This window comes from Enoplosus armatus, chromosome 9 (genome assembly GCF_043641665.1).
Source record: "Enoplosus armatus isolate fEnoArm2 chromosome 9, fEnoArm2.hap1, whole genome shotgun sequence".
NCBI classification, from domain to species: Eukaryota; Metazoa; Chordata; class Actinopteri; order Centrarchiformes; family Enoplosidae; genus Enoplosus; species Enoplosus armatus.
This window is the reverse complement of record NC_092188.1, coordinates 14,796,069-14,860,654: the sequence shown is the minus strand read 5'-3', so window position 1 is coordinate 14,860,654 and position 64,586 is coordinate 14,796,069. Positions and strand designations below refer to the sequence as shown.

The window sequence follows — 64,586 nt, the reverse complement described above, 5'->3', positions numbered from 1 at the left end:
GTAAATGTTTCCAGTGCACATGCAGTATGCCAGCAGGGCTTAAACTCAGTTAGCTCCCCTGCATGCAGCACATAATTTAATGGGCCTGGATCCCACTCTTAAAACCCAATTACACCTCAGACGGGCATTTCCAGTCATTCTGTCAAAGAGATGGTCAGGGATGCACAACAATGCTCATACACATCAGCATCTGGAACAGTTGTACTAGCCTACTCACGGCTCCTTTATTGTGATTATAAAACACTGAAACACAGCTGAAACAGTGTGATGATCTATGTGTTTCATTGCATAGAATGACCTTATTCTTGACAAGTGAATGTGAAACACAGCTAAATGCTGACATTTCCGAGCTAATGTGGCAAAAAGGGAAGTGGAGATTAAGGTCAGGGATAACACTGCGAGTGATAACCATTGTTTCAGTCAATCTGCAATTAAAAAATCCCAGGATGCCTAACCAAGCATGGCTGCAGAGCTACACTAAGTGGTTCATAATCAGCACATTACAGCCTCTGATCTCTTATTACAGCGACAAATTGCATGTGATGATAACAGAGGAAATGAAGGTGGGATTTATGACACTGGAGCCAATGGCCAAAGACGGAGAGTGTCTTAAATCTGTCCTAGGAGGGAAAAAACGAGTTTCACATTTGTACACCTGATGATAACGGGAAATAAAAGTGCAATTTATGATACTTAGCTAATTTGTTCTCTGATGCTGCTGGCTGTGTTCAGAGGCTGTTAAAATTCAGATGGGACTAATGGAGGAGTCTAGTGCAAAGAGTTCTTTAGTCTCATGAAACTCTCTTTATAATAAATGCTTCAGGAGAAATGAAGAAATGAGAGGTAAGTTCACAAGAGTGAGGGCGGTTCTGTAAAGAGTGACATTATGTTAAAACACCAGAGATATGGAGGAGAAGTCTGTTCCTGTCAGAGGAGTGACATCACATCTATCGGTTTACCACAATGTCTGTGCATTTGACGATGACGATTGCACAATACTCTGAACCATGTAGTGAAGCCATGTGCCAGCAAAGAGACAAGACAGGACTTCCACTCTGCAAAACATTCATGCAGTGTTCAGTGTTCAGCTTCAGACAGGTCCAGTATAACACTAACACTGTACAACTATACAAAAAGGCTTGCACCTTTCAGCGCCGAAACTTAAGGAGTGTTTGTCAAGTCATGAAACACCCTTTCATTCTGTTTATTGCTCCAGTTTTTGTACATTTTACATCAGTGCTTTTAAATGAAATCTTGTTGAGGAACCACATACTAACTAACTAATCATGCAACAGTGCAAATAGCAAATAATTTTTTCTGCAGGCCTCCATCCTCATTCTGGATTTGCTTTGTCCTTTCTTCAGCAGTTGTTTGATGTTAGTGTGTTTTATTGTTCTGAATTGTATTTTAAATGTGTTTTGTGGTCCTAATTCAGATCTTTTAACATCTTATATTTAGTTTATAACAATGTCCACTGATATGCTGAATATGGAATCTCTTACACACACTGGTACTGTGACGTTCTCATCTGCACATGAATATGTATTTGCACTGTGTACCCCCTTACTTCTGATTCAATCTGAATTTCTGCCCTGTTTTACTGTTTTTCTTTTTCTTTACCGTCTCATATGTGTTTTTTTCTGTCTCACAGTTGTGTGCTGTTGTCCTCCCTACAGGGCCGGAGAAGTCTTTCTTTCCTGTGAAAATTCATTCTCACAACTAAACTGTGACACAATCCATCAACTCAGGGTTGTCATGGATAGGGTGAGCGAGGGGCGGTGTTGTGGGAGGGTGGAAGTCGACAGGAGGTGGGCTTGTGAGTCCCGAACAGTTCTACACAGTGCCAACTGGATAGAGTATCTGTCGGAGCCAAAACCAACAGGCTCCGTCTGCCAGCCAGGCAAGAAGGAAACAACACAGCAGAGGCTGCAAGCACTGGCACACACTGCTCTGTCTCTGTACCAGCACAAGAGACAGGTCAGACGCGTTTACTGCCTCAATTTACAGTTAGGACTGAAATATGTTCAGAGCTATGATTATTATTTACTGGATATTCAAGTCATGTGCTTTCCATTTAGCTTTGGACTTCTGTCACAAGAAGGGTCAAGACATTAGTGGCTGATGGGAATATGTCCCAGTCACACAACCGCTGGAGAGAGTTTAAGCAGCAAACGGAAAGCAGGGGACATGGCGGAGTGAGGCCAAATAATAAGACAATCCATAAGACAAGTGCTTGCACTAAAGCAATGTGTCAAACGTATATGGGTTGCTTGTTTTCAGTGTCATTGATACATGATGATTCACCCAGAGTACAGAACATGCTGTGATGTGTCTACTAGCCCCTCCCTAGTCCCCAACTCTGGTACCTCATGACCTAAATCTCTGGGCTGATGTACAGAAACCATCACATGCCTGCACCCTGGTGAGCCATTAGAGATAGGGAGGTTATGTACAATCAATAACAACTATGGGGCTCCTAAATCACCCTTAACGTTAACATATCAATCACCTTGCCGGTAATTATTGTGCTTCAGTAACTAAAATGTTAAATCAATAATCAGGTGTTACCACAAACTGGCTCCTGTCATGTTTTATTACATCTTTTGTAGTTTTTACACTCCATCTTCATAGCGTACTGATGAGGATCATTTTACTCAGTATCTATTCAACATTTTTGACCGTAAAGCTTCTATTGAGGGTCCATCAAGACAAAGAGTGATTTCAATCTTTATTAAAAACAGTGTTTATACATTAATTACAATGTTAATTCCTGTCACAGGCCTATGCCTTATTGGCATGCAATGACAGACTCAAAACAATGTAAGGCAAGGCATAATAAGCACAAGTCAGAATTAGTGTCAAATTCATTTTTGAAACACAGGACTACAAAAAGGCACTTAATAGTGTTTTGAAATATTACATGTTATGATCCAACACTGGCAATTCTACCTAAATAATCTCCTCAGTAGGATGATTATGGTAAAATGTACAATACATTTGACATGTTTGATGAACAAAATCAATATATAAAAAAAGAGGACCTTAACTTATCACAAAACTTCATTAACATTACTCATATGCAGCCAGAGATTCATAAGTGTGGGCATTGAAATGTTTGAAAACATAGACAAAGGATAACATTTACAGGATTGTACCAAAAACATTTTTTCACAAGTACAAAATGTACTCGTCTTATTTTAGCTCATTCTATTCATATTGAAACTTGAGGTAACTACTATATAATGCATAAAATAATTGTACCACCATTACAACCATCAACATACTATGAAAGTCAATGCCATTTAACAGCAATGTTACAAAAATCCCTTCCTTCTTAACTCGATAACACGCTCTGCAACATTCTGGAAATAATGGCATTAGTGAGAGCAGTGTGGAGCTCACGCCTTCACCTCCTGAACCGTACCACTGCACATCGCATGATGCTGACTGCTACGGATCAATACATGTCTCCCTGCTGCCAACAGACTGCTATACAGGTACAGAGTGGCTGTACAAGGCCAGACACAATCAGACATAGAGAGGCATAGCACCGGAGATAAATTACCCTATGTTGGGATTAGACGAGGAAGAGCTGAGATTAGACTGGTGGTCTATTAGGACTCTCTGGCTCAAGGTGTAACGATGTGGATTTGCATACAGCCAAGAAGCAAAAAGGAAGTCCTGTTATTATCTGTAGGGTGCGCCATATTAGTCTTATCTTACTCTCACACTCACCTCACTCTGGGGCTCCTCAGAGGGGGGTTCTCCTCGTTGCCCCCAGCACTAAAAACAGTCCAGCTAATCAGGGGGATTCCAGACCCGGCCAATCAGAGAATCAGAAAAGCCTGATGTCACAGGCCTCTAAAAGGGGATCTGTAACGGAAATGTCTGAGGTATTGAGAAAGTGCCTTGATGCTGAGCCTTTGTGATAGTCCAGCAACTAAAGTTCAGCAAAAACATAAGGGAGCTCATATAGTCACATCAGGGGGAGGGTAGGAAGTTGTCTATCAAGGAGAGCAATTGGCAAATTATTTCCTGTAGCCAAAACCATCATTAATCAGACTAACTAAAAAAATCCATGTACACTTTCATATATCTGTAGGGATTATCACACTAAACAATCATAAAGAGAGGAGTAAAACAACAGAAACACTAACAGCAGAGGCAATTAATTGAAAAAGAAATTAAATGTATTTCCTTTATAATGTCCTTCAGATTTCCTTTATAGTATCCTTCCCACTGCCTAATACACTAGGTGAGAAAACAAAACAACCAAATACAGCTAAAAGACAAGGCATGCTCAGTTGAAATCCCTTTCGGGGAACATGAGAGGGGCGATGAGGGTCCAGAGGTAGAGCCCGAGGCCCAGCCAGCTGGAGCTCATCTTCACCCACACGGCTGGCATGCTGCTCTGCATAGTCTGGGTGGTGGCGTCTGGTCTGCGGGAGGACACAGAGGGAAAAGTACAATTTAGTAAAACCAATTCCACATAATGCAAGTTTGCATACAGATGTTTTTCACATTTGGTCTATGGATGATTAGAAAAAGCACTGTGGTGGATGATTTTAGATACATTAGACATTCAAGCTGTGTTCAAAGACTGGATAACTTTTTGGTGAAGTAATGTACCCCCTGGTGGCCATCCCAGATGCCTACAATGCCTGTACAACAACTACTGAAAGCTAATGATTTCAAACCATTTAGCCATCTGTGTAAATTCTTCCATGTTTTTGTCTCAGAACTGATCATTTAGTCACGGACATATCTGAAGAGTTTTTTGCTTTTTTGTATCTATCTCACATACTGTATCTATCCATATGTTTATTCAATATTTTCACAGGATCTGTGATCTAATCTGGGATTAAATGCACACCAGGACGTTGTGCAGTTCACCAGTGACCCTCCAGTCACAGGCCTAACAGACGTTTATTTCGGCAGACGTTTTGAGTTGTCATAACACGAAAAAAACTGGTGAAACTAATTTAGTTAACATTGGCTCAGTTCCATCAAGTGTCCCCGTAAACCATGCCAGTGAGCCAGCATGCGCAGTACCAGGACCCTGGAACTAGCTGAACTAAATGGAGTGCAGTTGTTTTTAATATTATCAATGTGCTTTTCCTGCTATGACAAACCAAAATGTCTGCAGTGAAAAAGGCCTTTTCTCTAACAGTTTTGACCCCTTGTGTTACATGTTCAACAATCTGCTGACAAGAGATACTCACTGGTACCAGTTGGTGAGAGTCATCATGATGTACAGAGAGGCCAGACAGAGGTGGAAGTGAAAAAAGGAGTAGCTGTAAGTCACTCCCTCCTCCTCATTGTCCACAGCCCTGCGTATGCCATCCTCTCCCACCACAGCCTCTCCATCTGACCCTCTGCCCTCTTCTGTCTGCATCAGCTTGTTTACTTGGGTGTTACTGGATGAACGGATACTAGGGAAGAGAGACAGGGCCAGTTTTACAAAAATACAAATAACATAAAACATAAGTTGCGATGGTTTTGGCACTGTTAAAACTACCTGGCATAGAGAGTGCAGAAGAGGAAGATGATCAAACCGACAATGCCCTGAGCATCCCACCACTGCACCACTCCTGGGGTGCTGTTACCAGATGTTTCAATGGTGCTGACGTTTGACACTAGACTCAACAGGCTGGGGTTACACTTTCGGTCTAAGACATCAGAGCATACACACAACATTTTATTACACTATAATAGGTTATGAAAAATACATCATTATACAGCAAGCCTGTTTACACTTGATATAATCCTGTATCTCTGGGAATCTGAAGGTGGTAAGAAGTGCCTTTGGCAATACATGTATATCAATAACAAAGTGTACATGTTTTCCAGTTCATAAATACATTATTTTGCCTTACATTAAATTACATTTTACCGTCAACAGTGAAACACAAAAACAGTATGATATATTTTGTGTGATTGTATGTTCTGGCTTTATACTATCTAATGTTTTTATTTCGTCCACTTTGTGATAGAAAAATAGGAGCTGTTGCCTATGACATCTAGCAAAGACAAAAGTTTGTGCAGTGTTTCAACATCAGTGAAAAGTGAAAGAGACAGTTCTCCAGAGAGACAAGGATTATTTGCATTTTTCAAAGAAAGGTGAAATCCAATTCTGTGTAGATAATAGAGATGCATTTTGTGTGTAAATGGATTTTAGATGTCTACGTGTAAATAAAACTAATTCTACCGTCACCACAAGCTTGCCCATTGTTGCCATTCTCTTGGGAAAGGCAGATCACACGACATGAGACAAGGACTGTGTGATAACTATTAGCAAAAAGCAGCTCTTAATTCCTATAGCATGCCATCGAAAACTTACCAGTATGATCAAAATGCTGCAGCAGATAATCAGCAAATGCATATATTGAAAGAAAACAGTGAGTATAATCACAACTGAACATGCAACCAAAGGCTACAGAGGACACCTGCAACTGTGGACAAAGACAACAGGAGACTCACTTGGATTGTTGGTCATTGCGGACCAAGTGACATACATGGTGTAGAGGGAGATGAGTGAAGCCTGGAGCAAACCGGAGTGTGGCTGCGCTTCCTGTAACAAACAGGACAAACATACAGTAAATGAAATGGCCAAAATGTAACAACCACAAAATGTAAACTAATGTTAAGCTGCCTTGAAACTAAAGTTAAAGTAACTGTGTTTGGATGCACTTCTATCAAAACCTGCTGGAAAAAATGACTCAGGTCATTCATAAAGCAGAGGAAGAACATGTTTATATGTATTACTGATTTGAAACAGCAGCTCAAGCTATTAAAGCACAAAATGTTTTCTCAAAGGACAAAAGTAAGGCCAAACAGTGTTTTCAAATGTATCTGCATTAGTATGGACATGGCCTTCGACTGGTCCACACTGTACCTGTATCTTGGGTAGGATGGAGACAATGGAGATGATGACGCAGAAGATAAGGTTGAGGCTGATGAAGACCTTGTGCTCCGTGCAGTCGTCAGACTGTGTGTAGTAAACGTAGAAAAGCACAACAGCAGTGATAGCCAGGGCGTAGTGGAGGAAGGTGAAAGACAGCAGGCCTGGAAATTACATGAACACACATTAACATGATACAAGTATAACAATGACAAACTTGAACAATGACTTGAACAGCAGAGCAGGTCTGTCTAATCTATTCTAATGTCATGTCAACTGTGTAATTATTTAGATATGTAAGTGAATGCTGTACCTGCAAACCAGCATTTGTTGTCACTATTTTCAGCATTTTCTACCCACACCTTGTTCCAGGAGTGGGCAAAGTCGATGAGAAGGATAAGTTGAATTAGAATGAAGATGAAGGACCCCACCACTCCGAAGTAAAACCACACTGTGAAGTGGAAAGGAAACAGACACAGCTGTTACGGTTTCCTAAAACTGTTGATGAGGAATATATATTTATACTTTGACAGAATACAAGAAAAGACACAGTATATTACTGCTTCTAGTAATTCAACAGAGCATGTTAGTACCAGTATGAAATGTTCCGTCAGGGATGAAAAAAGCTCCCACTGTAATCCCAATCAGGATCAGAAACTTAAAGAACCAGAATCTGTAAAATAAACAGTTACAAACCCACCATCAGTACAGCAGACTGGCAGAAGTAGCAAATGCAAATCTGCCCTTCAACACATGTATTCCATGTAAGCCCAATAAAGCACTCACCCATTTTGAATAGCTGCACGAGGGTCTTTGCTGCTACGGACACGAATCATGATGGCGAAGAACAGAAAGAAGAAGCAGGTCATGGCGAAGCACATACGGTACACAGACTTGTAGCCCACAATGACATCACAGTTGACCTTGTTTTCGACACCAGGTATAGCAGTTCCTCCCTGGCAAAATCCTGGGATCTACAAAACAGCAGAAGGTCATAGAATTTGTAATTAAGCTCATCTAGAAAGTATTTGCAAGAGAGAATATGTAACAATACTACAAGGTAAGAGACTGAGGACTTTCTCTGCAAAAAAAAAAAATATAAAGTGACTGCAGTAACAGCATCTAGCGACACATTTTATTACACATTAGCCATTTACACTATAAAAGTGTATAACCATTTGCCTACCTTGTACCTTTTAATGATAGGATGTAACTATCCTATCCCATGTCAGGGAATTTCCCATGGAGTCAAGCCAGAGACCTAATTTTTTGTTCAAGTTTTAGGTCATCACAACTACTTCCAGTAAGAAAGTAGTGAAATATTCTATATATAGCATATGTAAGAAAAAAGGCACGCACAGGCAATCTAAAGTAATGTTCAAAATGCAATACTGTACAACCCCGAACACTTTAATATTATAGCATTAAGAGGAACAGCGATCTTACTTTACGGAGATGTGCCTCCATTCCAGGAAGGATCATGATGACAGACACCATGGTCCCCAGAAGCAAAAAGAAGGAGAAAACCAGCCGAGTGACGGTGGAGTTATTGGAGGAGGGACAGCAGCCACAGAGAAGGCATGGTGCTGAGCCACACAGACAGGAGGCCTACGATCAGTGATGGAGAGGATGGCGAAAGGAGTGGGATGGGAAAAAGAGAGTTAAAGCAATGGACAGGACAGGCTTTTACAAATCAGACAACAGTCAAATGAATGCAGACAACTGCTTTGGCAGAATGCCGGTCATAAATAGTTTTTGTTCCGCTGGAAATACTGGTAAATTATTTATGGGGACGGTGAATTTCCAATACTGGTTATTCCAGGGCCCCCTGGCTTTTATGATGTCCACAGTTAGTCCACACAGACAAAGACAAACAGTCTCCACCATATTTCATCTGAAGATATTGACAGCCTAGCCTATTTAGACTGTCTGAGCTAATGCTACTGTTGTCTCGGCCAGACCAGGAGCTGTCCTGGAAAAGAACAAGCCACAGGATACAGCTAGCTACATTTGATGTGTCAATAACACGGCAGCGTTAATTATCTAACTTAACGTTAGCCTTAGTTGGGTGTGTCTAACGTTAGTGCAAGTGGCCTGTTCTGACACTTCCTCGATCATTATTTTCCATGCTGTTTCACTATCTTGCTAAGCTAACTTCCTTGAAATTGATAACGTAACTTAGTTATAGGCTTTTATCTCACGTTAAATTATAGACCGAGCGTTGTAGGTTGACAGTGACTGTCACGGAGCGCTTAAAGTAACCGACTAATTCCTTCGCTAACCTTAGTTTAACGTTAGCTCATCTAACATTAGGACGACGAGAGTGAACTAACGCTAGCTATAAAGCCTTCCGTTAGTATCTATGATGATATTCGTATTGAGATTAGATACTTACACAGCTGGCTAAAGAGCACAAGGCCAGACAAGCCCCCATTTTAATATGAAAACGCTGAAATTAATAGTAGTGTACACTACCACAAGACATAAACAGTCGGAAATTGCTCGACTGCTTTTCAAAATAAAAGTCCTACCGGTTAACTAAAATGACAAGCTTTTCAACATAAAAGACCTCTAATTGAGTATGCCAAGATATGTTAGTGAGAGTAAGACGAAAAGGGAATTGTTTTAACCAAAATAATTTCTGCATATAAAAGTATGCTGTATTTGTAGGATTGATCTTTGTGTGGTTAATGGATTAAACTTTGTTGTATGTGTTGTGGCCCTGTTTATTTCCACCAATCCAAAATGGTCTAGTTGTGTCTGCAGAGCACAGTGGATAACAAGACAGTAAATGTAGGGACTTTGAAACTAACCATCTGTCCTCTCGCTCAGCATCCCAGGAGCTGAGTGTCTGTTGTTCAAAACTACATGGATAGCAAGAGAGAGCCTGTCAGGTGCAGACAGGAGCCTCTTCAAAAGCTCCTGCTGTTGATAGTGCACCTGCACAGTAGGGGGCCGACAGTGATTGAGTTATTAATAGCGCCTTTAATATCTAACCTGGAATAAGGCATATTTAAGTGCTATTTACATGTACAACAGGAATCATATTGCCTTGCACAGATCCCATCTCTTGCAATGAGGATAAGTAGACCATGGTCTTTGCCTATGAAATCCACTCCACACTTGTCTATTAGAACCAGCTGAATGGTTCTTGAAATGAAAAGTATATCAAACTTTACTGCACCTTAAGTCCTATGCCTATGTAAGTGAAAACTAATGATATCATAATGACACTGTCCACCTAATTTACATTCTGCTAAAATATACAGTATTATAAACAAGGTGTGTTGCTATAAGTTTACCACCGTATCACCGTGACATTGTCTGTGAAATGCCTAATGGTAACATAATGATAACTTTTAAATACTTTTTAATTGCATCACATGTTATGTGGATTTCAGACATAGGCTACAGTGGTTTTATGTGCATTTGGTCAGGTTGATTCCTCTATTTAACACTAGGTGGCAGCATTTAACCACAATTTTACATTACTGCTGCTTCTATAAACTGTATTTCACATTTCAACAGTCAATAATCATTTCACAGTAAAATTAGAAGTCCTTGGGGTCGACCTGATACACAGGCCTTACACAAAGGTTTAGAGCATTTTCCCCTATAACCTGTTAACTGCATGTTCCTGCACAGGAGAAAGACAAGTTTTTAATTACAAGTAATATTAAACATCCTGAGATGGAGAGAATGTAGTCACAGGGAACATTTGGGATAAAATCTCTATGTGATTTAATGTTGCCTGTTCCAACATACCACCATGAACTACACGAGCAGCAGCCATAAAATCTACTCTGTCAGAACATTAGAGAGCTGTTTATGACTTGTTCTCACAACTAGAGGGTATGTTGATTCGACAGAAGCATCTGGTGGCTGTATATAAGGTAGTTAAATTAAAGTAAGATCCTTAGTTAGTCGACGCATCTGTGCTATTCTTTACTATCCATTTGTTTAGGATGAATGAAGACAGATGGGCTGTTTGCAGGACTGAGATATATGACGAATGTCTGTCAGTGACTATATCCAATGCATTTTGTTGAAATTTATAGTAAGATTCATGCCTGTACTGGGGAAGGTGTGTGTATTCAGGTCTTTGCCAGCTGTTGATATGATATCTGCACTTAGGTCAGAGATAGCCAATAAAACGCTAGCAGCCTGCAAGTAACATCCTACAGTTAATGGAAATATTCAAAAATATATTATATTTTTCTGTAGGATGCATCACTTCTGTAGAACACATCCAAAGATTTCAGAATCAGAATCAGAATCAGAATCAGAACTACTTTATTGATCCCCGGGGGGAAACTGTACAGTACTTGAACTGTACTTGCACTGATCTAAAAGACCAGGATAGGTTACATTTTGGAGGCTCAGGTGGGTATTAGAAATACAGCAATATGACAGTAATTAAAACTCTATATACACTATAAAATGTATTTTATTACCGCATCTTTCCTCAAATAAGATTCGGGACCTTCTAGTAGTGAGGAAAGACCATGTACTGTAATGAGCCTGATACAGGGTAGAACTGTGGGATTAAGTTTTGATATTAGACTTGGTGTATATTGCTGATTACAGTCAAAAGAAGGTTGAGCACAACACTCCTTGAGGATAGCAAGAAAATGGGTTTCCAGAAAATAAGGGAAGGGAGTTCCTTGGCTGAAACCAGCTTCATAAAAACCTTCCTGATTTGGGATCAGCTGTGGGAAACACCGTCCTCACAGTCAGTACAATGACAAACTAAAAATGCAACATACTGATTGGTCTGGTAGTCCAAAACAGCAAATACAAAATTAATTTGACATATTTGCAACCTATTCATGAATCTACATGTGTACTGTACATCAACCTATCACACCTAGTCTGCATAAACATTTCTAAATCATTGGGTAAAAGGAAAAAATATATATGTTAGCTTGTTATGGCACAAGTACCAATACTGTGATGCTAATTAATTCCCGGACCTGCAGGGCTGCACTCAGGTTTGAACCTATTTTCCCTTCAGGAATCAATTTCTTCTCGTTTTCTTTTTCAGTTTGTGTAAATGCATGTGGTGGACTACTTTTCAAACTGAAAGTAAGACCCTGTGCAGCCATCCGATGTCATCCATTGGGTGTTTTAGCCTCACACCCCTGTGAGTCTCCTATAATCACCTCTTTGTTCTGGCACTGGTGGGCTCACTTGGCTGGCAGCAGTTGGCAGCTGATGTCTGCCTCTCTATTTTATTGTTTTCGTAGGACGCAGCTGCCAAGATTAAAACTTCACTCTCATCCATGACTACTCTTTCATCGCTCACTCCAAGCGCATTCTTGCAGTTTTCACCTTGAGCAAGAGAGAAATGACAAGAAAAATGTAGGAAGGAAAAAAAGATTCTTGTTTTGGCTTTCTGAAGATGTTTCTGTCGGATAATGGAAAGGTGAAATTCAAATACATCCAACAATAAATCTAGAGAACACTTAACACCTAGCCTGGGATAACCGACTTAAATGTTAAACTTAAAGTGATGATTCTACTGTATTACAGCTTAAACCCATCTCAAATAAGGCAAAATATTAAAGACACAAAGGGAGAAAAGAGTTGGCTGCAGGTAGGTATATTTCATAAATGATTCCATTGCCAGTTTAATGACTCATGAACTTTAATATACTTTTGGGTAATGATGAACGTCTCCATTTATTTTCAGCTACAAGTTCCATGGACTGGAAAAATAGGTGTCAGTGTTGGGGTAAACATTCAAATGGACCATAACCTGCTATTCCATAATGAACTATGATTTTTGATTTCATGGTATTGCATCCCTGAGACAGAGCCTCTGACCAGTTTTTGGTTTTGTGTGTGAGTAATGAGAGAGATAGGAGAGAGAAAGAGGAACACAGTGATATAGACAGAAACATCATACATCATTGGGCCCTCTTTAACAGCTCAGAAAATATACTTAACTTTGTATTATCACCTTCATGACTGACAGGGAATTAGACTTATTTGTGGCCTACTGACCCATAACATAAGTAATGTCACTTTGCAGCATGCGTATAACATACTGTGCATTTCTCTTTCTGTTTTGGCAAACACTGGACATACATGTCTTCGTGTGTAGCTCATATAACACATAAAACATGATCTATTTCCTTGTCTTGCGTAATAACAATGCTTTATGGTAATTTCTGTGTTTTGCCACCTTCATCAGAGTCTGTGTTTGTGGCAAAGGGAAGGGTTACCACTTAATAATATTCCATACATTGGTCTTTAATCAAGTCAGAGGAAAACAAAATATTTAAAGGAAAATAATTGGTTGATCGTGCAATGTATGTTGTTGTTTTACTGTCATTTTGTATTATGTTTTTAAAATAGTATGTAAACGTGCAAAATGAAGTGTATATACACAGAGACTTGGTGGCAGTTGAGTTTGAGTGAGAAAACAGTTGAATGAATGCATTTTCAATGATGTGGTCAATGAATACATTATGTGTGGAAGCATTGAAAAGTGGTGCACAGTTTAGTCCACACTGTGTGAGGAGTTTTGTCTTCTTGTAGTTCTGTTATTACACCCAGGTAGATAGTGAAACATAACTGCTATAATTGCTCTAACAATAAATTGCTGTACATTTTAAACTAATACTTATCAGCTCGGTTTATTTCAATGTAACATTTACTGAGCTGCACATCTATAATCACACATGTGGATGATATAAGTGACAGTTACATAACGTTAGTTAACGGCAGCTCTTGTCAGACTTGTTTTGCTCTCACGTCCAGGAGCTTGTGCCAGGCAGCTGTTTTGTGTCTGTTACTTTGGCCTGTTGTTCCTGCCGCGTACAGTTTAACACGTTCTGTGATTGGTGGACTTTGGACCAATGAATGCAAGCAGTTCTGGTGACATTTAAAGTCAGTGGGTTTTGGCGCGAAGGTGCAGATGTTGGCGGTCTGAAAAGACAGGAGGACAACTTGGCAGAGGTCTGCTCTTCAAGTCGAAACACTTGACGGTGAGAACAATGGCTTTTTGCAAATGTTTATCCAGGCTTTCAGACCTTTCGAACTACGTGGTAGTAGAGTTAAAGGTTGATACTGGAGACTTTTTTTGCAGCATTATGAAGTCAGTCTGTTCAGCACCACTGAAGTCAACTGTAGTAGTTAACTGACTTTATGGTTATGGCCGCCGTTCAGTGACATTACGGTACAGTAGCATTTACCTTACGTCCAAGTTCAAAACTTGTTAAAATTCATTCAAAAGCTGTATCACAGGCATAATTTATTCTCACATCTTGCCATACACTATTAATTAATTTACACTAAGTTTGGCTGACTGCATGTTTTGTTTTGAGTCTATATTAAGTAATCAGCCCATGAAATTGCACCATAGTAAGTTTAACGTTAGCTCGCTAACTTCAGTGGTCAAGTCAGAAACTTAATTGTTTTTGCTCTTCATCGTCATTATCACTTTTAATTACTTTTTCAAAATGACGTTTTGCGCCTTAGTGTGTGTATGTTTAGTGTATCTACAGCATATCTATTGCCCCGCCCCCGGCATTTTTGTAACAACACATCTTGCACTGACTGCACACATACATTTGTGCAGTCTCCAGCAGCGGGCACCCTGAATCATCTCCTTTACCCCACTGGTGAATAACTCACATGGACTTACCATTTTATGCCACTGTGTGACTGTCCCCTGCTAACACTGTGCTTTTAGCTGAGGCATCAGAACTTGTTTTGCCTGTCATGTCATGACATGTTGTGACTGTTAACAGATTAAGTAACAGTTAACGCTAAAACTGTAAAATGTGCACATGTACAGCACCTACTGCTGTGTATGTATTTTGCTCAGAAGAGCAGCCAGTCATCAGATTAAATAACATACGCATACTGTACATATTTAGTTGGAGGAGGATGGAAGAATGAGTCTTAATGTTCCCAAAACAACGTTAGTTTTGATTATAGGCCAGAGCAGGAGGGGAAATTAGAAAATCTAACAGTGTTTACTGTTAGACATGGACATGCTGCAAAAGTAGCACTGAATTCTTTAACATGTGGACAATTAGCCAAATTGAAATAAAATCTTATCCACTTTGTACAATTGGACATGTATTGCTTGATAATAATCTCTTTTTTCATGTTTTCCTCTAGTGGTATCAAAAAGGCAACATTTCTGCTGAAATGGCGAGCTGTGGAGGTAGGTGTAACTTTTAAGATCTTAAATTCCAATGTAAAGCTGTACACTAATAGTAAGACAAAAAACTGCAGTATATAACTAACTAACTAACTAACTATATGCTAAGCCAGGAAAGCTTCCCACCAGAAAAGTAGTGCAAAGCAAAGTTGCTATATCCTTAAGACCTCTGAAACCGTATGCAAAACTCAAATGCGCTATTTAACTCTATGCAAGTAACTGGAGTCCTTTGATGTGGTGGGTATAGCAAGTTGCAAAAGCGATCTGTAAAGCAGCACTCCCACAATACTTAAAAACAGTCTGTGTTTTGTCACGTCTTGTTTTCATTCCCTTTTCATTGGAAACACAGAATGTGGCCACACAGCAGGGATTGTTGTTTTCTTCTGACCCCTCTGACAAAGCAGTGACCCCTAAAGAGGTAGCAGGAGGCCGGCTCGACCTCTCCATTATTATCTTCAGTCAGACAATGGATCTCAATGTTAGCATAATCTTAGGATGGCAGTGTAGTGATGACACAGTTTACCGATTGGTTGATCAACAAATTCATTGACAACCGTTTTGATAATCAGTTATTGTTTGTCATTCGTCAAGTAAAAATGGCTGATATTGGTTTTGAGTTAAAATATTGCAGTGTTGCGACCTCTGACCTCACCACACATCTGCCATAGCTTGACTATCACTTGTACCAGTGAGCACTAACTAATATCCTGTTTTACAGACATCCAAGTGAAGGAGCTGAACAAGCGTGCTTCAGGTCAAGCATTTGAGGTCATCCTGAGCCCCTCCACCCCAGATGTCAAGGGTGAATTTCCATTGTCTCCTCTCAAGAAAAAAGAAACATCACTGGATGAGATAAAAAAAAAACTGGAAGCTGCTGAGGAGAGACGCAAGGTATTGTCAGAAATAACAACATTTGCTAACAGATGTGAGCTAACTGAGCTGTGAAGCCTAGCACATGGGTTTAGGATCCAGGTTCTCCTAACTTACTGCAAAAGTTCTTTTGTCGTTTTGTCAGAGCCAGGGGGCTGAAGTGCTGAAACACTTGGCCGAGAAGCGTGAGCACGAGAAGGAGGTCATCCAGAAGGCTATAGAAGTAAACGGCAACTTTAGCAAGATGGCACAAGAAAAACTCACTCAGAAGATGGAGGCAAACAAAGAGAACCGCACTGCACGCATGGCGGCTCTCAATGAGAAGTTCAGGGAGAAGGTAGACTTCTAATGGCATATCAACCTGTCTTCATGTTTAATGTTAAAATGATGAAAACCACAGTGGTGTGATTCTTCTGTTTTTAAACTCTAACAGGACAAGAAGCTTGAAGAAGTGAGGAACAACAAGGAGGCCATGAAAGAAATGGAAAATTAATTTGTTTATGATCTGGAAAACGGTCTTTACATCTCCAAAGATAAGCTGTACTTTTAACTGACACTTCCGTATTTGTTTGTTGTGTTAGTTCTGATTATGCTGTTGAATGAAAGTTGGTTATACAATGTTACATTGGGTGTGGACATAGTCTGACTTTTCTGGACTTGTAGATTTCTTATTGGCAGCTGGTTACACTGTAGATTTAATAAGTTTTATAACTATATTTTTCCATTAAGAGGCATTCCTTTGCAACAAATTGGTCCTTATACTTCATACTGTTGTAATGCATCATATAATATTGTTTTAAACTTTTTTTTTAATGTTTTAAGTTTGAATATGCTTTACGATACCAAGGTTCTACCATTAAAGTCTATATCCAAATTCATCTCTTTCTGTCATGATGTGTGTGGAGTGTTGAATATATTTGTGCCTCATGAATCATTTTATTTCTGAACCATGTGATGAAGATTGAAATACCAAAGGTACAAAGTAGTCTTGTGCATATAATGCCGTAAATGTGACACTGCTGACATCTAGTGGCATTTAGGTCATCTTAGTTATATTTCTGTAGTCTGTAAAAGCAGTGATTCCCAAGGGGTCCCAAGATGAAAGAGAGAAGAAAGAAAAGAAAATCTGTTAGAGAAAATGTATTTCTTACTTTTCTTACTTTTCTTACTTTGAGGTGTCACAGATCCAGGGTTTATTGCTTCATTTTAAGGGGTCACCAGCCAAAAAGCATGAGAAACAATGGTTTAAAGGATCTAGTGAATGAAGTAGGAAGGAGGATCTTACATTTGATTCCTGATATATTTTTTGTACAATTGGGTATTTTGGGTATATAAAGTGAATCCTGTCTGCTTGGATTTACCTTTACATTAGCTCGTTCGTGAGTGAATATCTGATCTGTAGCTGTACAGATACGGCCACACCCAAACCCTACACGATGTTTCCATGATACAAATTCACAACAGAGGTAGGGTCTGAATATGATATAAGCAGGAAAGTGTGAGTGGACAAAGCAGTGATGTCACCACGCATGAGCAGCTGAATGGGCTGAGTACTGACTGTTACAAGATGTCAGAGTAATTACATTGTCACATATTCTTGTAGGCTTAAATACCCAGACAGGGCAGCACAAACTCAACAGTTCTTCATTTCTTTTCGCATGTGTTTATAAGAGAGGACATTTTGCAAATACTGTATGAACTCATGCAGTTCATTGCAACAGAGGCCATGGACCACAGACGTTTTCAGACAGACATGAGGGAATGCCTGCATGTTGCATGGTTCGCAAAGTTTTGTGTCAGTAGTCAGAACTCTTGTTAGCACTTATGGGTTTGTTTAGACTTGCTTGCATCCTGTCACGCATGTTGGAAATGTCACTTCGTGCCAAGTGTCACTTGGCACTTCAGAGCAGTTGTGTTTATGTGCTCAACCTGTTTAGTTGTGTCAGTTCTAGAGCATGTAGAGGTTTAGGTTTGTATTTTTTTAAATTGGACATCAGGATTTTGACTTTTATTATCTATTACATTTGAATAGGTACTGATATGGCATTGTCTGTTTGTGTATCAGAAAATGTAATGTGTACATTTCATTCAGTAAAATAATTTGTAGCGTCATTAGGGTCTCATTTAATTTGACGATTTCAAGTGGTTTAACTCCAGAGGTGTTAGGATTTCATACATTTGAAAAATTCTGATTATTGAACTACGCTCACAAAGTGCAATGTAAAATGCTAGAACACCTTTTTCCTCAGCTCATCAGTAAGAAATGAGATATATTCTTACTGCACTTAAATCCAATAGAAACTTTGCTTTTTTTTGTGAAATTGTACCTGAAACAGACACATCCAACGTATCATGACATGTCATAATCCCTTTCACTCATGATTAGATTGTTTTGAAGTTTCTCAGCGGTTTAATACTTTGTGTTCACAGTTACAAAAGCGTAACTTATAGAAATGTACACATCGTTGGTTGTGTTTGGGGTGAATCTGCATTGCTATGCACACACACACAGTGCTGCACAATCCCATCTTTGTCATGTGCTGGGAGGAAACTGCTTGACTCATCAGCCCAGAAAGCTGCTTGTCCCATAGTGCAGTGTTCCTCGACTGACAACACAGGGGACAAAGCCTGGCTCCACTCCAAGACCCCTTTCTTTAGCCTGTGCTGGATTTTTAGAGTCTTGCCCATGATCATAACTTTTCCTGGCTTTGCCGAAATATTATCAGCATCAGTTTTATCTGCTCTATTCCATAATATGAATTGTGCTGTGAGCCTCTGTTGACACTTTTCGCTCATGTTCATCCACCGTTGGCCTTATTCAGATTAAGGCAGAGATCGTCCTAAGTGGATCAATAACCCAGGAGGCCAAAACATATTCAGTGTTAGTGTAGACACACACCCAATCCATCTCTGTTGGGAAAATACACTATAAGATGGCTTGGATCAGGAAACAATGCAGATCTTTCAGAAACACTGAGTCCAACAAAGGAAACTTTGTAACTGAATGCTAAACCAGGGAAAGGCACACACCATAAAACTGATTTGAACACACTAGTCAAGCAGGGAAATTGCTTGTTTTGATAACCAAATGAGATCCAGTGGGGCTATCTCTGTAATTTGGAAGCCAAAACACTGACAGAGGAATGCTGTCCAATTTAAGAGGGCGCATGAACTTCAAATTTGTGTGGATCAATTAAGTCACTGTGGTGACAGGCTTTACGTCAAGGTCAATTCTCATGTTTTAGGGGAAAATTGTGCATGTTGTGAGGAATAGCATGTGCAAAATTGGAATTCCTCTTCAACCTTTGTTAAATCCTCCTCTTCTATTCTTTTTATTCTCTTGTAGCAGCCTAATAGACACCCCATGATATATGCAGGTGAGATATGTGCAAAGTTGTGCAAAGGGAGCAGGAATATGGCACATAATATAGAAATGTTAGAGTCCATAAAAACACACCTAGTAATGGCATTATCAATTCCAGAAAAGCAACATATAAAGTAAACTCCTGTGTGAATATTGTAGAAGGATTAGGGAATATCAACATATATACTGATGAGTCAAAAATAAGGGTATCATTAATAAGCATGAGGGGTAACATCACATGACTGCTAGTGTTTTTAAACCGGCCAGTACAGACACAGACAAACCAGTTTGATAGATAAGAGATCTGTGACTGTGAGACAGCCAGCGGGTAGGGCACCCTGAGTGCTTGTCTGACAGAAATGCCTCATGGGCGTGCCATACATTCATATGGCAGTGGAAGAATTTCCATTGAGAGTGGGCGGGCTGATCGGCCAGGCGGCAGCTGTCATTGGTCAAAACGGATGTGTGCGGCCGGCCGCGGCAAAGAGCGGCACCGTGCTCGCTGATTGGCTGGAACGCCCGCTCGTCTCGGCGCCCTGTATCCTCCCAGCAGCTGCGCCGTGAGAGCCGCCAGGCGCTGCTCCCGTCACGGTCATCCTTTCTCCGTTCACCCCTTCAAACAATGTTCTCTATATTCTGCACGGCTCTAAATCATTCATCGACTGCTAAGCTCAAGACGTTGGAGTGATTCTACCATCTACAGGTAAGTCCATTTGTATTAGTGCTGTTAATCTCTTCTGGGAAATTCATGCTATTCTTTTCCCCCCCAGTAAAATGTCACAGTGGTATAGCGTGAAATGCGTTCAGATGCGCCTCGAACGCAAAAAAAAAAACCTGTCAGTTTTCATGAACGTGCGTCGGTATTTTTGTTAATTCAACAATAAACACCACGCAGCACAGGTTTGAGATGCACATGGGGAATTGAAGCAAGCCTCGAGGCTCGGAAGGAGGCTGAATGCAAATTGATTTCGGACACCGGATCTCAAATTTAAACGAACATGTCGATCAGGTGCAGATCTGCTTGTGGGAATTCACCGCAACAGGCCCGTGTAGGCCCGCGTTTAATACACACACTGTGAAAAATCCTCCCTGGTTTCATAGTCGAGCATTTTTCTTTTCCCCCATAAATATTTGAAAGGATTGCAAACCCTCGCTGGAAGCTGAGGGTGTGGACGTCGGAAGGGGTTATGTTACGTAATCCTTTCCCATTCATCACTCCACGCCTTTCCTCCTGAACCTCGGCCTGTGTTCATCCCACACAGCCTGATCTGTGTGAAGCTGCTGTCCCTGCTCTCTGCCTATCCTACATCTCTGGGAAGTAACGGAGAGATGTGCAGTGGCAACATCCTATCAGTGATGTGTTTAATTGATTTTAACCCGCGTCTCAGAGGGCACTCGTTACAGTTACAGCCCGAGAGACAAAATCAGTACAGTGTGTAGCTTATAGTCCAATTGCAACAGAAAACACTACCTATATTTGTTGCAAAGCATGTTCTGTGTGTTCATCTTAAGTCGTTTATTTACTCAAGGGTGAGTCCAACTAGTCTGGTTGATGAGGAAGAAGCAATCATGCAGAGTATCATCTTTGTATCATACAGGTGGAGGTGCATAGTCCTTATTACATCCAATCCAACACTTTTCCAGCGCTGTGATTATTTTGCGACTCTTTGAATGGAAATGGTTTTGAAAAGAAAAAGTCAGGCCTTCTGTCAACTGTCGTCTACTGTTTATATTGTGATAGCTGTACCTTTAACATCACCTGGTTGTCAAAACAACATCCACTCTCTTTCGTATTAAGCACTATTTTCAAATCCTGCCCACACCTCTTTAACACAGGAAGGTAGAAAATATTGATTCTGTGTCAAGTTCTACACTTTTCAGGAAGTCGTTTTCCATTTGCAATCGCCAATACTGAGAAGTCGTTGGGCAGAATTTATGACGGAGGACAGCTAAGGTCAGAGCTTAATTGCACCTGCGGTCCTGTGGTTTGCAACAGTCCCACAAAGTGATGCATCGTGTCATAGAGCAGATTAAAGGCTGCTTAAGCAGAGACACCGATTAGATGGTCAGCCCAACAACAAAGCAACAAAACTACTGTCACCACGGATGACACTCCTATCCAAGAATTTGAGAAGAATCCATGATGGTTGATTAATTATGAAATCGTATGGTAACTCACATATACAAATGAAAAAGTGGCACTGATCAGTATTTTTGTTATTAACAATGGATCAAATGACCAATGTGTAATGTGAATGCGGTCGCTGTCAGTGTCGAACACACAGGATGATCACTCAACCCTGCAGTTCATCTCTATGGAGCCTTTTAGTCTATTTTAATTTTTCTGGTCCATAATTCCACTCTCATTAACCTCGATTCCAGCTGCAGCACGCAGCTGTTTACAGCAATAAACCCACTGTACACTACCTGCCCGGCACCAAACGGCAGACAGACACCGTTAGGAACTAGCTGAGCATTTAGCAGCTAAAAAGCCAGATATGTTTCTTAGGAGATGGCGGAGACCCAAACCGAGCTAAAAGGAGTGTGACTATTGGAGTTGCATTTGTCAGACACGAACGTGATAAGTCAATGTTGTGTTTTTTAGCTTGTTCTACTGCCCCCAAGTGGCTAAATAAATAAATAAAATAAATTATTGCAGCTTCAAGGAAAAATGTTACTGAAAATGTCATTGATTAAGCATCCTATGTATCCTTTATTTGTCATTTGACTAGATGTTTTAATTTACCTTAACTTAGTGTGGCAACTAATAATTATTTTTGTGATCAGTTAATCTGTTACATTTATATTACTTTTGGATTAATCATGTTGTCTAGAAAATGTAAGAAAACAGCTGTTACAATTTCCCAAAGCTTATTGACCAAACGATTAATGCATTACTTCTGCTTTGTGGTAATAGTAGTATTGCAGGAACACACACACACACACAGTACAATCTATACATGCATTTCTACACGGGCAGATGCACACAAACAGACGGTAGCTCAAAGCCAGACAGATATTGACTAACTGACTGTTTGTTTCATTCTTCCCGCCCTCCCCTCTGGCCTCCAGTTTGCCATGGCGACGGTGGTGATGGAGCAGATCGGTCGCCTGTTCATCAACGCGCAGCAGCTGCGTCAGATCCCTCAGCTTCTGGAGTCGGCCTTCCCCACGCTGCCTTGCACTGTGAAGGTGTCTGACGTTCCCTGGGTGTTCCGCGAGCGCCACATCCTCACCGGCTACAGGCAGCCGGACCAAAGCTGGCGCTACTACTTCCTCACCCTGTTCCAAAGGCACAATGAGACCCTAAATGTGTGGACCCACCTTCTGGCTGCCTTCATCATCTTGGTGAAGTGGCAGGAGATCTCGCAGACGGTCGATTTTTTGCGAGACCCCCATGCTCAGCCCCTCTTCATCGTCCTCCTGGCAGCCTTCACCTACCTCTCCTTCAGCGCTCTCGCTCACCTCCTGTCCGCCAAGTCTGAGCTCTCCTACTACACCTTCTACTTCCTCGACTACGTGGGGGTCGCCGTCTACCAGTATGGCAGCGCCCTGGCGCACTACTACTACGCCATAGAGAAAGAGTGGCACACTCGAGTGCAAGGGCTCTTTTTACCCGCTGCAGCATTCTTGGCCTGGCTTACTTGCTTCGGCTGCTGCTATGGCAAATATGCGAGTCCTGAGCTGCCCAAGGTAGCCCACAAGCTCTTCCAAGTGGTGCCCTCAGCCTTGGCTTACTGTTTAGACATAAGCCCTGTGGTTCACCGCATCTACAGCTGCTACCAGGAGGGCTGCTCCGACCCAGTTGTGGCGTACCATTTCTACCATGTGGTCTTTTTCTTAGTCAGCGCCTACTTCTTCTGCTGCCCTCACCCAGAGAGTTTGTTCCCTGGGAGGTGTGACTTCATCGGGCAGGGCCACCAGCTCTTTCACGTGTTCGTGGTGGTGTGCACCCTGACGCAGGTGGAAGCGCTGCGAAGAGACTTCACCGAGCGCCGTCCCTTCTACGAGCGTCTTCATGGCGACCTTGCACACGATGCCGTGGCACTCTTCATCTTCACGGCCTGCTGCAGCGCTCTTACCGCTTTTTACGTGCGCAAGCGTGTCCGCGCCTCTCTCCACGACAAGGAGGAGTAAGAATTGAAATGAAAAAAAGTCTAATTTATTTTACTCTGTAGTGACCATTATTTAAGAAAAATATTTCAAATGTTTTTGTCAATGAACGTTATCAGTTTGTGACAGTGACTTATTATAATTTCTTCTCTTTGTGATCTGCCAAACTACAGCGAGCTTCAAAAAACAAAAGATTAAGGGTTTTGTGTTTTTGTGACTTACAGTGAGGAAAAGGGAATCTTATAATTTGTCTGTAGCAATACAGGCAGTACATAAAGACTGCAACGAGTCCTTGCATCTTTACTCTGCTCTTTTATTAGTCTGCAAGGTTGTTTTTAGTCATGGTCTTAAAGGAATGTAGTTTTACTTCACCACACAAAAATACACTTTCTGTCAAGGTGAGCAGGAAAATTAACAGACTAGTTTCTTCAGATGCCTTTTGATGCCAATTGTATTTAGAATAATCTGACGGTATAAATCAAATTGTAGCATTTTAAATCATGTAAGCATTTACAGTTCACAGTCCCATAACACTTTGTATATTGCAGTCAGAAACCAATTCCAAATTTAAATTGGTGGTCTTGATATACCTTTCTGACCCCCCTTCTGATTCTGGCCCTCTCTTTAGGGATCAAAGCAGGGACTTTTTTTATTTTATTTTTCAAGGCACTAACACTGTGCCACACAAATGTTTGAACATATTATGAGAAAGTCGAGAACCCAATTTGAAAACCAAATATTAAAAGGAAGGAGTTTTTTCTTTGGGCGATTCTGTTAAATGAGGCTGGCACTCAGTATTGGTTTAAGAGATGGATGGAAGATTACTGATGTCTCTTTGTTGTTGTGACAATGTTAATCTGTTTTTATTCAAAGGGCTGGAACTTCAGCTTTTGCCTTTTCACATCCCATGATGTCAGTGCTTTTTGCGCGCATTGTTTTCGTTGTCGGTTGATCAGATTTGAGTCACAAAAGCCGTGTCTGACTGGTGTTCTGCTTTTTTGGTATGTTTTGGTATTGTATGATGAATATGTATGTGCCTCTACGCATGTCTTTTGGTATATACTGTGGATATTAAGTGTGTGAATGTCTATGAAAGCTTAGCCTTGCACTCCTTTCTTACCCTGTAAATAAGCTGTGTTTCTCTAGAAAGTCATTTGCATCCCATTTTCTCTCCACCTAATAGCACTCAGAACTGAATGCATCTTTTATCTGGAATACAGCACATTCCTATTTTGCTGCATCCTTTCAGAGCCTGTTTTGTGTTCAGTGTCCTCCTGCCTATCGGACTTTAATGGCTATGAATACATCATTTCACACTGCTGCACTGTTACACTGAAGAGTCCCTTTGTTCTTTGATGACTTTTATAAAAATATTATACAGATACGGCTCACTGATGATGTTGCTTCAGATTTTTATCTCACACAATCTTAAATGTCAGAGATGATCTATATTCGTGATAGCACTCTCTGTTCATGATGGTGTTTAATGTGCCAATGAATCTGTTATTGCTTCAGTGATGGTACTACTGAAAGACGAGTTCAGAGACAGAACGTCAGAAGTGACAAGATGATTTAAATGATGTCCTGACCTGACTGCAAAAATGTTACTGGTGGCTTGGCCCCTAAATATAAACCTTCTAACTGTTGACTTTGGCACTTCTGACCTGGTCTTATTGTGCACTGCCTGAATCAACACTGTATATACTGTAGCTGACAACACTGGCTATGTTTACATGCATGGAGGCATCTGCTGTTAATGTGGTTATTATGGTTTTGTGTTGACTCTTGGAAATAATTCTGAATAACCTGGGTGAACCTGTACTCTATTTCGGAGAAACCTGTGCAAGACACCTCCCTTGTTTGTGCATGGTTATACATTGGTTGGTTATAAACGAGATTGAGGCTCTCATGCACAAAATTGTACATGTAGTCTAATGCTTCAACCAAAGGCTGCATTATAGGCTAATGATATCCATTTGGCAAATGAAGCCTGTAAGTCTCTCACTAGCCCTGCCTGTGACATGAGTTTATTGTCCTGATCATAAAAAAGAACCAAAACTATTACTACTGGTATTATAATTTTTGTTTTTCGCAACATGGATACTCTGTCACAGATTATCTGAGTTGCATGCCAATTAAACCTGACTAAGATCTTAACTGGAATATGGCCAGCACTCTGTACTGTGTAAGTGAATTTGTATGTAAACGTAGCCTCTGATGCCACCCAAGGTTTCCCATTATCCCTTTATGAAAGTAGGGTGAGAGGGACCAGAATGTGTTCTGCCTCTAAAAATATGTGACTGACTGTACTAATATTCTGTGGTATTTAAGAAAATAAAGTGTTACAGTAACTTCAAATTCTCCTACTTATTTTTCACAGGTCAGGGATCATATGGAAGCAAAGAAAGACCATAATAATACATATTATACATATTTGAATCTTATTAGCAACTGAAAACCTGATTGTGAAATTTAACCACTGCTGGATGTTGAAGTTTAAATATTGTACACAGGAAGCCATCTGTATGAATGTGGTTTGAATACCTAACTTTTCTTACTCTGGATGTTTCTAGAAAGTCATTTCAAGTTCAATTTCAAAAACTTGATTTTACACATTTTTAAGGGTTCATACATTTAGGAATTTGTTCCAAGTGTTCACTGTTAAAAGAAAAAGCTGTATTCAAGTTTCTCAAATTAAGTTGGTAATTTTTGGATCAACAAATCCAAGTGGAGTAAAAAATATTAAAATCAGCTTGCACAAGTTCAAGATGAACATTCAGGCTACTGAAAATAGTCAACAGAGCCTGAGTGGAATCCATCAGATGTCTGCTTTGTGAGGTTCGTTCATGTCACTCATATGATCGAGGAAAGAGACATTCAGATGAGGGACTGGAAATGGACAATACATTTGTGAATGTTAAAAGTTTCAGAGGGGAATGCAAACCACACAAATTAATCAGGTAGATGGTTTACAGAGTAAAATATTGCAATGCAATTGGCCTAAATGTAATCGTATTCAAAATTCCAAGATTAAGTATTCTGGTGGTGGTTAAGTTTCACAATTAGGTTTTCAGTTTCTTATAAGATTCAAATTATTACAGCCTTTGCTTCCATAGATCACAACACGTTTCACATCAATGGAGCTGCATTGTGATTTGTATTTCACATCTGTTCATTCAGGTCTATGTAACATTAGCAAATGAATTGAAATTTTAAGTTTTATTTACAACACAACAACAGGTGTTTTCCAAGATATCTCTAACTGGTTTCTGGTTCTGAATGCAGAAATTATTTTAAACCCATACCTTCATCAGTAATGTTATATGGTCGCCAAAATATACACAGGCAGTTTATTCTCAGATCTGACCACTGGCAGAGTAATGGTCCTGGACTACAGATTATGAGGTGGAACATTTAAGTAATAGACAGTAAAGACATGTCTACTCTAAAATGTAGCAGTTTCTCAGACATGTCTGTCATATTATTAGTCATTGTTTCAACACCACCAGAGGGCAGCCTTGTTGTTTGGTAGGACAGTTACGGTTTCACAGCAAACTGAGAGGATTGTCTCATTTTTAGTAAAACTGACTCTGAAGAGGTATTTTGAGGTAAAAAGGTATTCAATCAAGGCAAAATATGTTTTCTTCGTCTTTTATGAATGGTTTTGCAAGAGCAACTAATCATAACAGTGCTGTTGATCACATGAGCCTTTAATAATGAAGGAGCAGTTAATCATAAAGATACAGAGACATTTTTGGTAAAGGCATGGCCTCCTAATGTTGATTGTTGAGCATAAAAAAACACAGGTTATTACATCCTGTACATTTTTGAATAAAATGGCTTTAGATAGCTAATAAGTTCAACAATAGCCTATTCAGTAATCAGCATAAATCAGTCATCAGTCATTAAATAACAGTAGATAAGCAAATGCTATAAAAGTTTAATTAGATGGCTCACATGTTTCAAAGGCTTCTAAAATTTAGGATGAAGAAACCCATCATGACACCGTTGGCTTGTTTACTGCTGCAAGTTGATAGATGCACCATTATGTTTGCCCCTCTGTCAAAAATGCAAAACAGATGGCTTCTCTCCTCTGTACAGTATATATGTGTCAAATATAGATAAGCACACAATTATTTTCTTCTTGGACAAAGAGCTCTAAATGGTATCTAGCCAGGGGGGCATCGTTGTGGGCAGACAAGCTCAATAACTCCGGCAAGATTTATGTCATCCCACAAAACCGATGTTTACAAGAATGAATCTTTCCATTAGGGGGCACAAACGATCTGCATATCTTCCCAAATAAATATTACTGATGTATCACAGCCCTTTAAAATGAACTTGCACGTCAATCAAGACATTTATATATATATTTTTTTATAAACGCATATTATTGATAGTGATGCCCTGCTGTTGTAACTTGTAAAGAATATTCATTATAAGCCATCTGCAGCCTGGATTAGTAAACAACATACTGTATGCCATTTCCTTTGTTGAATTAAACCTTCCCTGAAAATGAACAAAAGTTAATTATTGCTACAAACATTTGCTTAATAGACTGAGAATAATATTACATGATTAAATCTAGTATTATTCATGCAGATGTTCCTCTGGGAACAATCGTTGGAGCGGCATCTTGCTCATGCTGCAGCCTTGTGGGTGGCACATATGGTTTATGTATGTGTGGATGTGGTGACTCTGATGGTGGTGTTAACACTTGTTTTTGTTTACACATGTCTATATAAATATATATATTTTCATTCCTATATTAGTCTAAATATGTGGAAGTTTGTGTGGGTTTACTCAGCATCGTGCCTTTTGTTGATATTTGTCAGGAGCTTTGCTTATGATGATTAAGCAGGCTAATACACTGTGCATTCATATGAAGTAACTGTCTCATCAAGCTTAGCCTTCTGTCTCTCCAATGCACACACACAGACAAACACATACATAACATACCCTGAGTGAGTGAGTTTATGTGCTGTGCTAATTAGAACATCTCTAAAGTACATTTTCCAGTGATGGAGAAGAATCATTGAAATTTAAGGCAGAAATGGGCTCCTGATGTATCTTCCTTGGATGTGATTAATTCACAGTATTACACACTCAGACGGTCTTAAATCAAATGGCAGAGATAGTGATAATTGCCTTACAGCCTGCTTCCTGTCCTCTAACTATCAATTGCTGCCTCAGACTCCATCAATTTTCATACGGCTGTTTCTGTAGCGGCTCACCGTCCCTCTCCTCCCAGCTTCACTCATCTCCTCTCCCTCTGTCTTGGTTCCTCTCTCTGTGAGTTGCGCTGCAATGCTGTTGCTCCTCTCCATTCCTTTTTAAACGCTTCATTTGCTTTGTATGATTTGTATCAAGGCTTTGCCGAGGTAATATTGGGTGGCCCAGGTCCCTTATCGTGTTTTGTAATTAAAGGTTTGACTTGCTAGAGGGAACGGCTTTGTTCAGAGTTATTAAATCGCCTTCTCTTTTTGCCAGGTGACAGACAGCCAACTTCTTTTTCCATCTCTCTTTTTTTATTTTTGATGAACCTCTTCTGTGTTGCCAGGTATTTTGTTCCTGCATCCTTTGTTATTGTGGCATTTTCATATGGTCTCTCGCTTTTGTTATTACGTGGAGAAAAGCTTTGGGAAAATCACTGTTTTATGAGGGATGTAATCACATGAGGAACTGAACAAAGCATTGTCAGGCTGGAAATTGAATGAATCAAAATGGAAAACATAACACCTGTCCTCCAGTCCCTGTAATGTACTCATAGCTAATGGTACAGAGTCAGTGCATGTTAAAGTAGATGAACAGCTGGACTGTTTCATATTTCTCCTCCTAACACCTCATTTTCTACTTGATACAATAGATTTAATTGTCATTACAGTATAAACAATGGTCTACTTGAAATATGAAAAGACTTTGAAATGTTCATTTGGTTCTTTAGTTCTAAAATGTTCATTTGGTACACAAACAAAAGTTTGATGAGAAGATCAACACCACTCTTATGTCTGCCCATTAAATATGAAGCTGAAGCCAAGAGATGCTAAGCTTAGCTTAGCATAAAGACTGGAAACGGGTTCTTCCCAAGTAAACAAAATCCACCTACCAGCACCTCTAAAATGGCAACTTGTCATTTTTACACTTTGGTACAAATTAAACAAACGCAATATAACTAACATGAGGTGCTTGTAGGTGGATTTTTATTTACTTTTGAAAGAGCCAGGCAGGCTGTTTCCCCTGCTCCTGTGTAAATGCTAAGCTAAGCTAACCGTCACCTAGCTCCAGCTGCACAGACAGATATAAGAGTGGTATTAATCTTCTCATCTAACTCTCAGCAAGAAAAGTAAAAAAGAAACCCAAACTAATTCCTTTTAATCTACACTAGAAAAATAACAGATCTTTCAAAACCATTATGGATCCAGCTTCACTTTTTTATTTGCTCTTCTAAGAAATTAAACAAATTTTGAGCATGCTGAAACAAACACCTGGCCTTCTGTAGTTTTCGAATGTCTATACTTGAGTTCAAATTAGAAACTTACATTGTGCCTACTTTGTTCAACTGACATACAGATGACACTTAACATGTTATATACTATACTTGTCACACAGCTCTCCTCTTTTATATGGCTTTCTGTATTGTGTTGAATGCCATTGTTTTCCAAGTGGGTATTGTTCTTACAACAGTAAAAAGTGTTTATAGGGTTTATTCAGGCATTCCCACAAATCCTAGCAGTGTTTCTCATCAGTCATCATACTGTGCATTGTTAAGCAGAGGAAGACACTGTGGTAGACAGATAAAAGCTAAAAGAAATAGAAGCATAAAATATAGATAACGTGGTAGATGAAGCAGACTGTCGAGGCATGTAAATTGCAAGGCTCCAGCCAATCAGTGGTTGTCTTCAGATGAATATGATCCTTGTCAAGTTACACAGTGAGTGTGTCACTGACTTAATTTCAAAAAATGGAGGCCCTGGCTCATTGTGTAGTCGAATGTTTATACTACTTATAAAGTAGCATGAGAAGAATCAGCGTCTGTCTTCACAATCTCACAAACATCGCATTGTCCTTGCTGGCATTGATATATATAGTGTAGCACTTGTTCTACAGCACTGTCAGAATTTACTACAAACCTAATAGATTCAGTCTGTTCTGAAAGAGACACTTCTTACCTCCTCTTCATCTTTGCGGTTGCCTCTATGCTACTTGCTTCACCAATCAGCTCGCCCGCTGATCGGGCCTATTCATCATGAGCTGGTTGAAGAGATACTGGAGGCTGGCGGAGGTGAGGAGGAAGCACGTATGCCCTATCTGAAGGTCTCTCTCTTGCCAAAGCCTGTAGCCGCTCAAGGATAATGAATTCCCTCCTCCTGTCCCTTAACCTCTCTGTATACATCAGGGTTACAGACTCCCAACACATTATACCTTGATAACTAGAAAGTGGGAAACTTTAAGATGCCTGGACGTAGTGTTTTTCTCACAGCAGGTTTGTGCTACTGCAGCTTAGGGGGCAGATAGACTTGTTGTTTGTGGGTGTAGTGTTGGAATAACCTTTTGCTCACTTGGAGTTGAGGCATGACAGCCAGTACTCTGCAGCACAATTTCTTTACTGTAACCTAAACATTTGGATTTCTTTGTCATCTGATTTTGGCTGTAGTGTTGACAGTACAATGCTTTTGCTGTGTCCCAATTCCATACAAAACATTATTCAACTAAATTCATACAGGAAAATTGACAAAAGAATGTATAGGCTTACTCGCTTGATTTTTGCGAGTGTCTATATAACACAGCAATGCACAAAGAAAGTAGAGGAGTTCCTAAAAATTAAAGGAATAGTTTCGACATTCTGGGAAATATGATTATCTGCCCTCTTGCCGAGAGTTAGATGAGAAGATCGATACCACTCTCATGTCCGTATGGTAAATGTGCAACTGGTTAGCCCAGCTTACCATAAGGACTGGAAACAGGGCAAACAACTAGTCCGTCTCTGTCCAAATGTAAAATGAAAAATGAAAATATGTCTACCAGCAGCTCTTAAACTCACTAATTAACACATTATATCTTGTTGGTTTAATCTGTACTAAAGTGTAAAAACAACATGTTGTGGTTTTACAGGGGACTAATGTGGACTATTTCTTGAAAAAAATTACTCCCTGGAGTCTCTGCTGCCTGGCTTAGAGCCAAGAAATGGTCAGGCACAGATTCCCCTGTAAAACCACGTCTTGTTGTTTTCACACTTTGGTTTTTGTATAGGTTAAACAAACAAGAAAACTGTGTTGAGTGTTAATCAGTGATTTTTAGGGGTGTCGGAAGGTGGATTTTGTTACCTTTGGAGAGGGTCAGGCTGGCTGTTTTCCCCTGTTTCCAGTCTTTGTGCTAAGCTAAGCTAACCACTTGCTAGCTGTAGTGTCATATTTACCGTATAGACATGTGACTGGTGTCGATCTTCTCATCTAACTCTCAGCGAGAAAGTGAATAAGCATATTTCCCAAAAAGTAAAACTACTCCTAATTGTGGATGGTTGTGGAACACCTCAGAAAGCCAAAAAGAACTATTCAACTTTTGGTAAAACATTTTGATTTCTTGTTGTAAAGTCTAATATTCTAAAGTTGCAGTTTGATTGACATACAATTACGCAAGTATTGATAATTTCCTGTTAGTATAAAACAGTTAAGTACATTGATTTCTTGTATCCGAACTAACAGTGAACTATAAAGACTATATTGCACATATTGTATACATTAATGTGGAATTGGGACAGAAGGTTTGCCTCATCTGTACGGCTGATTTAAATGGTGAATAAATTATTGCATTGATGGTTATGTGCATGTCAAAATGTCAAGCCCCTGATCCTCTTACCCTATGTATCTTTTCCCCTTTTCTCATTGTGCCTCACAGAAGAGTCTTTATGTTCCAATTCTGAAAATCCATCACCTGGTGAAGAGTCCCCACCTCCTCATCCGCCACAGTATGAGTTTTCTCAAAAGACTCCAGATGGCTCGGTATCCTTTTGTTGAGGCCTATCTCTGCACTTCCTCTGCTCATGTCTGTTCCTTGATACACGCTGTTCAATTACCCATGCACCTGCAGTGCTGGTTTCAATTTTCCGACGGAAATATTTGAAAAAGCTTTTCATGCTTGTTGCTATAGAGAAAGATAAGCGATTTGGAATGGCCCTACAATCAATAGTTTTAATATCTTTACAATATTCTATATCGGAAGGGTTGTTTTATGCTGGAACGGGTAAAATGACTTCCTTCTCCGAGTGAATGATGAAAGTCTCCAGCAAGACAGAACAACGCTCGTACTGTAGATATTCAGAGTTATCTATTTTCAGTTTTCAGTTGTAACTCTGAATGTAATTCTTGGATTAGGCAACTGGATGGGCTCAATTATTGTTGCGACTTTTTCAGTGATTACATTCACACTGAGGATTAGCACAGAAATTGTTGAATTGAATTTTGGGGAGGTACAGAGATGATAAAGGGAAATGGTGCTATATAGTATATTGGCTCAGCGTTGTTGAATGGACTTGCTCTTCAAAGAGCAGGAGACCTGAGAGCCGCTTGAAACCGGCAACCCTCTCTGATCCCCTTTCTACAGTCTAAACCAGCTTATTCAGCAACAGTTGAGCATCTGGTGGGATGCAGAGGGAAGTCTGTCACAGCAATATAAAAAAGTACCAGTAATTATGTGTGTAGTGGCTGCAATAAAACTGTTTTTGAATGTATAAACAGTGAGAATAAAAATGCCCTAGGTTAACTTCAACAATATGAAACAAATATGAAAAGAACACACATCTGCCCCTCTTGTTGGGGTCCTAAATTAAAAATTTTGATTGGTTGCATTGAATTCACACATAAAGTTTTCAAGGATATATTTCATTATTGGACTGCCAGACTGGTTTAAAGGTAGGGAGGTAAAATACTTTTGAAGCTGCACTAATCAATATCTTCATATAAACAATGGATAAAAAGACTGTGTGAAGTGAAAGGAGTCGTTCACAGTGACAAACCCACACTGAATTACTCAACTCAGTATTTCCCTTATGATCTGCGGAGTGTTTGGGCATCTTTCAACCTATTCTTTTGGTTTCATGCCATGCAACTTCACTGTTTTGGTTCAGCCTCGCTGCTCTCATAAACCTCATTTCCAGCCGCACATCAAAAAAGACACAACGAAGCAAAAAAACATTGCTACGTTCTTTAAAAAGAGAGCTCACTGTTGTCTGAAGAAAACAGAGCATAAGGAGAGAGAATATTGGACTTACATTGTTCAGGTAGCCAAAACATGACTTAAAATAAATGCTAATGTTACGTAGTGTCTGATGGTTGTGTAGATAGGCAACGGTTTGCCAACACTTTCACCATATCAACATTATAAGGTGTTCATATGTCAATGGTGTGTTTACATCTTGTTTTGCTGCCCCCAAGTGGTCTAAAAATTAAGTCATGCAGCTTTCCGTTGTTTGCTCTACTGTGCATTGTACCTTTATTGTTCACATGACAGAGCATTCTTCTGGAAAATTACCACAAATACTTAAACGTTAAGAATCTAATTTATCTATGCATAGATTACATGGTTATATGACTTGACATTATTTACAGCCAGTGAAAACTCCCTCAGGCAGAACCGCAGGTTAGCTTCAACTTATTCATACTGCAATTCAGGGTCGTTTTGTAGCAATTACAAAGCCTTGTGCTTGTTTATTCTGTATATTTATCAATCACTGAGGTATGACATCATAACTTGTATAAACAGGCTTAATCAGTATCAGAGAGTAAATCTCCCTGAAACAAACAGTCAGTGATGGGGAAATCTTGGAGCCACAGCTGATCCATATTGCTCTCTTAATTCAAGCCTTATAATAGCTGAAAAAAACTTTGTTAACTGGCTCACAGTAATCTAAACCTCCAAGTCCCTTTGTACATGTAACACATTCTTTTTCTTATCTGCTGAGGAGGTGAGTTGGGAGTATTAACAAAAAGACTGATATATAAAAAGGAGAGAACCCCCATGCCCATCACTCTGAAACAATACTTATAATGTGGTGAGTGTATCTTGACAAAATCTAAATAGAAGTGTCTGAGGGAAAACAAGGAATGGGTGGAGGCAATCGCTGTGGTGTGGAGCTCCCGGCTCTGTGAATCTTCACAGGCTGATAGATGGCGCTCAGGCTGACAGCACCGGCACAGTAACTAAATCACAAAGAGGAGGGGCAGGGCTGATAAAAACTCTGGGACTGTCATGGTGTTTCTGATTAAGCTTCTCTTTCAGCTTCTCCATTGTGAGGGACCAGTACTTTTAAGAGTTTTTAGAGATGGTGGAGGGAGGTGAAGAACTTCCTCCTCATCCCAATTAACCTGAGCACTAGTTCTGCAGGGGTAAGGGGGAGAGGCTATGATGTGCATTTAATGTGTTTCCCATATAATCTGTGTAAATCCTGATTTTGTGCTTGATTTTTTAGCTTGAATTTGTGCAGATATCCAAAGGAACACTAATGGTTTTGGGTTATTACTATTTTTTTATCGACCAAAATATTATACATTTGTCTTTTTAGGGCTGTGAAAAACAAAATGTTGTATAATTGCTGATTCATATAAGCATAATAAGGTCTGGCTGCATTCCACTTTCAGTCAATTAGAAGATTAGTTATGGTGCTATATATAATTTATTTCAGCACTTTCAAGTCCAAATAAATCAGGCTGTAGATTTTATGAAAGATTGATGATATGCCTGCTATGAAGACACAGTAGTTTGCAATTTGGTAGAAGCTCTAGAGCTCTCTAAAATAATATGCCCTTGAAAGGGACCACAATGTATTTCAAGCTGTGTGAAGAGCAACCCTTTGTGGTTTAACGAAGCACACACCCACGTGCACTTATGAGTCATCTCCCTCTGCTACTGTTGACAGCTGGCTCAACAACTTATACGGAGCGGCAAATAAGTAAACTCACCATCGTGAAACCAGACTTGGCAACAACATATTTAAGTTAATGCAGCTTTTAAGAGAATAGTTAATATCTTCATATTTTATTTAAGTTTTAGTTATCCCTCCCTAAATAGAGATGTATGCAGCATACAGATTTATTTAGGTTTATTCTTAAATATGCAATCAAATATAATGTCATAATTGCTAAACGTAAAATCTTTAAAATACTTTTAGGAAAAACAAAACAAAAACATGTTTTATGGTCCATATTGTACATTAGGAGAGAGTCTTTGGTGAAATTATTAAATTACATCATTTGCAACAACTAAAGTGTTTCCTACAGGCCTGTGGTGAAGTCTGCAATACAGTCAGCGTACGTGCACCACCACGCACCATAGTGTAAAGGATGACTTCGATGGTGAAGCTCCTTCAAGCAATATCCTGCAAAACTGAATTAATGCAACGCTCCAGAAGCAAAGAACAGCTTCAGAGTGACTTCAATAATCAAGCTTCTATTTCTGAAGGCCTGGACATCAAGCCAATTTGTCTTTTCGGTCGTCCATACTGTACTAAATGTTGCATAACAAAGCGTATCGTAAAAGTATCGAAAAAGTACACTGAGATTGCATTGAAAGAGATGTAACCAAACACTGAAACCAAAACTCATCTTTTCTGGTTTGAATTTCTTTAAAGGAGTTAACTAGATCAGTGTCTATCAAAATGTGCTATCAAGTTGCATTATGGGAAGTGGGATCCAGAATCAATAAGAATCAGAATCAGAAATAATAATAAATAATCCAGTGGGGCTTAACCCAAACTAGGGACTAAAATTCAGGATATCTCTGCGTCTGCTGCTTCGACTTTGATTATTCATGATATTTATACCATCTCTTGCAAGTTCCCCAGTGTTATGGACCCTTTACTGTTGCTCATCCAGCTAAAAGGAAACAAAGAGAGTCAGAGACATTCAGAGTCAATATCTGACAGTTTTTAGTTTTGGCTTGTTTATGTCCTTTTATTTTTGTGGATGAAATCTGAAAAAATATTTCTAATTGGGATGTAGTTCAGACTGTGTCTATCACACTTATGGCCACTGGCCAAAAAACCCCAAATGATAACATATATCAGCACAGATGGGAATGCAGTTGGAAGACATATACAGAGTGAATATAAGCATATTAAAGCCAAGTGAATGAGAGGAAGAACAGATGCTGTATTCATTTACTTGCTGTTAATCCAATACTCAGCGGCATGCCACGCACTTCTTCCCCTCGGCGTGAAGGTCTGCTGACACAGAATTGGTATTCTTCTGCAGGCACAACTTTCTGGGGTAAATATTTATAGAGGGGACTGGCATGAGGTGATAAGGAGTAGGGGTCCATTCATGATAACACAAGGGAATTTAAACAGAATATTTAATCAAGCACTAGTTTGTATCTCTGGGACAATAACATTTCAAAGCTTTTAAAGGCCTACCTTAAAGCATTTTGGCAAAGGTCAAGGAGGATTTCTACAAACTTTTATTCACCCTGGAGCAGTGTGCTATTTAGGGGCTGTTTTCACAGGGATGCAATAATCATAGACAAAAACATGGCGCATTTGTTGTCCCAGAATACAGTGCACTGTGGGCTGCCAGCTGAATATAAAAAGCTATCTGAATGCACACACAACATGCAAAATAAAAACTAAATTTACAGCTGCATATTCTGATATGCATATATCACAGACAGGGTTCTAAATTATGTTTTGCTCCTAACTGTCCGCCTTCCCTATTCCTTCAAAACAACAAACACTTTGTTGTCTGTTTTTGACTTTAACCCTCAATGGCAGCCACTGTGTGCAAATAGCAAAAACCTGTGATCAACATAATTCTGTACTGTCGATTTTATCAATACATCCTCCATGAAATGCTCAACGTGGGAATCATGTTCATTGCCACGTCAATACCATTGACAAATGACCGTCATACCATTTTTACATACGATAATTGTTTTTCAGTCTTCACAAGGTGTGACAGAAAACACAGAGCTGAGGTTTGAAGGTGCATCAGGAATCAATACATCATTCAGATGACAAGCCCCCAAGCTCTCATATTCACGGTTGAATAAGCCCGGAGTTAACGGTTTCACTTCTAATGTAATAGCTAAGTGCACAATTGGAATCTCAGTATGACTCTCAGGAGGTCACGAATTAGCTCCTCTGCATAGAAAAACTTGTCAAACTTGGAAGTCTTTCAAAACTTGGAATATAACGTTGACTTAAATAGATAACTTTGTACTCAGCAACATGTTTGCAAAATCTGTATTTTGATATATGATAGAAATATATTATGCAGAAACAAACTCACAGTCTGTACTCTGCCCTACGGAGAACAGTGAAAGCCGAAGCACTGAAGCTGAGAAAAAATGGCTGGCTGGCAAACAGATAGCAATGTTGTAAAGCCCTTTTTTACTGCCTTTTTAGGCTGATTGTTTTACCAACTCCCCCCAAAAAAGACAAAACAAATGACCTAAAAAATGCAGCTGCACTCTGCCTTTGAAGAATATTCATGCAATTCAACAGTGGGAATACAGTATCTTACAGCATGAAGGGTTCATTGAGCTTTCTTTTTTTAAGAAAATAAACTTAATTTTGATTATTTACAGGCCATAGTTCATAGGAACTTCACAGGAAGTTCACATTTCTATGTCTCATATAATAAAATGAGTGTCAAAAAGCCAGATTCTTTAAAATATGTAGCCTAGTTACTGTGTTTTGCCTTTTTAGGGCAGTATTACTACCACATGTCATGTTCTATACAAATGTCTGTGAATAAGTGTTTAAAATTCAGTCATCTGGAGAAATGGCACAAGAATACAACGGCGAATAGTGCTGTCAATTCCAGTGACTCTGAATGAGAATAAGTGTATGGACGGCTTTATTATAAGGATCTTTAGGTGTTGGAAGTGATTGAGGACAACAAGGAAGAGTTAATTTAACCAAGAAAATGTTGTGTGAGAGACAGTGGAGCTTTAAAATGTTTTCAAAGGAGATGCTTGGCAGCAAGGACCCTACTGTGACAGATGGCTGAGGGAGGTAAGGGAATAGAGGAGAGCAACAGATCAGACCTGATTCGGGATTGAAGGATTGGAGGAAGAGAGTTTTTGGAACTCAGGATGAAAAATGGGCGATAAGAGGAGGGATTGCAGGATTGACTCCAAATGAATCATATAACTTTAATGAGAGTTTGGAGTGTCCTAACATGCGTAAGTCTTTCTAGTGGTTTCAACGAGTTTCCACACAAACATGAGTCATTTCATTAAGACGCTCTTAGTGAAGTACATTGTTATGCATTTAGTTCTCATGTTGAGTCTTGTGATGAGCAGAATTCATAGCTTCACATCTTGAACCCAGGTCATTCTTATTTGCATACAATTAAGAATTGCTTCAGTTGTGCAAAGAACATGGCTGCTTGATGTTGCACAGGCTTACCGAGGGCTCGCTGCAAATATGATGGGTAGACCCGGCAACACGGAGCCTTTCGCTGGCTTAATTAACCCTGATCATGCTTGTTTTGTGTTGTGGTTCGTATAAATGGCATTGCTAGGGAGAGTCTGGCGAGTACAAATGAGTTGGTGAAAGCTTCATGATGTGTGGGGGCACAGTTATTAGTGTGCAGGCCCAAGTGAAAATGTCAGAGAGATAGAGGGAAAATGTAAAAACATGCCGCTTGCATAGAGAACAATCCTTGAATTGTGTTATTTATGACGAAATAGTGGAATGATACTTTGTTAACTGCAAAGTTTGAAACATCTTGTAACAGCATGAAGTTGATGATCCACCCCCTACAGATTTCTTGGTTCCAGGGAGCGTTCTCTCTCATTCTTGGCATGGCATTCTTGACCCACGAGCCAGGCTTAATGAGTTTACTGGTTCATCTGTTTTTCAACATCCAACACTTAACACCATCTGTTGTGCTCAAGTACCAACCCACCCGCAAGTCCAAGCCTCACCACCTGATTCTCAAGACTTGCCACACCGCTCCACCACCCTCTTATCCGCTCGCTCCTCCAGAGGGAGTCTCTGTTTTTAGGCTCCAGGTTGGTGGATAGAAAGTGTCCAATCTTTCTGGTGCACTGGGTATTCAATCTTGTCTTTTTTTTTCTCTCTTCTCCCTCTCTGATGATCTCTGCAGCCTCCCCAAGCTTTATCTTTTGGATAGAAGCAACTATCTGCATCATCTCCCTCCCTCTGTAAATTGTTTTTTCCACACCTCCGCTGACTTGTTGTGAGCCATCAGTATGATTTAGTGAGTGATGCCTCGCTGATTCTAGTACCTTTGTAGTGAATCAAAAGGAGACTAACAAGGAGGGCAGCCTTTTTTTCTCTACTAAAATATGAGGTGCTGTTGTAGAAGACAAAGAAGAGAAGAAAGGAAGCAAGACGTGCAACATGTTAGAAAACTGCACAGTACCAAAGAACATGAGTGTAACCACTTAATATGAAATCACCAGTGTATTTGTATATCAGCAAAGACTTGGCAGTTAAACTGGATCATAAGATATAACACTAACCTTGTTACACAGCGTTAAACAATGTCAAATGGCTTGTAAACCACTGAGCCATATATTGAAGAGGATTGTTAATTTTGCTAGTTTTGGTCATTTCAATCATGATATGAGCTACATGAGCTTTCATGTCCTGCAGAGCACAGGTCATGCCTGAGCCCATTCATCTAAAAGAGTGTGCAGGTTTTTTTTTCATTCACAGCTATGTTTGCCACCTTCTCGAGTTATTGGTGGAATTTTAATGAATTTGCATTCAAGAGGAGGGTTTCGATGTAGGTGTGAGCTTGATATAACCCCCACTAACCTCTGCTCCACAACGGGGCAGATCTGAACCTGGAGTCCACTCCAATTTAAGTCCAACTGTATAAAAATCTGCTTCAGTGGGAGCTGAAATATATGTAGTGTTGAGGAGAGATCTTTGAGGAGACACTTGCTTTGATGTGCATGCAAATATTTTTGTTTGAACACCTCCTACAGCTCATGAAATTTGGGAACTTTGCAGTATCAGTATAGGAGCTCTGCTATTTGAATAATGTAATAACATGCTGTCCAACCCAAAGATGCCATATGAATTTATCATGAGACAGCTACTTGGGTTGAAATCTTAATATTGAAATCCCTTAAAGGCACGATCCACATGTAAACAAAAGTATAGCCTCAGCACCAAAATTCAAAACAGAAGACTGGAACCTGCTATCACTCACAAAATGATTGACAGGTCTTTGAATACAGCGACTAGACAACAACGGCAGACAACATCCATATCTATTATTGATGCTGGAGAGAGATGCAGTAACAGGCCCAGAAAGGGTTTGGATGGGAGTGGGTTACTGTTTTGGGGGAGGTCAGGCGTCTCTGTGGGAGGGAGCTTTGGGAGTGTGAGGTGCTACTGCTTCTTTACACAATGCAAATGATGTCAAACTAGTTGACATCCCAACCACGAAGCCTACTCAGTAGTTGTTCTGGAGCTTTTGATTGTGTTACATGATCTTCCTCAACAGATTTTCTTGTCCAATGCTGTTTCCAAGGTCAAGAATTAACGTTTAATCTCAACTGTATCAAAGTAATCTCTGCTGATTTTTGTTTGAGTGAACCTAGTTGTTGTTTTTTAGAGATGCTAGCAGCATGGCTCTAGGGATGGTAATGTGTGTTGGTCGATCCACCAGTTCGGTCCAGACTGAAATATCTCAACAACTATTGGATTGCCATGAAACTTGGTACAGATATGCACGACGCCAAGAGAATGAATGCTTATTAGTCAACCAATAATTATGTGATGCCCTGACTTTTGCCACCATGAGGTTGACATTTGTGGTTTTAAATTAAATGTCCCAAAAACTATTGGATGGATTGCAACGAGAGTTATCTCATGACACTTTATATATAGAGGAGGTCTGGACCATACTCTTTATAATATTATTGGTACACACGTTCATGTCCCCCTCAGAGTGAATTGTAATAACTTTGAGGTCAGGTCAAACTTTTAATTTGTCCAATAACATTCCCCGCTAATTAGCCAATGTTTGCATGCCAACATACCAAACCAGGATGGTGAACATGGTAAACGTATCTGCTAAACAGCAGCATGTTAGCATTACAGAGCTGCTAGCATGGCTGTATACTTTCAGGCAAACTTCAACATCTAGAAAGTCTTGACTGGCAGGGAATATGTCTGCTTCAGTTTTGATCTTGCTAACATGGAGAAATATTCTTAACTCAAGCTTCACGTAATATCTTTTTTTTTTAGAGAGATTTCAACTATATTCTTTGGCCTTCTTCAGCAAACAGAATCTGCTCATGTACCATCACGTGACTTTCAATGGCAAGTGGCCTTTTATGGTGGTCTTCAGTTTTGTATTATATTGTTAACTTCTTGCTCTGCATTGCGTTGTTTCACATTGTACAGATTCAGATGTAACAGAGAACTTAACAAGTGTGTCTTGTTTTTCTATCCACATTCTGATCTCGTGCTGGAGTGCAGAGGGCAGTCACGTACACCTGGCTTTAAATAGTTCATAACAGCATGGTGTCCGTTTTCTGGCAGCCAAATGGAGATGTGCCACTGATGTTACATTGAGACTAACTTTGCTCCTCCCTGTTTTTTATACCTTCCCTTTCAAGGCCCTCGTTTTGTTCTTCTGTAATTACTCCACAACAGAGGGCTAGACTCCAGGGATGAGTATGAATAAAAGAATAAAATACCCTTGTTGTTGATATGATGGAATATATCACCCAGTATGGATTGTTTTATGTGTTTTTAATAGTGAGCCGATAAACCCACGTGGATATATGAATTTATAGAGTTATAGATTGATGACTCACATATTATACAAACTCTTACACATAGAGTTCAGTAAATCTTATTTCAGTTTTAATAAAACACCTTCAGTCCTTCCTATAGCCAACAATTTTAGTTTCATTCCATCTACGATTGATAAGGCATTCAGTACATGGAACGGGCCGGGTAACACAATGAAGGAGATCTGTACATTGACTTACTGTTGCCACTTTTGCACAATTGAAAATAAAATAAAAAAAAGTGATAGTTTTCCAGATATCTCCAAAAAAGAGATTTGAAACAAAAACTTAACAACATTGAGACTGAAACAAGATCAGTAATAGATGATTGTCTTAACCAACACTTGTTAAAAAAAACATGTAACCTGTCATTCTTCATATAGTTTTAGACTGAAATGACAGAAATTGGTGCAACTATTTGTCATGACATATGGGAGGAAGGGCTTCAACACATATACACAACCTCAAACAATGCTACACACTGTTTAATTCAATTCAAAATACTACACAGGTGCCATTATTCTAAAGTAAAACTATTTAAAATCTGTCTGAATGTTTCGCCCATATTTCACAGATGTCAGTTCTCAGAAGCTGTAGTTTTTTCATGCATGCTAAAATTCAACCCTTTTGGTCTGGCAGTTTGGATATTGACTTTAAAGTAATTTCCTCTAATCCAGATCCAGATCCAGATCCTTAATTTATCATCCTTGGCTCATTTTAAATGAACGGTGAACCTCAGAAACGATTTCTTTCCTATTCCCTCATTACAGCAAACAATTGGAAGGTGACTTCTGTCCCAAACATTCAAATGTGACTGGAAGATTTAATTAATACATTACATTTAGAGAAAAAGCTTTAAAAAAACAAACTCTCAATTTGATAGAATTTGGCAACCCCTTATGAAGTACCATGCAGCTTGAAATTAGAAGAAAATCTTCTTCATTTTACACCTTTGTAGTATTCCACAGTATCATTCAAATGTGAAAGAATATTAGTGAGTGAAGATATACAGGGTATTTGGGTGGGTTAAGGTGACGGGGTGGGATTATCTAGACTCTTTTCTGCCTCCTCAGGTTATTTTGTTATTGTTACTGTTCCTATGTTTTTCACTAACTGAATTAATGTCCTTTGGCTTTATAATTGTCAAACAGAGCAACAACTGAATCTGTGTTATCTGTATATAATAAAAAAATGTTTGAACGGCATAGAGTTCTGTGGCACAGGGGCACAAGTTATATCAGCCTGCGGCTACACGGCTCAGTATCTGTAGATAATGTTTGAAGGTCTCTTCAGGGGACTTGTTGATAAAAAAGCAACACCAGCATTATCATTTAAAAAGTACTAAATAGTGCTATTCAGTAATAATAGTACAAAATGAGCTGAAAATGTTTTGCACCTGTGCTTCAGTTAGTTTAGCTGATCTCACTATGTATACAGTAATTACATGACCAGAAAATGTGCACTAGTTTTGGTTTAAATAGGATGAGCCATTATTCGCAAATCTCTCCACATGACTTGTGGAATGAGGACAATGGAAACTTGCTGGCTTAGAAGCACATGGGACACATTGTGACCGACTTATTGAGCCTGTCTTTGGCCAAAAGAAAAAAAAATGGAAAAAGAAAATAAGCCAGAGGAAACTAAGCAACACAGAGAGATATTTGTGATTGACAGGAGCTGAAGAATGAAGCCATGTCTGTCCACAAGCCCAGTCTCAAGGCTGCTCCAGTTTCTTTATAGTCAAGTGTTAGTTGTTAACACTTTTAACACTTAATGTGAGTGCAGATTCCTTTAATTTATGTGGTTATTTCAATAATACTGAAATCATTGTAAAATCATGCATCTCCGAGTTAAAGGTTTTATTTTTGAAAAGCCAGCTGGTATGTCAGTTCAAAATGCTGTTAAATGTTGACAAATGCTTCAGATTACGGGCAGCAAAGGTTTCGTTTCTTTTTAATATCAACCAGAAGTGGAGTCAGGTGGCGGGTCAGACACAAATCACTGAAGCACTACTTATTACAGACAGTGAGGAAAGCAATTTTAGCTCAGGTGGTGGGAAGAAAAGGATTGAGGGACTTAAAAAAGATGAGGGATAGGGAAGAAGGTCATGTTTTGAGGAAATTGGGAAGAAAATGGAGGGGTGAAAGCAGGGAGGCAGATTCAAAGAAATGTTGAGAGATGGTTTGATATGCTCTGCTGACAGAAAAGTCTGTTTTATAGAGAGGGAAGCAGAGTGGTGTGGTGGTGAGGGACATCTTTTGGAAGAGTGTGAATTTGAGACTGAGGGCTTGGTTTAAACCTCCATGACAGCAGATATCCATCCTGCTGAAGCATCATTGACCGAAGCACTAAAACCCTACTAGCTCCAGGGATGCTATTTTTTTAGCCAGTGTCATTGTAGAGGGAGGGAAAGTGGGGAAAATAATTTTTTCCTCTGCAGAGTATCACAAACAAAATTGCTACTTATTTTCCAATTTTCGGCAATTTCCTGTGTGGCAGGATGCTGGGTTTAATGTATTCACATTGTGTTCAAGAAAAAGTTTCCTGTCCAATGAGTGTGCACAGATGTATGGCCAGCTGGCAGGCACTGAATGTGCACAGACTCTACTGAAGGTAGAACAATCAAAGGGGAGCTGCAAGAAACTTTCCACTGTATCTCACGTCAGCCTCAGACTAACAGCAATCACCCACACTTCAGCAACTCAGTAAAAAAAATGCAGCATAATCGCAGGACAATACACCTCCATTAGCAGGTGTTTACTTTTATGAGACCATATGTGACATTCCCCTTAGGTAGTTTTTTGAGCCATAATGGCAGCGCATCAGTTGAAGGAATGCTTATATGTCTTTGTATGTGACATTTAATAGATTAAAAGCCAAAACAAATGTCACCCTCGGGAGTATTATTAAGTTAAGAGGCAGACGAGTTGAAGTTATGCCAGGCCTTTCTTTACACTTTACATTTTTGGGTGTTACGCTGTCACTGAGGGCCCATCGTGTTTACTGCTCTTGATGAATCCTACTTTTGCCACTGTTTTCTAAGTCCATGTAATTTCAGTGTTTTTCACAGCTCAGACTGTGATACACTCGGTCAGATTATTAGGTTTCTATAGAACAATATTTTCTATGAGCAACAGTCTGGGCTGTTGGCCTGCTCTCATGGTTGCCAAAGCAGTACAGTGCAGTCATTCATGGTCCCCAGAGGATGAATCCTACTGACTTTGGTGATCCCCTGACTATTCCTCTACCACCACCATGTTTTTCTGTGAAATGTCTCAACAACGATGGATTGCCATGACATTTCATTGCATGAATTTTACTTTGGTAATCCCTTATCTCACATCTGGCATTATTCTGGTCAATGTTTTTAATGTTTCCAATACTTATACAACGACATTACTTATATGACCTACAAAATGAATGAAATTTCCATTGGCCTCAGCTGTACTTTGTGTTTAGTGCTAATTAGCAAATGTTAGCATGCCAACACGGCAGGTAAGATGGTGAATATAGTAAACATTATAAATGTCAGCATCTTAGCACTGTAATTGTGAGCATGTCAGCATGCTGATATATCAAAGCTATCCTGACAGCCTCTCCCAAGTGGATTCACCCCATTTAAACTGTTGGCCTCAATGACTCATTTTAAACCTCATACTGCTAGCATGGCTGCTGACCACTTGCATAGTTACCTCTACTGGGTGCTGGGAAACTTTATTCAGAAGTTAATAGACTTGTCTTTGAATAGTCAAGAAGACAAAAGGTTTGGTCACAGTCTCCACTCTGCTTAGCCAGCAGGCTGAGGGATAATTCATGTTCTACCAGCCTTGCTCTCAGCTCTGTTCCTTTCAGAAAGCTATCATTATGACAAACGAATCAGGCTGCAGTGCAGAGGAGGACACCTTTTTTTGTAATTTACTGTGGAAAGGAACTTTAAGCAAGTTGACATTAACACACTGTACTCTCTGTTGCATCACTCAGCAGCTAAAAGCTGACTGCTTTTGCAAAGCATTTATCTTGTTAGCTGTGGCTTCAGCATGGTGCTTTGAAGAAGATAGAGGGTGTGAAATGCTTCATTTAAGGGTGGATGTCCCTTTCCTCCTCAAAAGTCTAATTACCTCAAAATAAAAAGCTACACATTCCACAGGTCACTGTTGCCAGGGTGAGCTCAGTAAAAAACATTTTGTGCAACCCTCCATCTCCTGGAATCCACTGTGTTTTGTCATAAAAAGACATGTCTGCCAATGCTCCTTAACCTTTAGTTAACCATTTTTAAAAAGGAATTTGCTTGGATGAAAGATGATGACTGGAAAATGAAATATTGACATCTATTCACACGGGTAAAATGACGTGCTTTTTTGTTTAATCAGGATCTTTGCGAGAACATGGACTGTGTGTTTAAGAACTTAGACTGAAGAGTCTTAGAAAAGATCATGCAAAGCGAATTACTATTTATATTTTTTGACAGCTCTTACCAGACAGCAGATGTAGGGTATTACAATGATAATTTTACCCTCCAGATGGTCTTTGCTAAAACAAATCCTTCATTATATGTTTATAAACCTGCTACTTCTATTTGCACCATCCTCACCTCCACCAATCAAAGCCGTATTTATATTTATGTTTACAGTGCTTTTGACAAAATATGAGTTCCTCAGTTAAGGTTGCATTTGGACTTATCTCAACTGTATCCCAACAAAGAAGGATCCTTTATTTCAGTCATTACTTAATTTATACATACAGTGTTTTGCTTTTTTTTAACATGCACACACATGCACTTGCATGTACTTTTGCTAAATGTAAATTTAAAAGAATTACGTGCCACATCTGTATCCTATCCAGCTGTTGAGTGCAGGTAATCCAATAATACTCACATACATTTCTCCACAGTGAGTCTTGTTTCTCGTGGAAAACCACAAGCCGACAGATCAGCAAACATCCACACAAACATTTTTATAAGTCTGGGGTCTGACTCGGGTCTGTATTTGCATAATGAAATCCTTTGTTTATTATAAACTTGCACATTCATTTCACCAAGGACCATTAAACAAGCACAAAGTAGTTAAAAAATGTGGAAGCTATGGTGCGGAATATAAAATTAAAATGCAAATGTGGCTCAATCCGGATATCTAGTCCTCCATGGAGCAATATAACACCCGCCAAACAGGTAGTGTGTACTCGAGCTGTGGCGTTTCTCCACAGCGACAGACAGGGAGCAGAGGACCCAGAGGAACAGAGCCAATGCAAGATGTGGATGATGACACTTGATTTCCTTTTGTGAACGAGACTCAGGTGGGTACTGAAGAGTGTGTGCAAGGAGGCATGGGAGATAGGGGAGGAGGGGACAGTATTAACATGTGGTACATCAGATCGACACTACTGTGAAATTAGTAACTTCCTGCACAGAGGCTTTTGAACAGCTACTTGTGAACTTGTTGTGAACGCAGACAAACAGGTGAAATGAAAGGTCAGGTCACTGAGGATTTGCTTGTTCACTCTGTATACATATTTATCAGATAGTGTATTCATGTGCTTGTGTTTGTACGTCTTCCACCACATGCGTTCATGCACGTACACACAGACAAGGATTTAATTTATCCTCTTCCTCACCACTTGCGATGTGCCTGTCACCTGCTCTGCCCATTCATTGTGACCCAGAAGTATTATGTTATAAATCAGTAACTGTATTATAGGGTGATAAGCCTGAATTTGTGGTAGAATTATGTTTCCCCAGCTACATGGTGATGTACTGTTGTTTCTGGGCAAGTTGCCAAGACAACGTGACTAGAGTTGAAGTGTGAGGCAAGCTTACATAACCACAAATATGTGTCTGAGCTGTGTCAATACCATGTAGTAACCCCAGAATCAAGACTTGAGCCAAAATTGAACTACTGTCCTTTTTATCTTTTCCCTGAAATGTTATGGAAGTCTCACTTCACATGGATGAGTTTTATTGAAGAGAGATTGCTTTGTACTGAATTTCTACAGAAGAAGATCAAATTACAGTCGATTAGACCTCCTACATGTTGAACCTATGTGTATTGTCATGACCCGGCTCGTGAGCCATGACAGAAAACGGTTTACAGGTTTATTACTTCACATACATAACACAAAATATACTGAGTGTATGAGGTGTGCAATCAGTGTTATCAGTGTCAGCATATGGTTGGGTGGTGGGTGCTGAGTGGATGGTGTTGTATGGTGTAAGACCTAAACTAATACCATGGCCGAAGCCAACCAAACAAGAACATGGTGCCGGAGGAATGAAGAGCGAGAGCGAAGATGGGGACAGGCAGATCTTATGTACCCCTGGGAGACTGGCCAGGTGCTCCCTGTTACTCTTACTCTTACCTTTCTTAATTACTTAATTCCTGCACATGAGCAGAAAATGTGATTTGAAAAGTGAAAAAACAAATCTTTTTTGACCATGTACTGTAACATATAACATTTATGAACAGAGGAACAAGTTGAATATTTCCAATTGTTCTTTGCTGAAAGAATCTCAGAAGGGTTTAGACTTTTTGGATGTTTGAATTAAAGACATGAATAGACATGGAGACTCTTAATAAACTGTTATACCCAGATGACTTGATCTCCACTCTTCCTTGGAGTCGTGAGTTACCTACAACAAAAACTAGCAAATTATTGAGTATTTGAAGTAAAAATGTTCTGCCTGACTAGCATCCTCAGTGGGTTTTATTTAATTTTACCATGAATGTCTGTATTCAATGGCAGTCCATCAAAAAGATGTTGGCCCAAAAAGGTGACCGATCGATTCATCAACATTGCCATCCCTAGAGCCTTGCTGCGAGCATGGCAAAGAATTTAGGCTGCTGGTTCCTTGTGAATGTAATGATCCCTGACCCCAGCCTGAACTGATCTCCTGCCCCACCCCTTTTTTAAGACTGTCTAGGATATGTAGATTTTGGTTCTTCAGACTGTTCCTCACCCTGTAAATGGATGAACACCGCTGAGTCCTGATCTGATCTGCTGACTCTTCTATGTTGTGCCATGCGTTTGAGGAGGGTTGCATGGTTTTGCCGACAGATCTGTACACTCCTCACTGCACTTCACTGTATCTGTTGCTCTGCCCTTGTTTGGGTATGCAGTCCTTTGGATGAACTAAGCACTGTCTTAGCATGTTGCCAGGTTTGTATTATACCAGAATGTTGTGGTTTACACAGATCCTCTGGTATTTTTCAAAGACAGCTGCCACATAAGGGATGTTTGGTTTTTAACAAAGGCCCACTCAAGGTAACCACAGGTTCTCAAAGCCTGTTGGAAGTGCTTCTTCTCCCTTGTGTTAGCCTTGTTGTTTGTTGATATTTTCTATGCTCAAGTGGATGGTGAGAATCAAACAGGAGGTAGTGGTTTGTATAGCTGAGCTTTCTGCACACCTCAACTTTAAGGCTTCCTTTTTCTTGAGGGGAGATGGCAAAGTCCATGAATGCCAATCTGTTCCTATGTAAATCCACCTTTGTGAAAGTGATGTTATCATCCCCTGTGTGGATGTGTTTTGTGAAAGTAAGGAAAGGACAGGGCATATTACTGACCTGTGACAGCGACAGCCTGCTCAATCAAGGGCAAAGAGCAGGGAGAAAGTAAAGAGTCTGCAAAACTGTGCACTGCTTTGATATTTGGACTCTGTGTTGTTGAGGACACCTGGTTGAGGACAATAGCTCATCATCTTGGAAAAATCCTAACTATGAACTGCCATTAGTCTGATAGCGTACATATTATTTCTGAAATATGAAAAGCACATCTTGTGTATAATATGATACCACTGACTCTCCACAGCAAGGATCATATGTGGTAAAGCCAAAAGATCAGAGGAGGATTTCAAATTGTATTTCCAAAAGGATTTTCACTGTGCAAATGCAACTCCTTCAACCCCCCCCCCGCCCCTCCACATTGTCATCTCCCCTCAAGCCCGACGAATCTGTTTCAAAATCCTCCCAAACATTGGACTTGTAGTCCGTGGCACTGTTGCCATGGAGGCCACCTCAATATCAAGTTTCCCTCCTCCTAATATGGTTACAGGCCTTATGAACAGAACATTTCATTATGGCCTCCAAACCAGATTAAAGCTGTTTTGCCCTGGAACAACTGAGGGCCTAAACCAGCTGCTATAGTTTATTAGAGGGCGGGGCTGGTGCACAAGCAGGCTTTGAATGTTCTGAGATGATACTACTTCTTTATTGGGCTGTCATGTTTATCCAGTGCTTGTGAGCAGGGGACATATATTTTCATTGTCTGTGAAATTGCACTCGCCGGTAACCCTTTGGTGGTGAATATTAGCACTTTATTTATAGTTCTGCTCTGTCTGTGCTCCTGCTTTATATGAGCCAACAACATTGCTATTTCTTTCATCAAAAGTGGAATTTATAGATTTATAACCAACAGCACTTACATTTAGAGGCTGTTATCACCAGCGTGAACCATTACAAACCTTCTATCATGACTTTCCGCAGTCATGCTTAACGTCCTCCTCTTGCTCCCTCTCCATATTTCTGAGGAGCTTTGCCTTAGCTAACACTAACAAACATAAAGCTCGCAAGAAACAAAAGCTTAACTGTCAAACACTGCCAACATGAGCTCCCACACACTAAACAATGTCTGAGGACTGTGTGTGCTGCACACTGCTGTATAGCCAAATATGCTATGTGCAGGGCTGGCATTCCAGTAGGCGGATAAAGTACAATCTACCGTAGTAGGCGGCTCTTATGGAATTCAAATGTTTCGTACCTCGGAGATTAAAAGAGGGAGCTGATAATTCCAGTTTATAGAGGGAGACGTTCAGATTAAGCCTCTTCTGTTTCTCCATCTCTCTCTCTCTCTCTGCCTGTGGCTCTTTGCATTTTAGTGGGCGCTGGATCCTGCAGAAAAACACAGGGTGAAGAGAACTCAGCTGCCACTAACAGGACTCATGCTAGGTGTGAAATTCACAGTGGAAGACTTCTTGCATGTGAAAAAAACTTAATCATCATCCTCTATTGTCTGTAGTTTTTTTCCCTCTAGTGTCCAACTGCTATTTCTTTTCTTTTTTGACTTCTAGCACCCCAGCTGAAGGAGTCTGAGACAGATCCTACCCTTGGCCATAGTGGTTCTCATTTGATATTCCTTAGTCTGCAGAGAATTGCTAATCAATAAGCCTATCAAGCCTCTCATCTTTCAAGGTCACTGGCATCTAAAACAGACCACATTTCATACATTTCGTCTTCCATTTTTCATGCGATTTTAATGCCATTTCGTAAATTTTAAGAAGGTGAAGTTCACAGGACACGGCATACCGTGAGGATAATCTGTATTCCTGTAGTATCACTGACTGCCAGTGTAGATAGTTATCAAACATTTTAATACTTGTGAGTGAGACACTAAAACCCAACAAATGAACCAGGGTCATTTATATTTTATTCAGATTTTAATGACTCGTGAGCTAAGGGATCCTCTTCTCATCGTTTTGATGAATATTCCATGTCAGCGGATACATAATTTCTCCCAGTAATGATTTTACCGTAGCTCCGCACGAGGGGGAAAAAAATGTATATCTTGCTGTTCTCCAAATCGTGGCTGAGTAATATCACCTGCTGAGATAGCTTGCACACCGGAGGGATTTTTTGGTGAGAAATAGATTGATGTGAAGAGGTGTGTGGTGTTGCACATGCAAAGCCTCTCTCGGATTTCTCTCTTTTATCAAGCAGCAGGGGGAGCTAGTAGGCCAGAAACTGAGTTGGGAAGTTGGTTTCTTGTGAACTCAGAGCAGCAGCTGAGGGTTTTTTCCTCAGATGTGCTGCATGAGCTCTTCAGCAACACAAACAACACTAACTCCTCTTTTTTTCTGCTGGTAAGTTCGCACAGTGCACACAAAATACTACTACTACTACTACAAAAAAAAAAATAAATAAATTCCACCACATTCTCTTTCGCTTGAAAGTGTGAGCGGGAGCGACAGTGTGCCCACCTCTCCTTACACTCACCAAAAAAATGTGTCTCACTTCTAAATGCTGCTTGCTTTATGTTGCATAAGGAATAACCCAAATAATAGGCCTCTGTTCTGCCTTTGCTGTCACGAAACTGTGAATTCAGCAGCTGAACAATACAGCTGAACAGTCCATTTCAGAGTGATCTCAAAAATAAGCCACCGTCTGGAAGTATGAAAAACATTCTTCACTCTGCCAGCAAAGATAAACACCTGACTCAAAAAACAGGAGGCTTTGCAAAGTCTATTGTTATGCTTGTCTTTCTAAAGGTTAGCACAGTGGCTCTCATTACATAAAAGTGCTTCAGTACTAACACAACTCTTATGACAAGGAGCTCACATTTGGTTTGATTCCCCTCCTTTTTACATCCCCCCCTCTCTCTCAGTGTCTCACTGTTTTCTCTACGTCTCCCATGCAAAGAGCTGCTGTCTGTCTCTGGATATGCTCCACATTGACCCTTGCACATTCAAGTGTCTGAGTTTATCATTCTTTTCTCTATCTCAAAGACCTTTCCTTGGGAACTTGACTGACTATAAATTATGTGTAGCCTAATGTGTTTTTAATGTTTTGGGCAATCTGAGCCTTTTAAAAAAATTCTAAAGGAGACTTTAGGGGAGCTTTGAATGTCATTATTGAAAGTTGTTCAAATGTGGTGAGTTCAGAGAGAGGTTTTGGTTTACAGAGTGCCTTGTCTTATGTTAATTGGTCCCTGTGAAGGTATCATTTTAAAGAAACATTGCATCAATGTAAAAAATTGTTTGAAAGAACAGCTAATGCACTGTAAATTTTATAATCTCTTATCATCGATGGAGGCTACACAGAAGGCTGGAAATTTAGTATGGAAAAATCCTGAAATTCAAATATCAGACAGCATTAAAATGTAAAAGGTTGGGGTGTATATTTGAGCTAAACTGACCACCAATAACACAACAATTTATACCTGTAGCCCAGTGACATTTAACATCAGAGAATATCTTTAAGGGGTACTCACAGAATTTAATATTGCTCTTCCATAAAGTTAGGGAAAGAGGGCTTTTAGTCTCTCTTATGGGTCAAGGTTCAGCAAATTTGGATCCTAGATTTCCCATGATGCAACTCAAGAGCATTCATTGGCCCCCAGTGTCCTAAATGTCTACTTTAAAAAAAAAAACCTGCCTCCCGTTTGTAATGCACATTTCAGTTGCAACTTTTAAGTCCAAGTCTCAAGCCCAAGACAAGATGACCCTGATGACATCACTATGATATAATCAGGGTTATTTTTTCGAACTTATTGACACATTCTGACATTCAGACATTATACGGCTGTTTTTACGGGCTCGTAATGCTTGTGACCAATAAACTGAACTTCATGTGTGCCTCTTCGACATGTGATCTGGATGGCATTACGTTTCTCTATGAACTTATTTGCTGTTACAAATCAGGTGCTTATAAATGCAGTTTCTAGGAGATAGGGTCGCTGCCCATCCTGAACAACTGAACTAAGGAAAAGGACCACCTATTCATCAATACCATGGGAGCATTGACAAATAAGTCAGAGGAGATGCACAAATTCATAATAAATCAGGTTAAAACAATGGCCTCGTTTAACTAAAAGAAGAAGTATGAACTGATGTTGTATGTATGTAGCATTATCATCAGTCTGTTTTGGTTGTAATGTTTAAAATCACATTGTGTGAATGCACTCTGGGTTTTGGCCATCTGGATCCTAAGTACCACCGTGCTCCTTAGCGGCCTTGGTTTCCATTGCTGAGCTATCCCTGAGCAGCTATTGACACCCGAGAATGGCAGGTTTATGAGCCAGGAAGTTTGTTCCTTTCTTCTCATGGAGGTAAAGAGAAAAGAATAGATATCATTATGAGATGTGCTTCATTAAAAAGGGGGCTAATGGCTGCTCTTTAACGTCGAGCCTGGGCTGCCTCTGCCGACATCAGTGCTCTACACTGATTGCCACTGCAGCCTCAGCATCACTTAACTTCACATTAAATCGGCCTGTGCTATGTCTGCTTTGAGCTGGGGCAGGAAGGAGAAGCCAGTCAGCAGATTAATGAAGGCAAAAGGACCTATTCTCTTTTCCTTCCTTAGTGAAAGAAATAAGAGACATTTTAACGTCTGGAGAATCGAGGGTGAGCTCATGGAGGCTTTTGTGGAGGGAATGGTGAAAGCGAAAAGGGAAGGAATTACTTTAATCGGGGAACCTCATGACTTCATGATGTCTCCTGATTGCTCTTTCTCTCTGTGCTATTACAGCTTTGTCGAACTTTGCTTCATATATCTGGAATAATCACTGACATTACGTCATTAAATTAGGTTTTATATTGTCGTTTATGTGATGAATGCCTATTTTCCCACATAAATAGTTCTATTGAGTCCAACAGCATGTGTCACTGTATGAATTGCACACATAAAACCTCCATTTGGAGGCAACAGGCTCATAAAATGGTAATATGCCCCAAATTTTAACTCCAACTCAGGCTCAAATCAAACTTCTTATCTGAGGGCAACAAAATGAGAAATGAGCCTTGGAATCAATTGAAAGACTTTTCAGTCCAATTTTTTTAAGTTAATGCATAACTTATTCTTTGAAAAGATGGCAATATTTTTACTGGGAAATTCTCCACAGTGCCAGGGCCATTATTCAAGCACTAACAGAACAAAAGGAAAGAATATGGAGTGACTTTTCTTATCCATGATTATTTTCTCACACACCTTGGGGTAGATTTGACAGGAATGGAGGAGCTTGCTTGATGTTGGCAACTAAATCTTTCCAGACACTATTGTCTGTCTCATTCACACAGATAGCCATGGTCTCGATATTGATTAGTGATTTTCAGTTTTTATCAGGGGCTGGAACACTGCTCTATTCTCCGTGTGTGTTTTTCTAGCATGAGTTGATGACCTGTGTTAGATACTGATGTTTTTCTGTTTCGAGATTTCACACATCATACTGGTTTGAGCAGCAAACACATGTATTTCAGTTCAAGTCAAAAGTCTCTTAAGGAGATATGAGACTGTGTTTTCCTGACCAAATCTCTGCCTAAATTTAAATAATACAGGAAGGAATTTTGTTTTGAAAATGAAAAAACTTGAATGAAATTCGTGCTGCCAGCACACACAGTGAACAGATCTAAGGACTTACTTTCTTTCCTAGGCTTAACATTTTGCTTAAAGCAGACCCAGCTATCTTTCTGAATGCCCTTGAGCATGACAGCAGGCACAACAAACCCCTCTATCACACAGAGGTGTTTGGTTTATGCCCAAAGAACAGAGGAGTTATTGCCGTGCACACCCCCTGTGTTGACTTGTGGCCTCCCACAGGGAGATGCTGTGCAGAACCTGTGTTCAGCCACTTGTCCAGTGAATATTAACGTCACTGAAACAAGGCCAGAAAGCAAATGTTTGGCAACACAAAGGAAGAACAACTATGACATATTAATTGAGTGTCATTGTGACAAATGCCTATTTCTCAAAAGCAGGTGGTGGAATTATTAAATTCAAATGAACTTGTCATCTGCAGCTTGGGAGATCATCACCATAGCTTGTTCCTGCTTCACATGGCTTCCCTGCTGTGAAATCCCCACACCCTCCGTCTTACAGGCAAATGAGGCTGAAGCTCCAAAGATGCTAGCGTTAAGTCCCTCTTAGTGGTTGATAAAAAGCAACAGTGGGCCGCACTCTTTGTAGATCCGTCCAAGGCTTTTGATAACTGTTGGTATCAAAAGGTATGCTACTTTTCATTGGTCTGCTTACACCTCTGTCAAATCACATCTTTCTGGTGGAGTTCAGACTGTTGTTGCCGATGGATTCAAATCAAGTCTCCAGAGAACTGATAAAGACTACGATCAAAATTGGGCCCGCTGCTATTTACCCTATGCATACATTTATTTGTTTTTCAACTGAACATTGCAATGTCCATTTTTATGCTAATGATGATCATGATCATCTAGTATGCCATCGGCTCTTCTGTCAAACCAGGCCATCACCAGATTGCAGTCTGCTTTTGTCCACCTCAGGACCTCTTTTATTAGTTTAAGCTTGTTCTTAACTCCAAAAAGATATACGTATATGTGTGTGATGACTGCGATGTGTGACTGATTTGTCTGTTGTGATGTTGTATATTTATTTTCCTCTCTTGTAAAAGAGATCTTGATCTCAATGAAACTTTCTGACTATATAAAACTTAAAAAGTGCAACTCTTATATTTCAAAATGCTGAAAAAAGGTTCACTGAACAAGGTGGCAGCATCAGAAAACCTTATTGTCTATCACCTGCAATGAAAATTTGTCTTTGATGTGAATAAATACATGTACATGTAGCAAAAATATACACATAGTGTTAAAAAAACGAAAATATATACTGTGTATACATGTGTGCATCTGCACCTAGAGTTGGAACAGATTGGCTGCAAAGTGCAAATACCTGCAAATGTTTGAGTACTAAAGGTGGCAGCATGAAAGTGGAATAGCTCAAATGCAGCATGGTGATACTATACTGCAAAAATATTGTGTACACGAGAGGTCAGAAAGTAAGGTCTTCATCCAGGCCAACAGCGCAGTAACGAGCTTTACTGCCCACTGCAGAATGTAGCACTGCCTAAGGCGTGGGTCACTGTGCGAATACGCGGTAGTGAAACTGTTAAAACACAGCTCAGCTGTCACCGGATTTGCGGAGTCTAAGTTGCTTTGATGTGGTCCGTAATCATGTTGACATAAGGAAATAGCACAGAGAACCTCACAGACACAAACAAACACATGCAGACACCCACACAGCTGTGGGTACACAAGTGATATGAAACTGTCTATGACCATCCACAAACATGCAGAGAGAGAGAGAGAGAGAGAGAGAGAGAGAGGGAAACTGAAAAGAGGGAAGGAGAGGAGATGCAGGAGGGAGAGATGGAGGGACACTGCCTGTGGGGATCTGTTTTTCTGTTTGCAGTGCAAAGCACAGCCTTTCAATGCAATTTTTTATTTGTTTTATTTTTTTATTTTTTTACATTATTCCACCAATTGTTATCAAGCATGTCCTTTGGCAACACATTGGTATGGTTAACTACCCAATATAGGGCATAGTATATACACTGACAGCACAATGCTTTTGCTTTAACAATGCTGCAACAATGAATATGCTAACAGTTCCCTCTCTGGAAACAACAACAAAAAGAACTTGTTCAACTGAAAAAGCAATTCCTCGTGGTGGTTCGTGTGTGATAATTTGCCCTTTGGTAAAAAAAGCCATTTCTTCACAGCCTCCCCAACCAACATGTCCATAGTTTGTACGCCTCCTGCCCCTACTGTACCAACAAGAGCATTAATATCAATTTGTGTCACTTCATTACAATCTGCCATTATTTAACATCAGGACCGCAAATTCTTTATGTTCCCTTTGCTGTGAGCCTGAGATTAAAGCTGTAACGACCACTCCCAGCTCTCATTAGAAAGCTCGCCCAGATACACTTTTCATCAGAGCCTGTCACACACTCAGACTCGCCTGTCAGCCAAATGAAGATAGAAGGACCCTTAGAAAGGCTTTGTTGTTTTGCTTCAGTATTTGGGTTGTTTTCTTGCATATGCACACTGTTTTGATTTCCTCCATCATAGACTTCATTCTGTTCCTCACAAATATGAGTATGTGTGTGTGTGTTTGTGTGTGTTGGCAGGTGTATGAACGTGTGAGTGAATTGGTACATTTGTCTTAGGTAATCAGGTGCTCTGAGAAGCCACGCTGATGCAAATAATTGGTGGCTTGACCTTTTAGCAGTTACATCCTCTTTCCCAGGATGTAGCATGTGAAATAAGCTCATTTTCAGTTTAATAGGGAAATGGCTACTGTACATGGTAATTAAATCACTACAGTATATGATCTGCCTCTGTAGTTAGTGCTGCTAATGACCTGATAAAAACAAGCAAACTGGCTAAAGTACAGCTATATTAAACATGTGGACTCTGCAGTTTTGTTGCTGAAATTCTTTCCTTTTCTTAGGTTTTGATGGCTTTATATTTTAGCCCCCAATCAGATTGCTCTGCGACGCTAAGCACCACAAACTCAAAAACAAAAATCCCTCAGAGGAGTCAGCTGTGCTGGCTTTCCGGATAATGATCAGAGTGTTTAAGCTGGTGACTACGCAAGTGCTGAGTTACCCTGTCCAAGCGCATTGTCTTCTTGTGTTTGTGCATACAAAGGAAAATGTGTGTATTTATGGCATCTCCTCTGACATGGTTTTTAATAATTCAGTGATTGCCATATGTAAATTATTCCATGGAACTCGCTCTTCTCAACAGGAGGAACAATTTGAAAGATGAAGCTGCTACAGGCATTTTAAGATGAACAACAATTTCAGTGAAAGAACAATATGCAGAGGTGTTAAAATATTCAGCATAGCCCGCAAACAGTCTTTGCCTCTCCCTGGGTTATTGTGCACTGAAATATGCAGTTGATATTGGCAAACTAGCAACTGCATAATGCTAACTCTTGGATGTAATGTCTTTGCATGAAATGCTAATATTGTCCAATGACTACCAGTGTGCATTGATATATTTTTTACATTTTTACAGAACATTTATAGGTGGGGGGAAAATAGGGGCACAGAGTATACAAATATATCACATATCCCCACAAACTTCCCAACACAAGAGGGTGTTTTAGTTCTCTATTTTGCTTTGCTGGGTTTTGTAATGAATCACAATTCAGAGACCTCTGCCTTGAATCAATACAAAGCGCCACGCCAGCACTATCTCTGCCTTATTACAATATGGTTAGAGTCATTGGAAATGAGTTCCCAGCAAGCGTCCCACTAGTTCTTTAAAAATGCATAGGATTAAGAGGGAATGGTGCGCTGCAGTATCAATCAAGCTCAACCAAGTGAGTAAAATGACAGAGGGGATAGGAAAATTGACGCTTGACAGTTTCCACAGACGTTGCTCTCTGAATACTTCGTGACTTTTCACTTTCTTTCTTATTGATGTAGAAACAATGCCAGTTCTGAATGGGGTGTTGGTGGTAATGGTTGGTGGGTAGGAAGGTCATTATTTAATGCTATCAGACCAACATATTCAGTCTCACTTTGACCAAGTGTGGGCTGCAATGTACTGCGATACATGTAGAAATGGAGATTAATGCTTTTGACCCGATTAAGGGCATTGAGACATTACAACAAAGTAGGTGTTCTCGTTTTTGCATCATGTATGAAAGGAATCTAAATTCAGCTAAATGTGTTTACGAGAGGGAAAAAAAAGGTTGTGGGCTTTTCAACATGGGCTGCTGGTCTTTTTTGTTTTTTTCATGCTGTCAGTACACTTTACTTGGCCAGTGGCTGAGACAGCACAACTACTCACGATGAAAGCGAAATCCCTGGTGGATTCATGTCAGTGATCTGAAAATGCTCAAATGTGCTTCCTGTGTTATCTGCAGTACCAGCTGACACGCAGCACATAAAATATGGTCATGTATCCCTTCAGAATCAGGCTTTGTATCTGAGAAAAAACAGAAATCAAAATGCTTATACTCATCTGGCACCCCTGTACATTTCAGAACTCCTCTGCCCCTCCTCCAGCTCCAGACCTCTTAGATCCTCAGAACAGTTGTTTTTAACTGTTTCACAATCGAGGCCAGTGGGTAAGGGAGCCTTTGCCAAAGTGCACTATTATCACCTGATTGAATGGGCGTTATCAGTGATTATCAGCCTCATAGATATGGGTTAGAAGGGGACTGCTACACCTACTAGTAAGTTCAGAAGACGTAGCTTTAGGCAACAAAACTACTTGATTAAGGTTAAGAAAAGATGGCCTTTGGTTGCACCACCAGCAGGTTGACAGTTTTGGTTTTGCGTGAACTTTCTCAACAACTATTGAGAGGATTGTCATGAAATATGTTACAAACATTCATGTTCCTCTCAGGATGAATTGTAGTAACTTTGGTGATCCCTTAACTTTCCATTTAGTGCCAATTACTTTTATGGTTTATGACCAAATACATGTAAAACTAATGACATTCCCATCAACCTCAGCTGTACTTTGTGTTTAGTGCTATATAGCTAATGTTAGCATTCTAACAAGCTATGCAAAGATGGTGACCATAGTAAACAATAGGTATACCAGGTAAACATCAGCATGTTAGCATTGTCATTGCGCCATGCTAGTGTTAGCATTTATCTCAAACCCACAGAGCTGCTAGCATGGCCTCTTAGTCTTAATAACCCTTAGTAACCCTCTTAGTCTTCTCATTGCTGTCCAAAATAACAGCTACCAGAAAGATACACTTTTCATTGCGAACTTTGGAGAGTAGGTTGATACAGATTATGAATTAAAATAATGTAAGATTTCAATAGGCTCTAGGTTTAATGAAATACACTTGTTTGAGTTTGAGTGAAGCTCTGGTAGGGCAGTGCTGTCAGTGGCCCGCCCACCACGGTTGTTTTTATCTGGAAACCTGGAAGGTTTAAGGCCAGGAAAATCTATCTTACTTCCTGATTTATTCAGCTGGGATTCACTCTGTGAATAATCTTGACATTTTCCTAAAGGTTAGAGCAGTGAAACCCTAACCAGGCTTTAAAGACTTTCTGCCCACTAGTGTCCATCTGCCTTGCAAAAGAGATGCAGGAACCCGACAAAAAAAAGACAGAAAAAACGCAGAAAAGAAAGGGCCATTAGAAATTCATTTTTATTCACACTTCACCTCACTTCTGCAACCCCAGAATATATTCAGGGTAGAGCATGCATTTTGATAAGCAAAGCTACACAGTTAATGTCACATGTGAAGACAAAGTTTAATATAGTGATGAATAATGATTTGGTGATGTAAATGCTTCAGGTTGTAATCTGGTTCACTGAAAGCAAGAACATGCATCACCACCTGGATGGAGGGATCTCGAGAAAGATAACATTTCTCAGTACCTTATTAAACCACTCACTGTTATACGCAGAATTTGCTAAATTCTTATACTTCCACTAATTTGTCATATAATTGTTTAAACTCCACAACTGTGAAGACGGTGCATGTTCAAGGGCACCTGGATAGTAGTAGTAGTGGGTGAAGGAAGATAGAGCATTACTGGTTCAATATACAAAGATTTTTGTATTTTGAGGATTTATTCCTACATCTCCAGTGTTTTCATAATGCATGAGTTTGATGTCTTGGTCTTAGGCTTAAAAACAACAACACCCATGTCAGTAGAGGACAGAAAAGAGATTGCAAAGGCTAATTAATACAATTAATACAAAATAAAAAGTCATTATTATTGAGACAAAGTTACAAAGACCCTCATAATCAAGAGAAATAAAAGAGTAGATGACTTTAATCAGTACAACAAAAGGACAATGACGCAGTGCAGTGATCATAAATACTGAAAAATAAAGTAGAATAATAAAAGTTCTGGGCAAAATGGTTCAACAGATGGAAAGATTAACAGATTAGACTGATGGAATAAAAAAGGAGACGGCAACAAGAATAAAATCAATGACATATCTAAAAAAAAGAAGAGCCAAAGGATACATGTAAGTGGGTATGTGTTAAATATGTACTGAATAAATATTTATAGCTACTCCGTTCTATTTTCTTTCTCCACGTTTGAAATGTTTTTGCTCAGAAACTCAGAATAAGAATAAGAAACCAAAACACACACCCAAAGTTCCCCCCTATAACAGGCAGATTCACATAGTGAATTATACCTTTTTGTTTAAGGCTGACATGATAGCTATTCTTAGGTTCAAGCTGAGTGAAAGAGTTTGAAACAGAGCCGAGCAAAAATCCTAAACTACAGTAATATAATACCTTAAAAAACCTGTCTTTCATCTCTTATCAGCACGACTCTACTTGCCAAATCAGTTTTTCAGTTTCCTCCACTATTTCTACTCTCAGGTTATATTTAATTTCCCCTAAAGTGCAAGCAGTAATTCATGTTCCCTGGGAGTGAATGGCAGTTGTAAAACAAAACAGAAATAGCTGCACTGAGAAATGTTCTCACAGAGTATGTTTCGTTTTGTGAAGGAAAGTTTGGCTCTTATTTGGGATTCAGTTCTCTGTGCCTCAGTGAAAAGAGTAAGAATTGTTCCAAATCCCTTTTATTTGTTGGCGTCAGGTAGGTATGAGCGAGGGGAAGGCCCTCAAAATTTCACTTTCATTCATTAGAAATCCATTTGGTGACTGCTGTGCCACCTGTTTACAGTTCCTATTGCGCTGGCCTCTAGTGATCAGACAACTCCTCACTGTTTCAGTTTTGATCACACACTCACATGGGATGACTTGAGGTGTGTGTGGCCTTGCATTACTCATGTTGTGGGGCCATAAATCTTTACATAGTTTACATTGTGGGGATTCGCCTTCCTTTTGTTGTGGTAGTGGTTATGGTTAGGGCAAGGGTAAGTCTCCAGGAAGTGAATGTAAGTCAATGTAATGTCCTCTGAAGTGATGGAAACATGACTCTGTGTGTGTCTGCTTAACAAGCATGAAAAACAGCTCACAGGTGGAGGCAAGCCATGACTCCTAATGCACTGAACAAAATGAAAACTAGTGAATCATTTGGCAGTTGAGCATCACTAATATCTCTGTGGCTCATGCAGAGAAACAGCGGAGGATGATGGGAATTTTTTAAGTCAGAAGCTCGTCTATCCTGACAGGGAAAATAAAGTCAAATGTGGAAATTGTGAGAAATAAAAACCTGCTATCGTAACACACATTTGAATATGGTTTTAGAGTAAGCGATGAAGTTATCTATGGCTGTTGCAGCAAATTACTCATAATAGTATTTTGTATTGTATGTATGTTCTAATTCACTTACCACATACAGTAGTAAGTGAGTAGTTGGTTCTCTCCGTCTCTGGAAACTCACTTTAATACCTGGTGCCTCAGTGCTTCTTGGGACAGGGTGGAAAATGATGATCAATTTTCTCAGTCCCATCTGGCAAGATTTTATTTTCAGCTACGGGGATTTGAAAAGTCTAAACTCACCGGAAAGGCTGGAGATTCAGACTTTTGATGCTGTTTACTGTGTACCTGCCTATCTACCCTCCAACAAACCCCACGACCCCCTCCGTCCTCATCAAAGGACAACTAAAGGATGAGTTTGCATCCCACTGCCCAGTACAATATAGTATGTTACAACTTGAGTATCTCAGAGTAGAGAGGATGACTAATTTAAGTTTTCTTCAGAGAATAAATACTCACAGAAGGAACTTTTCATTTTACACCTTTAGTTTGTATATTTTCATTTTTCAGACAACACCAAATTGTTTGTAATTGCATCATTTACTTTCCTTTTCCACCATGCTCAGCTACTGCTAATTGGCTTGCTACTCCTTCACTACTACCACTCAACATAATCACCATTGTTTGTGGTCCTGGCTCCGCAATAGTGGAAAGAGCTCCCCATTGACATCAGGACAGCAGAAACTCAACACGGCCACCGTCGCAGAGTGAAAACTCATCTGTTCAGACTACGCCTCTGGTTATTGTACAGTAAGTCGCTTTGGATAAATGCATCAGCTATATAAATGTAATGTTGAAACCTCACACAGTCCAAGATGCATGTAATACGAATAGGTCTCTTCCGTTTCATTTACTGTCCATGTGGGTTATTTGTTGGCTTGGGATAGATCAGCATTAGTCGGAGAAATGCGTCATCCACAGTGCTGCCTTCAGGAGCCTTGGGGTAGCAGGAGTTCATGAACTCTGTCACTGCACAGGTTTGGCATCTAGAGAAACTTCAGTGGTACATTCTGATAAAAAAAAGCTTTTAAACATGCTTACTGGTCAGCCTGCCATGCCTCCCAATGGGAGGCTGTCATTAGGATAACAGGCCCTTGACACACGCACCATAAAACCATTAGTTTTCAGCACATTGTTGTAATGATAGTGACACATGAATGTCTGTGGGGTCTGTATGCTTGCAGACGGCATCCTGCCAATAGGAAATAATGACACTGTTATGGTGCCTTGAGATAGAGAGAATTTTGTGTGTGTGTGAGTGTGAATGGCTATGAGGAATATATGATTGACAGGGAGAGCTAAAGACAGTGGACCATCTGTATCGCTCTGGCACAAACCAATCTTTCACGCTAGTATGGTACTGAACTTGACCTCTATTGGTTTTGGTGTGATTGGGCTTTTAATTCAGCCGGCAGCTGTGTAGCCCACCAGCAGTCAGACCAGGAGTAACAGGAACGAATGACTAACCACATAATGAAACCTCATCTTCAGGCCACTTTGACAGCGTGTGCTTTTACACTCCACCGTGGCGGACAGTATGTTCTCTGTAAAGAGAAGTGCAGAGTGAGGGGAACATGAACTAATACTGTAGTTCCTGTACATGTTTGGCTTATTTTAGATTGTGAATTGTTAAATGTTAACTTACCAGGGCAAACTGATTCAAGATATTTTAAAGATTTGTACAATGCGTTAGAAAGCTGGATGTCGGTA

The 64,586-nt window shown here is 39.9% G+C and overlaps 3 protein-coding genes across 3 annotated transcripts; 2 read left to right on the top strand and 1 right to left on the bottom strand.

Annotated features, from left to right (window-relative positions):
- Nucleotides 1-4,221: 4,221 nt before the first annotated feature.
- serinc2l (serine incorporator 2, like) lies at nt 4,222-9,335 on the bottom strand. Its single transcript, XM_070911709.1, has 10 exons — nt 9,297-9,335; nt 8,348-8,509; nt 7,688-7,875; nt 7,495-7,574; nt 7,215-7,352; nt 6,896-7,065; nt 6,481-6,571; nt 5,519-5,669; nt 5,223-5,432; nt 4,222-4,439 (listed from the first exon to the last, which is right to left on the bottom strand). Exons 1-10 carry the CDS (start codon nt 9,333-9,335, stop codon nt 4,301-4,303), a joined length of 1,368 nt encoding a protein of 455 aa, XP_070767810.1. The 3' UTR covers nt 4,222-4,300.
- Nucleotides 9,336-13,824: 4,489 nt separating this feature from the next.
- On the top strand, nt 13,825-16,821 carry stmn1b (stathmin 1b). The gene is made up of 5 exons (XM_070911506.1): nt 13,825-13,893; nt 15,035-15,080; nt 15,796-15,968; nt 16,093-16,284; nt 16,381-16,821. The coding sequence occupies exons 2-5, from the start codon at nt 15,065-15,067 to the stop codon at nt 16,438-16,440; spliced, it is 441 nt and encodes a 146-aa protein (XP_070767607.1). The 5' UTR covers nt 13,825-13,893; nt 15,035-15,064; the 3' UTR covers nt 16,441-16,821.
- Nucleotides 16,822-22,389: 5,568 nt separating this feature from the next.
- On the top strand, nt 22,390-23,448 carry paqr7b (progestin and adipoQ receptor family member VII, b). Its single transcript, XM_070912119.1, has one exon. The coding sequence runs from the start codon at nt 22,390-22,392 to the stop codon at nt 23,446-23,448; it is 1,059 nt and encodes a 352-aa protein (XP_070768220.1).
- Nucleotides 23,449-64,586: the final 41,138 nt, after the last annotated feature.

Excerpts from the sequence above, each read along its gene's own strand:
- serinc2l (XM_070911709.1), bottom strand. The coding sequence starts at position 9,335 with ATGGGGGCTTGTCTGGCCTTGTGCTCTTTAGCCAGCTGT. Across the intron at positions 7,876-8,347 it reads TGGAGGCACATCTCCGTAAA|ATCCCAGGATTTTGCCAGGG; the intron begins GTAAGATCGCTG and ends GCTGTTTTGTAG. Across the intron at positions 7,066-7,214 it reads CAACAAATGCTGGTTTGCAG|GCCTGCTGTCTTTCACCTTC; the intron begins GTACAGCATTCA and ends TGTAATTTCCAG.
- paqr7b (XM_070912119.1), top strand. The coding sequence starts at position 22,390 with ATGGCGACGGTGGTGATGGAGCAGATCGGTCGCCTGTTCATCAACGCG.
- stmn1b (XM_070911506.1), top strand. Across the intron at positions 15,969-16,092 it reads CTGCTGAGGAGAGACGCAAG|AGCCAGGGGGCTGAAGTGCT; the intron begins GTATTGTCAGAA and ends TCGTTTTGTCAG. Across the intron at positions 16,285-16,380 it reads ATGAGAAGTTCAGGGAGAAG|GACAAGAAGCTTGAAGAAGT; the intron begins GTAGACTTCTAA and ends AAACTCTAACAG.